The sequence below is a fragment of the Sarcophilus harrisii genome, chromosome 2, assembly GCF_902635505.1.
Source record: "Sarcophilus harrisii chromosome 2, mSarHar1.11, whole genome shotgun sequence".
In the NCBI taxonomy this organism is placed as follows: Eukaryota; Metazoa; Chordata; class Mammalia; order Dasyuromorphia; family Dasyuridae; genus Sarcophilus; species Sarcophilus harrisii.
This window is the reverse complement of record NC_045427.1, coordinates 109,786,871-109,858,959: the sequence shown is the minus strand read 5'-3', so window position 1 is coordinate 109,858,959 and position 72,089 is coordinate 109,786,871.

The following is a 72,089-nucleotide window of genomic DNA, read 5'->3' as shown; positions in this document are numbered from 1 at the left end:
TTGGGGTAGTATTTCCTCTGTGATCCTAAGAGAGTTTGAGTGCGGACACAGAGAACCTAAAACTAAAAGTGTGAAAACAGGCCAAATCAAAGAATTTATCTGAGACATATTACTCCATGTGCTACATAAATATATGCAGAATAAATATGAAGAATACATTTGAATAAGTATAAGGGAGCATAAGCACTTAGAAGAATCAAGAAAAGTTTCCTGCAGCAAGTGGCATTTGAGGAGCATCCTCAAGGAAGAGAGGGACCCTTTAAGAAGGAAGTGAGTGGGAGAGTGCTTTGAACACAATAAGGTTTGGCCAGAGCAAAGGTTCAGTCAGAGACAGGAGTGCCATGTGCAAAGAGCAAAGAGAAGGCTAGTTTGGCTAGACTACAGATCTAGTAGCAGCTCAAGTAACAGACAGTATAACAGGATGATATGTTTTTTATCCCATTCCCACATGATATTGATTTCTTCTGCAAGAATTATGTATTCGAAGAGCTTTTCATTCCACATAGCTGGGAAAGGATGAACATATTGTATGGCAACATCTATTAAAATGTTTTTAAGTTTTGATGAATCAATATTATGTCTGGACAATTGTGGGCAACAGTTCAATCTATGATAATGTTCCATTTCCAGTATGGTTTAGTGGTTGAGTTTTCAAGAATAGTTTGATCTCTGTGTTTCTATCATGGGGAATTTGTTACTCCTCAGTCCACAAAAGATCACAAATTTCTAAAATAGAATTGTCATTACCATGTTACAACTTGCTAGGGACTCAGTGGATGCTAAATTTTTACAACATTCACAGAAATATTACAGTTTCTAGCATTTCCTTACACAATATGTAGTGAAGTATGGATGCCTTTTCTATAAACTTTCTGTAATTCCAGTGGGGATGACTTAGTCCTTCAATGCCACCATAAACTCCTTCATTTTCATAAACAAATCTAAATGTCAGTCATTTGCTCAATGCTTTATTGTCTACAAAGTTTATTCAGATCTGTGAACAACCTTTTATTTCATTCTTGGCATAGCATAGCAGAGAGAGTGATGGATCTGGAATCAGGGACATCTGAGGCCATCCGCCTCAGACTCTCACTAGCTGTGTGACCCTGGGCAAGTCACTCAATTTAAGTCTTCCTCAGGCTGTTCAACTATAAAATGAGGATAATAATAATAGCACCTGCCTTCTAAGGTTGTTATGAGAATAAAATGAGATAACATTTGTAAAGTACTTTGTAATTCTATGAGAAGCATGATATAAATGTTAGGTAGGAGGGGAAAAAAAACATTTTTTGGTTCTACTTTACAAAATCAATGGTGTGTTTTCAACTTTTACTATTACTCAGTAAAATTATATTTGTTTGGTCAAAAATACTTCTAAAGGTTTCTGATCCATTTTTCTTGTGTTCTAAGAAAGTCTATCAATCCTCTTCCCTATATTTGGTGAAAAAATGTTCATCTTTCTATAGCTATTTCAGAATGATCGGCACTGTGGATTTTTGTTCAAATAATTTTCAGATCTATTCTGGGGTTGTTTTTTTTTTACAGTACCCAAAGTGTATTGACTGTTGGTGTATAAATGTTAATTGTTTTAGACATGTTCTTTCCATTTAGCTTTGATTTCATGATGCCAGTAAGTCTCAACATATTTAGCCAGAACTTTATCCTTAACAGTTTCATGTACAATGTGTATTACCTGGAAACAACCAAAATGTTTACAAATATCACCTTCATCCATTTGTTCATTTTGACTTACAAATTCAAGCTCAAAGCCTTTGGTCTCCAGCTTTGCTTGATATACATAAAGAATATTACACTTATGTGTTCCAAATGACATTCTGATCTAACTGAGCAAAGATTCCATAAGATGAAGGAACTGTCTTAATGTGTTTTTCAGTGAAGCCATATAGCTTGATGTCTTCCATGTGCATTAAGAAATTAATAAGATATTTTGGTTTGTCTCCTTCTTTAATTTTGAAGCCATACTTAGATCTATTTGGGAGGAATATATTGGATTTAGGCTAGGCAGAACTATAATGGGTTCTGTCTCTTTGAAAAACACTACATTTTATATCAATTGTTCTTGACATTATTGTGTTGATGACATGTTTTAAATAGAGTACAATTTTCCATGTGGACATGAAATTCTCACATGTTTTCACTATACTTGGGTCTATTTTATATATTCACATTTAATGAATAAGCCACAAAGTGTGGAACTGAATCAAAGGCCTTGAGATAACCAATAAAGGCCATAAAGGTATTTTTGAGGCAACTTGTTAGATAGTTATAAAATCAAGAATAAATTATTCTTGACACGCCATGAATTTGAGACACACTCTTTTTGCTTCTCTTATTATTTTCTTGTTTTATTGATAATATTTACTATAGTTTTACTGAAAACAAGCTGTGAATGCTTTGTATAAGATACATAAGCACATTATTGTTCTATATTTGGAGGAATCATTGATGTTCTCATCTTTTAGTGGCAGGTGATGCCTTCAGTTAAGAAAGGCTGGATCAAAAAGAGTCCAAAAAAAGGGTCAAATCTGAAGAAGAAAAAAATATCTGGTTAAGTACTTTTCTAGTAATCCATGTGTCATGGTGAATAACCAAGCTAAAAATTACAGATCTTACTAGACTCTTCTTTCTACTTTCCAGTTTTGCAGAGAAGCTAGAGTTCCAGTATTCTCCCTTAAAAACAACCTTTCTGCCATTCATTATGTTAATAGTGTACAGAAATTTGGTTGTTGTTTAAATGTTTATAGTGTTCTTTATGCTGCATTGACTCTTTGTATCATCTCAACCCCTTGAATTTTGTTTTTGAATAGCAAATAAAAAGAACTAACATATGTACTCAATGAATTTTTATTTTGCAGATTCTGCTCCAAATGTTCTTTGGCCATAGTAGTTGGGTGAAAGAGCATTCAAGTTACCTAATAAGGTTTGTAACTGGCTATTGTTCTAATATTCCAATGCCTTTCTGCAGGATCTTCAATGGCTCTCTCATATTGACTCTTATATGATGGTGTTTGATGTCTAACCCTAGAGATATTTCTAGAAAACACCACCTTTCCTCTTATGGTTCCTACTATGGCAATGGCTACCATATATACTCTGTTTGCAAGTACTGGAATATTATGATATGTTCTCTCATTCATGATGATAAGGACAAATGCCATTTTCCCTTTTGACATAATTTATCAACTAGATCCATTCCATCAAACCCCAAAGTAAAATTCCAGTCTAAGTATACCCATTTCTTTTCAAAATTATTTGTGATATCAGTGTTGTTTTTAACTTCTGTTTTATTTTTAGATGTGACTTCTGAAGTTTTCATCTAATGAAGATTTCCAGTGACCTCAAGTTCTTGAATTCTTCCCTCTTGACATTTTAGGAGTGTCCCAAATTCATCTCCTTTCAATTTCTCTAGGCTTATGGATGGTAATTGTCGCAGTCCAATCAGCAATACCTTATTGTATGACTTAGAGATGAGAATACTACTGACAAAAAGCAACATAAAGCCCTTTCCTATAATTGATAAGATGTGTATCCAATTTTGACATGACTTCTTACTGGTATAATGTGAGACTATCCAAGTCTCCAGTCCATTTCATATACACATGTAGTTTGCCTGAAATACTAAATTCATCAATGATTACTAGAAACTAAAATTTCTACTCATTTTAGGGTCACTCTCAAACCTTCACAAATATGCTAACGGTCATAAGGCACACAAAGTTCTTACTGTGCATCACTCTATATGAGATCCTCTTATTTTGCTGTGCTACCCCCACCCCAAACCAATGACATAAATGACAGGAGTCTATGGGTTTGTCATTGCTATTTTATAATAGTCCTCTATTCCTCACACTTAATATATGTTTATCAAGGGTTTCAATAGAGAGGGGAGGGTGACAAGAGAATCATTATGTTTATAGCACCAAAGATTGTGCTTGGTGCTTTACAAATATTCATTCATTAGATCTCTACAATGCAGGACAAACCTTTATTTCAATTTAACATTTGAGGAAACTGAGGCAAAAAGGTGGCTTTCCCAGGATCAGAGGTCCACCATTCTATCCACTACACCAGTTGCTGTCTGCAAATAATATAGTATAATGGAAATCTTTTTGGCATCAGGATATTTAGGTTTGAAACTTGTCTCTGTCACTTTGCCTCTCTCAGACTCAATTTCCTCTTCTGTAATAATAAGAGAATAGTTCTCTGTAATGGGCTGAGGCTTGAGTTGATGCACCAAGGTTCTAAGCACGTGAGGTTAAATAGTAATTGGACCATACTCTATTAATATATATGCTTGGAGAAAGAATGGCCCCCACCCACTCTTTGTGCAAGTCCTGATGTGTTGTGTAGGAAATGACGATTTTGGTGGGTGGAGGCAGAGGGGTGGAGAGACTACTGGCTGGCTTCTGGTCTGGCTGGCTTCTGGTCTGGCTGGTTCTTGACGCTGCTGCTGACATTGCTAATCTCCTTTTACCTCCGATCCTTCTTCACCTCTACTGAGAATAAAGATTGAAGATTTTCCCTTTACCTGAATTCCTGATTCAGGCTGATTTTAAAATATGTGGTCATCACTTCTCCATGAGTTTAAGGTTCTATCTAATTCTAAATTGATGTCAGGATTTTACTTCATTTGCCCAGTTCTCAGAAAATTTATGAGAGACTGAACTAAGTAGGAATGTAATTCTAGATTCCCACTTGTTGGTTCTCTGTGGTTTTCCCCTACTAAGTTGTTCACAAGGGGAAAATGTGGTGGCATTTTCAAAAGTTCTAGAATTACAGAGAGAAATATTTACCTATCTATACTGGCTATATGATCTGGAAAATGTAATGTCTTAAGTGTTCACAATTTCATGATTTCCCTCTGACACAGATTATACCAGGTACTAAAAGCCTTTGCTTCTCTTTTTGTAACAGAATAATCCACTTGTAGATTTGAATGTCTACCCCAAAGTCATGCCTGGTTTTAGCAACAGTGTGAAGGAAAAAACACTGGGACTTTGTACTGCTATTCTCCTCTTTTAATCCATAGCCCCAAACTCTGTTGTTCCATCTGCTGAGATTAGAAGAATGAGAACAAAACAAAAGTTAAAAGAACAAAGAACAACAACAAAGAAGGAGTAAGAGGAAGAGAAGGACAAAGAGGAAGAGGAGGAGTAAGAAGAGAAGGGGAAAAGAGAGCAAGGAGACAAATTAAATGCAATCTATAATAATGAGAGAATTGTTCTCCACTGACAGTGACCCATCTACCATGGCTGTTGTTGTTTATTCTTTGTTTTCTAAGAGAACCATTGACATCTTAGTAATGTCTTAACTTAATCATTAATTGAATCTAAGAGAGGCAAAGTTACACAAAGTCATCAGTCTCACTCTCTCTTTCTGAATCATAAACATCCAGTGGTAACACAAAGGTCAGGATGAATGGCAATGGTCCAAGATGCAATGGATGAGCTTGGCATCTTTGGTGGTCTGACCAAGATCTTTGGGCTCCACAGCACCTGCATGGCAGTTGGAACAAATTGTTCTCATCTTCCCATTCTGCTGGAGTGGGAAGGTGGAGGAGAAGAGTTTTCAGCTATGTTGCATTCAGAAGTGAACCTGGAGAAGCAAATGCCTTAGTAGTCACAACTCTAAAGTTCAGCCCATGATATTGGGGAGAATATGTACCCATGTTGAGAAGAAATGTCCTATAACTAGTGTTCATACTATATTTTCTCAGCAAATATAACTTTGAAAAAAAACTAATTGATGTTAACTGGCCAAATGATAGTGGAGTGCTAATTACTGGAGTATTTAAGTGATATAAGGAAAATACTCATTGTAACCAGTAATTGATATTGGGGAATAAACCAGAATGAGGGAATGAGTTGATGACTTTAGAGAAAAATTTCCACTGACCTTTAGACTTAGCACAGAAAACTTGATGAGAAGTAGGGAGAGAGGTAGCTTTTATTTTGGGGGACTTGATTCATCAGTTAGAGTTGGGGAACTGAGATAAAGATTCCCAGTGCTAAAAAAGAATGTAAGAAGCACTGTAAGATCCCTAAGGCTAAAATAATTTAATTTTTATCTTTGTATTCTCCATGTCTAAAATATAGTAAGCTTTTGATAGATGTCTGTTGGGTGATTGAGTGTTTGATTGACTGATGTAGTTTGCCATTTCCTTCTCCAGCTCATTTTACATATGATGAAATTTGGCAAACAGGGTTAAATAACTTGCCCAGGGTCACATAGCTAGAAAGTGTCTGTGGCCAGGTTTGAACTCAAGAAAATTAGTCTTTCTGCCTCCAAGTCCTGTACTGATTACTGTGCCACATAACTAATCTATGGATGAATGGATGAATGAATGAATAGATAAATGGATAAATAAATGGATGGATAGACAGGTATTTTAGCTGACCTTGCACTTCTTTCTTTCTTCCATACTCCTGCTAGTTAGCTTCTTAAATTTACTTCATTTGGTTTCTCATTATCTGGGTCTAAAAGTATCAATATGTTTCATAGGAAAAGCTTTGAGGAAAAAATGTTGATACATCGGGTTTTTTAGATCCATTCATGTCTCTGAATGATGTGGTTTTTAAAACAAGTAATAGGATGTATTTTGGAGGGTAAACTACAGTCATTCAAGTCAAATTATGCTGCCTCTGGAGAGAGCCAGGTCTCTATATAATCTGAAATTCTTACCCCTCAAACCTAAGTTTTATGAAATACACAGCTTCAATAAATAAAAATAAATTCCAAATAAAAAGGGGGTTAGCAAAAATATTCAGGAAAATCAAAGTTTTACATTCTGCCCTCGTCATATAACCCACTTTCAGCCCCAGAATTTGTAGAAAACTATTTACATATCAACATCCTCTGGCATTTTAAGAGTTATCAAAAATGTCACTAGTCACTGAATGTTTCATTAATTATTGCAAACATCTTTAGAAAATTCCACAGTGGGTTTCTTTCAGAGTGATTTATTTCAGATATAATTTCAGTTTAATTAATAGGGGATTTAGTTGTGACCTGGAGGGTGTGAGAACCAGCAGTGATTCTCCAGTTTGGTTTGGTTAGAGGAAAGCTAGAAACGTGCCTGTGCCTGTCCAACTAAAAAGGAAATATAAAAAAGAAAGAAAAATTGGAATTTTCTCAGCTCTTAACATTCAGCCTATTCCTTCATTAAAGATTTCAGTGGAACATTTTTTAAAGGCAAATTAAGAGGGAGTTGCAGTGGGGCAGGAGAATGAAGATGAAGCCAGATGGATTAGGATAAAAAGAACATCATTTGACTTATTTAGCTCAAGACTGATAATAATGCCATCTTTTCTTAGTTGTTTCAAAATGTCAGTGACATACTTACTTATAAAAATACAATCCAGTAGCAGCAATAGACTCCCCCTCCCCCCATGTAATTTATTAACGTATTCACAAAGAGTAAGATGTAATTAGGGTAGGACATTTACATTTGGAGTTTTGCCTTAGGGTTCCAAGGTATAGAGGGTACTAATATTTAAAATAAGGATTTTTTCAAAGTTGTACAATTTAAAATTTTGTTACATTTATATTTGAATGACATTTTTACTCCTTCAGTTACATAGGAACTAATTAGCAATAATTAGTTAAGCTAGGAAGCTAACAGATGGCATGCTTCCTCTCCCAAAGGTCCCACAGCAGGTAAAATTCCCCAGTCTGGTGCTGTCTTGGTCATCTCTAGGTACCAGTTTTCCCATCAACAAGCACTGAGGAGCCCCACTGTTTCTCTGACCATCCCTCATTTTCTCTGCCTACCTATCCCAGAGTTGATTGAAGAAAAATCCAATACTTGCCATAGGTGCCATTTTATGTTCCTTGTCCCAGCTGCAAAATATAAAATTACTAGTTATGGCTACATCTACACAGGGCACAAAAGTTAGCAGTGACCTATGTAAGTTAAAAGACAGGGCACATGGCTGTGGCTGGGATATTTTCTCTTTAAAAGATTGCACTGAAGTAGGCCCAAAGAGCTATAAAATTGTGCATACCCTTTGATCCAACAGTATCCCAAAGACATCCCAAAAAAAGGGAAAGGGACTTATCTCTACAAAAATATCTATAGCAGTTCTATTTTTGCTGGCCAAGAAATCGAAGGGATGCCTATCAATTGGGGAATGGCTCAATAAGATATGGTATATGATTATAATGGAATGCTCTTGTGATTTAAGAAATGATGATCAACATAATTATAGAAAAACCTGAAAAATCTCACATGAACTGATGCATAGTGAAGTGAACAGTACTATGAGAATATTATACACAATAATAGCAATGTTGTCCAATGAAGAATAGGAGACTAAGTATGACTTAGCTATTCTCAGCAATATGATGACTAAGACAATCCCAAAGGATTAATAATGAAGCATACTATCTGCCTCCAGAGAATTAAATAATATTTGAATACAGACTGAAGCATGCTATTTTTCACTTTTTTATTTTAATCGAGTCTTCTTATACAAAATGACTAATATGGAAATTTTTACATAATTGCACATGTATAACCTATTTCTGATTGCTTACTGTCACAGGGAAAGGGAAAGGAAGGGAAGGAGAGAGAGGGATAGAATTTAGAACTCAAAAAAAATTTTAAATGTTAATACAATTAAAAATATCCCGGATGACCTTAAAAAAAAAAAGATTGCACTGGAATTTCCTTGTGCACAATAAAAGCTCTTATGGAGGGATGGATTTGGCTGAGGTCTTTGTTGTTTCCAATTATCAATATGCAAAATGCCTACTCCACATTTCCCCCAAACATTAGATTATATCAGATTCGATTTTAATATACTTCCCCCCCCCAAAAAAAAATCCTAGTATGAAGCAAATACAGCTGCCTAATATTGCTGCTCAAAATGCCACTGCATTAAATAAAATTCCAGGCTGTAAAATTTTGCAAGGTGATAAAACAAAAATGATATAATAAATATAAAACATCTGCGTTTTTTTTAACAAGACATTTGGAAATCGATTTCATTTATATTTAAACTTGTTTTGAAGTGTTCCCAGTTTTTGAAAAACATCCTAGTTGCAGTATATTAGATTTTCAGGAGAAAGATGAAAGGGCTGATGCCCAAATTAAAAGGGGCACAAGAAGAGGGGGGAAAAACCCCACTGCTGGGTTTTCTAGCATTGAGAGGATTTTATTCTTCAAGGACACTACAGCTGCTTTCAGTCATAAAAAGGGGGTTACTGTAGGCAATCGGCAGCACTGGAAAATGGATTCACACACATGCACAAAAATGCATTAAACAAACATTAAGGTCCTAGCAACAGCAGCAGCCCCAGCAGCAGCAGCAGCAGCCTCCACCAAAGCACACACCAGGAAATGAATTTAACAGCAACTTAGACTCTCACCACTGTACTTAGGTATAGTAGATCATGTAAGACTGTACATGTAGTAACACCACCCAGTGCTTCAAATCCACACGTGTGTCTGTGTGTGTGTGTGTGTTTGTGTGTGTTGGGCAGAATAGGGGACTTAAGGAATGCCTGTGAGTTTTGCTTCAATAATAAGGCCATATTCTCAGCAATTTTCTGTCCTGAGAATCTAGGACTAAGTGTCAATAGTAATTGAAATGTCCTTAGGTTTATACTGAAGAAACACAATCAAATGTCTTTTTAACTAAAGTGGAAAGGGAGAGAATTTGCATTGCTTGAATGTTTTCTGTAAGATATATGAAGGAGATAGTAGGCATCTGAAATCAACAGATAATCTAAGGGAGAAAGTCATACTTTCTGTCTAATCACTTCATTGTTGTAAACCAGAAAACCTTGGATCAAAGCTAGCAATCAATAAAAGAATAAACAGTGGGATGATAATGAGTATTGTTTTCTGATATTCTTGAAATCAAGAGAAATAATCCCATCTTCAATATATTCATAACAAAACTTTCAAACTTGCTAAATTATACTTTCCTCATCTGTAAAATGTGGATAATGTAGACACGTATCTCACAAGGTTGCTGTGAGGATCAAATATATATAAATGTCAGTAATGATAATACTAATGATGATTAATATTTATAATAAAACCAAGTCTTGTGTAGGAGAAAAGAGAAGTTTAGGAGGACAAAGGAATAGCTCCCTAACAAACTGTATACTCCCAACATCATTATTAACTAAAGAAAATATATCTTGGATTTTTTCAGAAGTATCTCAGTTTCGAGGGAAAATATTATACTTTTAATGAGACTTTGTTCTAATTTTTGGTTGCAAAATATGGTCACCTTATTATAATATGAGTATTATTTATAGTTCAATTTCACCAATTTGGGCTGCCTGAAAAGTGCTACAAATTGTTAAGAAGTTTCATTAAAAGATGTTTATAAAGAAATTCAGTACTTACTTTTTCTAGTACATACTGGAACTGAAACTTTCTTAGTACTTTCCACATAGCAAGCACTTAATAGACACTTATGAAATTGAGAAATGTTGCCTGGATAGATATTTGAAGCAAATGATGAACACATAAGAATACTTTTTGAAATAAATACATCCATGATTTGAGAGTGAATTCATAAGCTTATTTGAAAGCAGCTGGCTCTCTTAAGAAGTCCAACCATTATTCTGGCAGATATTTAAATTATGAATTTATTTATAATTAATCATAACATGTGATTGTTTGCTTCTCAATCTTAGTATCATAATTCAATAGATTTAAATGTAGAAGAGTTGTTCAAGGCTACTTAGTCCAAACTCTTCATTCTATGGTTGAGAAAACTGAGACCAAAAGAGGTTAAGTGACAGTATATTAGTATCACAGATTTAGAGCAGGAAGATACCTTAGGACTCATCTAAGTCCAAATCTTTTGCATTTTATAAATAAGAAAATTTAATCCCAGGGAGGATATGCTAATAAGATTGTTGCTTCTGTTCAGTTGTTTCAAACAAATCCAACCCTTAGCACAACCCCATTTGGGGTTTTCTTGGAAGAGATATTGGAGTGTTTGCTATTTCCTTCTCCAGCTCATTTTGCAGATGAAGAAATTTAGGCAAACAGTGTTAAGGGGATTTTTCAGGATCTCTTTAGTTGGTAAGTGTTTGAGACCATATTTGAACTCATCTTCTTGATTTCAGACCCGGTGATCTATCCATTGGGCCACTTACCTGCCCCAGTCAATCAATGGCAAAGCTAAGATTCAAACCAAGTTGCTCTAACTCCAAAGCCATACCATTTGTCAATGTGCTGCCTGTTCTTGTCTATTTAAAAGATGAGTAGTTGAAAGTAGAGGTCAGCTTACTTTTAGGAACCCAAGAAGTGGTTTATGAAGAGGGATTTGGGTATCTGAGGATTTTTTTTTTTTGAGCTAAGCTAAAAGAACTGATCTTGTAGGGTTTCCTATAACCTCTTTTCCAACCACTGAGATAGTTGAGGAAGTTAACTACAATAACATCAATCCTTCCCAACCAATCTTAGCAAAGCCAAGCAAATTGGGGAGGGGGAAGGGAGGGATTGGTGGGTGATTCTCAAGATCTGGAACCTATCTATAACATAGAAGTTACTTAAGTGCCAGTTGACTGGCAGTGTTTGAAAATAGCATATTACCTGGACATCAATGGGCCAGATTCAAATTAATGAAGAATGCAATCCAATTAATTAAACAAGAATTCATTAAGTGTATGCTATATGTAAGACCCTGTGCTAGGTGTTAAAGATACAAAGATAGTTACAACACAAAAAATGCTCTCAAAAAACTTACAAATCAATGGGGGAAAAGATATAAACCTAAATAATAGCGAGTGCAGGGAGAAAAAAACATTAGTAGAAGACTATGACAATAGTCTAATGGAAGAGAAATAATAGGCCTCTACTAGGAAAATTATAGCATGAGCTGAAAGGAGGAGACAAATGCAAATAATATTGCAGAATTATAATAAATAGGATTTAGATACTGTTTGGCTACAATGAAGGAAAGATAGGGAAATATCATCAACGATTCATGAGCTTTAATAACTGGGATTTGGGGGACAGCTGATTTTAGTTTTATAAATGTTGAGTTTGAGCACCCATACAACATTTCTAGAGATAATCAGGAAGTACAATGGATAGATTGCCAAACCTGGAATCAGGAAGACTCATATCCCTGAGTTCAAATCCACTCTCAGACACGTAATACCTCTGCAATGCTGGGCAAGTCACAATACTATTTGCCTCAGTTTCCTTATCTATAAAATGATCTGGAAAAGGAAATGGCAAACTACTCTATTATCTCTGCTAAGAAAAACCCAAATAGGGTCATGAAGAGTTGAACATGACTGAAATGATTAAATATAACACTCTTATAAAGGAGTCTAGGAAATCTAAGGTAATGTAATGCAAGTTCAACAAGTATTGGTTATTGATCACATTATTGATCACAACATAGAAAATTTTGATTATATCAAATTGAAAAGTTTTTGTACAAACAAAACTAATGCAGACTAGATTAGAAGGGAAGCAATAAACTGGGAAAATATTTTTACAGTCAAAGTTTCTGATAAAAGCCTCATTTCCAAAATAAATAAGAGAATTGACTCAAATTTATAAGAAATCAAGCCATTCTCCAATTGATAAATGGTCAAAGGATATGAACAGACAATTCTCAGATGAAGAAATTGAAACTATTTCTAGCCATATGAAAAGATGCTCCAAGTCATTATTAATCAAAGAAATGCAAATTAAGACAACTCAGATACTACTACACACCTGTCAGACTGGCTAGAATGACAGGGAAAGATAATGCGGAATGTTGGAGAGGATGTGGAAAAACAGGGACACTGATACATTGTTGGTGGAATTGTGAATACATGCAGCCATTCTGGAAAGCAATTTGGAACCATGCTCAAAAAGTTATCAAACTGTGCATACCCTTTGATCCAGCAGTGTTACTACTGGGCTTATCTCCCAAAGAGATCATAAAGAAGGGAAAGGGACCTGTGTGTGCATGAATGTTTGTGGCAGGTCTCTTTGTAGTGGCCAGAAACTGGAAACTGAGTGGATGCCCATCAGTTGGAGAATTGCTGAATAAATTGTGGTATATGAATGTTATGGAATATTAATTTTCGGTAAGAAAGGACCAGCAGGAGAATTTAGAAAGGCCTGGAGAAACTTACATGAACTGATGCTGAGTGAAACGAGTAGGGCCAGGAGATCATTATATGATTATATGAATGAAATGAGCAGGACCAGAAGATCATGATATACTTCAACAATACTATATGATGATCAATTCTGATGGACATGGCCATCTTCAGCAATGAGATTAACCAAATCAGTTCCAACAAAGCAGTAATAAACTGAACCAGCTTCACCCAGTGAAAGAACTCTGGGAGATGACTATGAACCATTACATAGAATTCCCAATCCCTCTATTTTTGTCCGCCTGCATTTTTTATTTCCTTCACAGGCTAATAGTACACTATTTCAAACTCTGATTCTTTTTGTGTAGCAAAATAACATTTAGGACATATATGCTTTAACATAGTTAACATATACTTGTCAACCTGCCATCGGGGAGAGGGGATGGGGGGAAAAGAGGGGGGAAATTGGAACGAAAGGTTGTGGAAAGCCATCTAGAATTATGCCCAAAAAAATTATAAAAATGTGTATACCCCTTGAACCAGTAATATCACTAATGGGCATATTTCCTAAGGTGATTAAGGTAAAAGGAAAAGAAGCTATATGTTCAAAAATATTTAAAACATCTCTTTGTGGTGGAAAAGAAATTAAGGGGATGACCATAAATTAGGGAATGGTTAAACAAATTGTGGCATATGATTGTGATGGAATACTACTAATATGGCTGTAATAAATGATGAGCTATTTGATTTTTAGAAAAACATGAACAGACTTGCTTGAAATAATGAAAATAAAGCGAGCAAAACCAAAAGAACACTATATACAGCAACAGCAATATTGTTCAAACAATAATTGTGAACAACAAAGTTATTCTGAATACTATAAATACTCAAATTAAATAATGTTGTTTGTCCTTTGTTCTGGAAGAGAACTTACAACACCAGGAAGGTAATGTCTTACTTGCAAGTGAATTGGATTTAAGTAAGCCAGGCTGTGAAAATATCTCCTCCAGAGCCATCTCGGTCCAGGGGCAAGACAATAATATATCATGATTGGACATGGCTCTGTATACAAGAGGAAACCTTGGCCTTTTTAAACTAAGATCTTTTTGAAGTCTCAGTTTGTCTGAGGCAAAAACCATTCAGTGATTAAGGTTAGTTAAGAAATGAGGCAAAAAAAAAAGCAATCAAGTTATTTTGAATATTATAAATACACAAATCAAATATAATGGTCCTATGAGGGAAGATACTATCCACCTATGGAGAAAGAACTGATAAACAGAAGTATGCATATATTTATAACTCTGCATCAAATGGTGACCTTCTCTAGTGTACCATAGGAAGGGATAGAAGGAGAAAAGTGAGAACTTAAAATGTAACCAAAAAAAATTTTTATATATTTAAGAGAAAGAAGAGAGGTGGAGAGGGAGAGGAGAAAAGAGAACAATGGAGAAGGAGAGAAGGGAAGGTAGGGGAAATTTATAGGAGATTGAATCTATTACCTGTTTGGATTATCTGCTGATTTCATTTATCCATGTCATTTTTGTGAGTAATTGGGAGTTTACTAGGCATGAAGATAATTCTGGTGATTTGAATTGTCCACAGAGCTGAATCCCCTAAATATTTAGGGTTAAAATTATGCATTGTCTTTTTTTAATACAGCTTCCACCATTATTCCAGTAAAAGAGAAGTATATACCTTAAGAACATCTACTTTTTACTTAAAGATCCTGGAAGCTAGAGAGGGGTGCATTGATTCACAGAATGGTGTTTTATCATTTATACTAATTGATTTCTCAGCATCCTTACATTTCTTTTGGGTATAATGTTAAGCAAAAACAGGTCCAAGGAAAAATAGGGAAAACCCATGAAGATTTATAAAATTGCTTCTCAGAATTCCAAAAGAGTTTTAGGCTATGAATGAACTTCTCTTTGAAAAATTCTAAGCGACTGAAAACTGACAGTTCTGAAAACATTCCAACACAAAAGAGGCTTATTTTAACTTTTTTTTTTTAATATTTTTGTTTCTTCAAATATTCCTCTAGTACTTTTTAAAAGTCATTTCAATTTGGGAAAACATTGTGACAATATGCTACTTCATGCCAAAGAAAGCTTTTTATTGGACTCTACCATGTTTCTGGCTTTCTTTTTCCAGCTGTTATATCAGATATAATCATTTGAAACTACAGTTTGTCATCTCCATCAAATTTGGTTTATAATTCTTAATGTAGCAGTTCATAGGAATACATTTACAGATTAACATGCAGGGAAATGAAGATTTCACAAGTTAGGGACCAGGCTAATATCTCCCAAAAGGTTAGATTACCAACAGACCTAAGTAAACATATTTATCCCATATGTTAGATGTTCAGAATTTCACTAAATAATTTTTATTGAAATATGTTGGAAAGAGACAAAGACTTTCTACACAACTAAAACCAAAGACTGTCTATACAGTGCCAAAACAACTAATCCATTTGATTCTTCAGGTTGACAATCTGAGTACTTGCATGGAGAAAAAATATAAATTCATCAAACCTGTTTTTTGACTGACTCAACTGACAATAACCATAAATTCATTATAATGAATTCAACAATTATAGACACTTTTTTACTGATCATAAGAGCAAATAACAAATACCTTGACTTTGGAGTAAAATATGTAACATAGTTTGGTATTATTTTCAATAGCATTTTTCTGTTTCATGGTTTAATAATGGTTAAAAAAGCCACCACCCTTTTCTAATCTTCTACCAGTAATGCTAGATGGCTCTGAATCATTAAACACCATAATCTTAAAAAATCAAAATTGCTAAATGAATGATTCTACTGAGTGCAAAGACATGACTCCTGATTATTTGGGAAATTTGTGGGAAGACAAGGAAAAGGAAAGAGAAAGAGAAGAGGCCAGAAGGGGGGGAAAGGAAAGAAAAATTCAAACTGAATGACATTCCCCAGGCTTCCTTTCTTTCTTCCTAGTAATCTCAATTTCTCTTCTGTATCAGTCTACCAGGCAATCAGGAATCATATCTCCCTACACTTTTGCATATTCCCAAAGCTGTCCATTAGAGAACCAACAAATTCACTTGTGGGTGGGACTACAGCTATAAAAATTAATTTAGCTATTAGTATTCTAAGTACAAGATCCTTATTCAATAATCAAAGTTTAAAATAACCATACTGCAAGGGAACTAGATCACATCACTATTGACATTCTTGCTAAAAACAAAGCAAGAAGATAAAAAGATGTTCTAGGCAATGAAAGGATAGCTTAGGGGTTATCCTTGAGGAGACAAATGAATTAATTGGTAAAGATCATTTCATGATGATTCCAAAGACAAGAAAAAAACATCATTCATGAGACAGTTATTTATCATGTATTACAGGTTGATACTCAAGATAAGTATTTTTAAAGAAACTACCATTAAAAATAATTACCTATTAAGTGCCCACATCTATTACAGAGAATAAAAAGGTAGAAGAATTCTACATACACACATATGCACATACACACATACAATTAAACTATCAGATGATTTTAAATTTGATTATGTCAAAGTAACAGTGAGCACAAGTGAAGATGCTGGGAGGGAGTTATTATTGGAAAGTATCCTTCGTAAGTAAAGAATGAAAGATAAAAGACTAGTTAACCATTTGTTTATTGAGTCATTTCAATTGTGTCCAAGTCTTAGTGACTCCATAGGATGGATTTTCTTGGCAAAGATACTGGAATGGTTTGCCACTTCTTTCTCCACCTCATTTTACAGATAAGGAAATTGAAGCAAACAGAGTTAATATGTAAGTGACTTGTTCAGGATCACAAAGTAAAATATTTCTGAGACCCTATTTGAACTCACCAAAATGTGTCAGTCTGTCTGCTTAACTCTAAGCCCAGTAGTCTAACAACTGCACTATCTATCTTGTAGATCATATAAAAAGCCTCATATCTATACATTATGAATATTTCCTTCAAGAAAAAATATTCCTAAATCAAACATCAGTATATAGTCAGGCCACTACTTGTAAAATCAGACATTAAAATGCATGCAAAGCTAGAAGAATAAAAATGAACCAAAAAATTCAAAGTATAATTAAAATGATTTCAACTTTACCTACTCAAAAGAATTATTAATTCTGAAAATGAATGATAGATGGAGAAAAATATAATAGCTGCAATTATAACTGCAAAATACAAAAGTTTAATCCAGGTAAATAAATTCCCAAAACAAGGAGAACAAAAGAACCTAAATACAGTCTCCATTAGCACACTCTACTTCTACTTTCCAAGCAAAGAGTAATGACATCCAAAGACAGATTAGACTATAAGCTTAGTTTTAAAATCTTGTGAAGGAAGGTTATGAGTATTACCTCATATATGATACAATACAGATATGTAAATGTTATTATACATCTGTGCATGGATGTGCAAAATATGCATGAAAGTATATATTATATGTGCACCTATTTTATATAATTATGTATACATTATACATATATATATATATATACACACACACACCTATTTTGTTTAAAAGTAGAAAATGAATTAAACCATTAATTGAATCTTGGAAAGGAAAATTATTGGAAATTCCTTTGGGAAATTGTTCAGTACTTTGAATTATTCCCAATCTTCTTCCTGAAAGAAACCCATTTTTAAAACAGCAATATTCTTTCAGCAATGCTGTATGTCTATGAATCATGGAAGCCAGCTGTCTATGCAGAACTGAAGTTAAGGATTACAAAGGACAATAAAGAGTCCTATAGTAAATATCAGCAAGTCACAACACATTACTAAATAAGAGATATGAAGAAGTAGTATAAAAGATGACATCAAAGAATTGTATGATTGAAGAAGAAAATGATCTTTCTTGTAGCATCAGAGAAGAATAACTGGTATAACTTTGTGACCATGGTAAAAAAAAAAACAAATTACAGTCATTCAAAGGTACTGATGCACCCTGACAGGCCTGAATTTAGATGCAAGAATAATCCTGGTAATTGAATTCCAGAATGAAAGAGGAACCCTAATTAATAGAATGGTTTAAGTCATCCTTTGAATGGGAATATGGAAAAACAAATTCAATATTTTTGGAGCCATAATTGACTTCTCTTTCCCTCACTTCTTGTCAAGTCTTATTAATGCCAGTTCCAAAATATCTTATACCATTTCCTTTCAATCCACCCATCAAAACTTCATCATGAGTCATCACACTTCATCACACCTCACCTTTTTCTATCTGAAACTGTCATCATTTTATAACTGCACTACCCACTCACAATCTCTCCTGTCTCTAACTCATTTTTTACACAATTGCCTAAATAATATTCCTCAGGCATAAGTCTAGTAGTATTTCTCTCCTGCTCAAAAACTTTCATTAGCTTTCCTTTGCCTCAGGAATAGACTGTTGTGTAAGGTCCACCACAACTTTGTTTCCATCTACATTTCTAGTAATAATTCATACCACTTTTCTTCATGAACTCTGTCTTCCAATCATACCAGACCCATATCCATCTTCTGTCCTGATTCATTCATAAAAATGCCCGATTGAAGTCCATTCCCTTTCTCCCAGAATTCTCTTCTTTCCTATTCCCCATAGGCTTCATCTTCTATATAAAGAAGGAAAGAACTAACCCTTCCTAGTGGTTACATCTTTCTCTGTCTTTAGACTTCATTTTATTATATTTAGTAATTTATATTACATATCCTCAAGAGGTAAAATATAATTTTTTGAGAGCAAAGACTATTTAATTTTTATCTGTGGTAAGCCAATGCAGAGGAACATGATGAGGCTTACAAATAGTTACTTGCTTTGAAGAGCAAACTTTGTATGAAAAAGTAATAAATATAATCCTTGGTTTCATTACTTTTAACATCTATGGACCTAGTTGAGAAAAAATACTCTGATTAAGATATTTTGTTGTTTTGAGTTCCCCATAAGATTTGAATAAACACATGAAAGATCATCACCAAGCATTTATTAAGTGTCTATTATTTGCCTAGCACTGCACTAAACATACCTACTGTGTGCTCTGCACTATGCTAGGTACTGTGAAAAATATAAAAAATATATAGAATCTAAAATTCCAAGTCTGTCAGGCAAGGATAATATCGCGATGGAAGGACCACCTTCTAAAACAGGAATTTTTACCTTTTGTGGGTGTCACAGATCAATCTGGAGAAGCCTATGGCCCCCTCTCTGAATAATATTTTCAAAAGTATAAAATGAAATATATAAAATGCAAATGGAAACAATCATAATATTTATTCTAACATGGAATTCATGTTAAAATTCTCATTTTAAATCAAATAGTTTATTTTTCAGATGAGGAAACCAACACCTAGAAAAATTGACTTGTCAGAATCACATAGCTCAGTCAGTAACAGATGAACTGAGAGTTGATCTTTAGACTTCTGGTTCTAACGGTAGATGCTCTTACCCCTATATCGCTTTGTACTCTGAGTTCAGTGGGTAAAAGAATTCTTAGTTTCCATATCCTGATCAAAGGGAATTATGTTTTTGAGCAAAACGTTGCCTCTTCATCACCTCTATCCTCCCATCAAAATGGCATTAAATGCCAGAAATATTTCAGTTTCACCTGGAACCAAATTTCTAGTAAAGAAAAATGGTTCACTGTTCTGCAGGCTAACATAACTTTCCCTTCCCTCAGTTTCTACTAGTAATTACTCAAAGTCAGGGAAGTTGGGTGATGATTGCCTGAGCTTTAGCTTTACGAACAGGGAATATTATGCCACTGAAGGAAAAAAGAGGGGAAAGACCCAACGAGGAATGCCTCTAAAGTCAGTCTGCCTGGACTGCTTGCTGCACAGCAAGTACAAATAGAAACATCTGCATGCCAGCTGTGTAAGTGACACAGCTGATCCATCTACAGACATCAGACATACAATTTCTCTCAACTTGGTGTACTAAGGGAATGAGGTGGAGAGAGGATGGGCAGGGATTGAATGCTCCCCAGACTCTAGAAGCTCAGTGCAAGGACCCAATATGGCCCACAGAGTTTGAATATAGCCCACAGCTGTCTCTGCACCCTCCCTAACCACACCCCCTCATCCCTGCTGGTTGAGGACAAAAGCTGATGAAATGCAGGGTGTGTGTGTGTGTGTGTGTGTGTGTGTGTGTGTGTGTGTGTATGTATGTGTGTGTGTGTGTGTTTGCCACTGGTAGATGAAATCAAATGAGAGATTTATATTCAAACAAGATGACAGCAATGATATTACTTTGTGCTTTCTTTGTTTGGTTTGGTTTAGTAAAGGAGAAAAAAATTTCAAGTGGAGATATAAATTTACTTGGAAGAATGGGCTGGAATCTGGTATATGCAAAGGAGGAAACGGATGCCAGCACAAACCCTTCTCTGTTTCTGTGAAGAGGTATGAGAAAACTCAAATAGAGTTTTGTTTGCTAGCACATGCTAGTTCAGGTGAATGACCTAAAACATAACAGGAAAGGCCTGATGTCATTTGACAGCCCTAAGACCAGTGCTCCTCCTATCTTTTGCTTCAGGGTAGGCATAGCAGATAACAGAATTCATGCAATCCCCATAGCTTCCTATTCATCTCTTATCTCCTCTCCTCCTCCAGTAGGAAAAAAAAAACAAAAAAAAAAAACAGTAGATTTGGAATCAAGACTTGGTTCAAATCTCACCTCTGGTTTGAATGGTAGGTGGACTATTTGCACCCTGTATAACCTTGTGTACACTATACCTTTCTGGCTTGGATTTCTTAACTGTACAATGAGAATATGAACTAGATGGTCTCTGGGATCCTTGCTTATGTTAAACCTATGATCTTATGACCCCAATATGCTTACTGAAGAGAGTGTTGATAAGAGTCATTCATAAACAAAAGATGTCATTATCCTTCAGCCTACTTTATTCTTCTCCAATTTAGTCATTTAAAGGCAGCCTTATTTTTAACTACTTTTACCTCTACTCCCCACCCAAGCTCCTAAGTGCTTGATGCATTTCATCTTCATTCATAACAGAAATAGCAAAAGGTACATTTTGTTTCTATTTTAATTTATTTATTTTTTATTATTATAACTTTTTATTGACAGAGCCCATGCCTGGGTAATTTTTTTTTTTTTTTTACATTATCCCTTGCCGTCACTTCTGTTCCAACTTTTCCCCTCCCTCCCTTCACTCCCTCCCCCAGATGTCAAGCAGTCCTATACAAGTTAAATTTGTCACAGTGTATCCTAGATACAATATATGTGTGCAGAACCGAACAGTTTTCTTGTTGCACAGGAAGAATTGGATTCAGAAGGTAAAAATAACCTGGGAAGAAAAACAAAATTGCAAGCAGTTTACATTCATTTCCTAGTGTTCTTTCTTTGGGTGTAGCTGCTTCTGTCCATCCTTGATCAATTGAAACTGAGTTAGGTCTCTTTGTGGAAGAAATCTACTTTCATCAGAATACATCCTCATACAGTATCGTTGTTGAGGTATATAATGATCTCCTGATTCTGCTCATTTCATTTAGCATCAGTTCATATAAGTCTCTCCAAGCCTCTCTGTATTCATCCTGCTGGTCATTTCTTACAGAACAATAATATTCCATAATATTCATATACCACAATTTACTCAACCATTCTCCAATTGATGGGCATCCATTCATTTTCCAGCTTCTAGCCACTACAAACAGGGCTGCCACAAACATTTTGGCACATACAGGTCCCTTTCCCTTCTTTAGTATCTCTTTGGGAAAAGCTACATTTCTAAAGAATCTTATGACTTCCTAGGTGCTTATAGACGTTCATTCCTTTGATCCTCACAACAGCCATGGGTACAGATGCAACTGTTATTCCCACTTTACAGTTGGAAATCTCCATTTTACTATCCCTGCCAATAGGAGCATGACATTCTGCTTAAGCAAAAAAGTCATACAGAAGAAACAATGAGTGAATTGCTATTTATCTTTTAGCATATGATGTGTGCTAACTGCAATATAGCGGGAAAATAACTAAATTTAGAATCAGAAGGTTCTATGTTTGAAGTCTACATTTACCATTTAATAAGTTTGTTACAATTGTCTCATCTGTAAAATACAGGTAATAATAATTGCACTACCTGCTTCACTGGGTTTTCATAAGGATCAAAAAAAAAAAAAAATAAATGGAATGTAATACATAAAGCATTATATAAATGTTAGAGGTTTTTTTTTTTTCAATGTGTCATACATTACATTTTCTGCTTATATGTGGCAGTCTTGAAACTACATTATTCTTTTCTCTGCCCTTTGGGTCATCTACAACTTTGATTCTTCTGAGGGTCTACAAATTAAAGCTATGCATCAATACTAAGCAAATACCAATATTAAAAAGATGGATTTGGGAGATGGGAATTATCTTTGCATTATTGAATGTACTTCAGAGTTTTCCAAATATGATCTATCTCACTCTTCTCTCTCTAATTAATTCTGGATTCACCTCATGGCCTTTCTGCAAAGCCGATCCAACTTACAGGTACTAATGGAGAAATTCAATGGACTGTCCATCCAACTTCAGGTCATAGAATTTGGGTCATGTGTATTCTTCATTCACTTTACTTTTTCCTCTGTGGATTACTGGGCTGATCTCTTTTGAATAGGCATGAATTTCATTGAAGAGGCCCCTGTTCTAGGGCTTAATAGAATTAGCATAATGTCATTCACAAATAAGGGTCACTAAAGAGCCTCACCATCTATAAGGAATTCATTTTTCCATTTGGATTTGGCATAGAACATCTTCCATAACACTGGTAAACTCACCTTTGTTGAATATATGGATTTTATGCCTCACTTAGTAGATAAACACAGAATACTGAACAAAGATATCTCTGTGGTTACATCCATTAAGCAACTTTGTATGATCTTAATATGTGTGAGCATTGAAGAAATGTTTTCTTTCACCAAATCAAATGGATAATAAATGTGCTGAAAGAAACTAAGGGATACAGTGGATAAAGCACTGTATCTAAAGGCAGAAGGCCTGAGTTCAAATCCAATCTCAGACTAATTGTGTGACTCTGGGCAAATCACTTTATCTGTTCCTACCTTAGTTTCCTCAAATACAAAATAGAGATAATAATAATATCTGCTTCGCAGGATTGTTATGAGAATCAAATGAGATAAGTGCTTAGTATGGTATCTAGAAGATAGAAAATGCTTAATGATTACTTCCTTAAAATAATTTTTAAAAAATCTTCAGAGTAAGACAAATTTTTTTACAGATTCAAATCTTTGTTATTTTTCAGTTCTATATTTATTTTATAATAATTTGTTGCTTAAATGACTTTTATGTGGTTAATGTACAATGAGTGGTTTTTTTAACTTAATCATGAATTATAATTTCATCAATATGATTTTTCTTTTTAGGGAGGGGGGGAAGCAATCAGAATTAAATGACTTGTTCAGGGTCACATAGCTAGTAAATATCTGAAGCACATTTGAACTCAGGTCTCCCTGAGTCCAGAGCCTGTGTTCTATCCACTGAACTACCTAGCTGCCCCCAACATGATTTTTCCAAATACATTAATCCAACATTCTGTGTTATTGGGAAAATTCAGTTGCTTATATTTACAACTGTCAAAGGCACAGATTCTTCCTTTCAGAATTTATATTATCCATCCATGGAAAGTTCTTTGTATGTTGTACTTTGGATAGATCTTCCATAGAAGACGTATAAAAGAACATAGGTACAAATCATTCAGGATAAGAAGGTGATGAGTACACTATAATCTGAATTAAAACCTGCTCAGATGGCATGAGATGATGAGTCCATCAAACTCTTATTATCTTAACATCTGTTAACATTCTAGTTCAATGCTTAATCATAGTGAACTGTGACTAGGTATTCAAAGGCATTAGGAGCATATTATAAGCTTTGGTAGATCTAAATAAGCTTGAATACTTCTAATTTGGGTCCAGCCATAGACTGCTATATGAAGACCAGTGTAGAGCACTGGTAAGTGGTAGAGAACAGTGTTGGCACTTGTGAAGTGCAACAAAAGAGAGTTATCAAATTATGTTTTTTGGCCATAATAATTCAAGTACAAAGTAATTGCAACAGTATAGGGGAGGAAAATCAACCAAAGTATTAAAGTCTTTATTGCATCCTCCAAATACAGAAAAGGAAAGATCAATGAAGGCTAGAGAAGTCAGAAGAGAGGATCATACAACGCATGGCCCTTGAACAAAAAGAAAAGTGAGAAGGAAAAATGTGAGGATGCATTACTTCATGAAAGGCTGGGTAAGATACTGCAGAAATTTAATCTCAATGATCCCTCCTAAAAACATTTTCTGTAAGGAAACCTGAATATTTAACAGAAATAACTTGATTGATAGATAGATAGATAGATAGATGAAGGAAAAAAAAAACTATTAAAAGTTTTCTTAAATTTTAAAAATCTGTCCACTATATAAATATATATATATATAATATACATATACATATATGTACATGTATAACATATATGTATATGTGTATACATAGAGAGAGAGAAAAGAGAGAAGAAAGAAAGGGCATAGATGAGAGACAGACAGAGAGAGAGACATAAACTCCTAGAAATCCAGATTACTCAGTCTTGTTAAACATTGTAAATAGAAGTGCCACACTATTATTGAGAAAAGGTGTAGTGCCCATGCAAACTACATATTTGATTAGGATCTGAACTCTTTACTGAACTGTGAAACCAAAATAATTTAGATGATACATGTAAATTTAATTTCCTTGTTCAAAACTCCACATCTGAAATGATGCCCTGCAAATGTGTGGCTCTGACTGAAGTCGACAAAATGAGTCTCCCTCTAACTCGTCTATACTGTGTAGAGATAATCTTCAAAGAAAGGAATAAACCTATTTTAAAAACAGCTGAGTCCTTTAGATCATATACCCTAACCAATTTATGGAGATAAATGGAATTCAGTATTAAAGAAATATATTTTTTCATTCCTCCAGAAAATGTAAATGCCTGATACGAAATGGAAAGAAAGAAAAGACAAAGGAATTATTGCAAAAACACCAGAGAACAGACGGCAGACAATAAGTCTCAGAAGCAATCCAGTAAACCTTGGTATTTTTATCCCCGGACTGAGTATCTATAAGGGCATCACACAGCCAAGCGGGCCCGGAAGAGAACCTTCTTGAAGGAACAAAATTCAGGGTCATTATATCAAAACAGAGAAAGTGAAGGTCAGTAGAGAAAGAAATCACCAGCTTCGGAATAGAGAATCATTAACAACTAGATATTCTTTTAAATCAACTGCAATGAATCTTGCATTAATTTCAGAACTAATGGCTACAATAAATGAGGAGAAAAAATAGCAGAGAAAGAGCCAAGAAAAAGAAAGAAGAAAAAGAAAACAAAACAAAATAGTCTTATAAATGGATACTTGTGTCCTATTAATATAAATGAATATAAAATACTTTACAAAAATACATTAGGCAGATATTGGCTTATGATGAGGTCAATATTACAATTTATTTAACCCCAGGGAAAATAAATCTTGATATTGACTGGAAACGTAAGTCAATATGTGTACTGTTGTGTGCATTCTATTACAAAAATGAGGTTTTTAACTTTAATGGCCACTTGTACAAAGAGAAAAACACTTCCTAAGAGGCCTTCCTTTCCCACTCCTCACAAACACTTGCTGAAAACAGTCCAGCTCCTGGCAATTCAGTCTTTCACCTTGGGCAAGGAAATGAACTCTTAATGTGCTTCACTTGGAAATCCCTAGACTATTGTAAAAAAAAAAAAAAAAAAAAAAAAAAAAAACACTAGATTTGAGATCAAAGGACCTACCTCTGAGTCCACTTTCTGCAATTAACTAGCCAGGGGGCTTGGACAAGTCCCCAGCCTTGCTAAATTTCACAGAATTTTAGAGTTTGAAGAAGCTTTCAAAGGTCAGGTAGTGCAGATTAATAGAATTTAGAGGAACTTGATTATTTTGGACTTTATTTTATTATGTTTTTATTTTTATATTATTATATATCATTACATATTATATATCATATAATGGGATATATTATAATCAAATTATTATTTCATTTTTTATTTTTTTAAATAATTTTGATTATTTGGGTGGAGAGTAGTGAGAGCAAAGATCTAGAAGTAATTGGACAGTCCTAATCAATGTCTCTTTCTAGGGAAGTTGAATGATATCAAAAATCTTTAGAAGACCAACAATGGGGTCACAGGCCTCATCCTAGGAAGCTGTGGGTCTCTTTGACCTTAATTTTCACTAACACAAACTGGAATCAAATTGTTTTATAGTCTCTGATGAGTTCCCTCTCCCCTCTCCCTTCACACTGACTTTGTAACATGTTCAAATAATGGCACACAAACATCTGGTTCAAAGGATGCCAGACATCTCAGAACTGATACTCATAAGCAATTCCTGGCCCATCAATCTAGAAAAGGTCTAGAGTTTTGCCAGGTTGAAATCTCAATGTTCTTGAAATATAGCAAATATTCAACATTCATGCATTTAACTTTCCCAACTTCAAATATTCCCATGTAAGTAATCTCTTTTTCACTTTCTCATTGGCAACCAAGCTTTAGACACAGTAGAGGAAAAAATGAATCATGATGTGTGCAAGTATATGGAGTGTGTGGTATCCTACAAGGTGCCTCGTTCCTTTTGTTCACTCATTATAAAGAACACCCTGTGCATTCAGTGCATGTTTTCATTGTTTGCTTTTAAAACTCAAGCTTTATATATTGGATGTAACATATTTCTACAATGTTTAACATAATTAAAATTTAAAATAATAAAATAATAATTTAAAATAAAATAAAAAACCCTCAAGCTTTGTGTTGCAATCATGTCCCCAGAGCATAACGTAAGTCCTTTGAAGTCTATGGCCCAAATGTACAAAATCTGTGATAAGACTTAATGAGGAAATAAAAGTATTAAATTAACTTCATGCTAAAATGAATGCAGTTACTATCTGATACCTTGAGTTTTGTGTTAAATAGATTCATCTCTGTTATGCTTCATATTCTAACATCCTTAAGAATCTCAAATGACCAATGAAGCAGAAGTTTGCTGATAGGTTATTTCAACCTGGCACCAGGTTGGAGAAAGATGTTGTAGTTGTTCATCCTTTGTTTTCCAAGAGACCAAGAGGACCAATGACATCACACGGTGACCACTTATGCAAGAGAAAGGTGAAGCTTTTCGGTAAGGGTTTCTTGCTCTCTGCTATCATTTCTGGTTTGTGAAGGAAAAAAATATAGTTTAAAGAGAATGGGAGCAGTGCTACTGTCAGTTCAGTCCTGATTGGATCACATAGCATCTGGACAAGCTGGTCTGTGTAGACCGTGGATAGCCAATTTTATAAGCCTGGTAGTTGTCTCACTTAAGGACAACTGCTGATCACATTAAGGACTAACACTTTCTAAATATCTTTGTAAGAGTGATAGCTAACTGAAAGAACTCTTCTAAGAACTATATTTGAAAAGAGAATAAAAGAGAATTTCCCCAGCACAAGAGGAGGATCAATACCTCTCCCACCATTCTGACTTTCTTTACCTTTCCACTTTGTAGCTTCCTGGACCATTGCAGTAGATGCCCTGGCCATATAATGCTTCCTTCACAATTGAACTGTGCTTTGGGTACCTATCTTACCCCCATTTTCCATTTCCCTTTTATGTGTTATCTTCTCCCATTCTAATGTAAGCTCCTTGAAAGTAGGGACTGTCTGTTTTTCTTATATTGATATCTCCAACATTTAGCACAGTAATTGACACTTAATAAATGCTCTATACATCAGTGAATAGTCAGTGAACAGAGAAGCAGTTTTATGAGGTACAGATATTGCTGAATGAACCAACAAAATTGAAGCCTGCAGTTTAGAGTTGAGTAACTCTTAGCACATGAACTTTTCTCCCTCTTAGATTTTCATTCCAGTTTTCTATAAGTGCTTCATTCTGGCTACTGAGTGCATCAGTAGAATGTGATCTAGCTTTGTATATATGTTTTGACATTTTTTATTCAATGCCTTTGCTTTAATAGGTCAATATCTGTATTTTTTGTCTTATTGTGAAGTAGATGGTTATGTTTAAAGTCTAAAAGGTTATTATTATAAATGGCAGACTGTGTAAATAACATGCACTCTATTGCTATGTTACCTTTGTGAGCAGCATTTGTGTAGATAGAAAATACATTGGATGACTTCTCAAAAGTAAAAGTAGTGAATAGGGGAAGCATATTTCCTCCTAATATGGTTATTCTTGGGACCCTAAGAGAGTAGGAGCATAATTACATAGCAGTGGTCTATCTCTGGGAATTTAGACAAGGTAGTGTAAAGAGCAGGTTGTAGCGAGACAGCCAAACACAGAGAGAAGTAGACTGTCTCACAGGTCTAGGAGAGAAACTAAGTCATTGATGTTGCAATCATTAAAACCTCATAGTGCCCCCATTTGAAGGACATAATCAAAAGTGTTACATATAGGGAAGGAGGAACAGGGAGTGGGGAGGGACTATTAATGTATTAGAACCATATTTAAGAAACATTCACTAGTTCATAGTGACATTCATGCAACATTCACTAAGTTTGAGGCATAATGCTAGGCATTTATGATAGAAAAAAAGGCAAAAAATATGGCCATTGTCCTCCCCCCACCCCCAAAGCTCACAGTTCAATGAGAGAGACAATGAACTGTGGAAATATAATAGTCAGGGATAAATGAAAGTTAAACTCAGGGTGAAGGCACTAGCAATGGGGGTGGAAGGGAGGAGTTTAGAAGCTGTGAGGAAAAGCATCTTGTTAAAGGTAAAATTTGAGCCATCTTAAAGGAGGTGAAGTCCAGGAAGGAAATTATTCTAGTTATAGGTAATAATCAGTGGAAAGGTATAAACACAGAAAACTGTATAATATTCAGAGAGCAACTAGTTGGAAGACTATCTCTAAAACTTGGATAGTAGAGTATGTAGAGAGGAGGAAAATGAGGTGGCTAGAAGGCATGGTAGCTGTGCCTGGAGTCAGGGAGAGTTGAATTCAAATTCAGCCCAAATACTACCTAGCCATGTATTTCTAGACAAGTCATATACTCTGTCTGTTTCAGTTTTATATCTGCTTCAGTTTTATCAGTATATCAAAATGAAGGTAATAATATCACTTATTTTGGTCACCACAATGATCAAGTGAAATATTTGTAAATCACTATCCAAAATTTAAAGTGATATATAAATGCTAGCTATTACTTCATAGCTATTGGTTATTATGAGGCAGCTAGTTGGTTCAGAAGTCAGAGTGCCAGGGCCAGGGTCAAGAAGACTCATTTTCATAAGTTCAAATCTGGTCTCAGACACTTTCAAGTTATGTTACCCTGGGTGTAAAGTACTTAACCCTTTTGGTCTCAGTTCTTCATCTGTAAAAAAAAAGCTGGAGAAGGAAATGGCAAACCATTCCAGTATCTTTGCCAGGAAAACACCAAATGGGGTTGCAAAGACATGACTGAAACAACTGAATAGCAAAAACAATATTAGTTACTATTATAAATAATATGCTTAAGTAATTTATAAATAACATAAATATATCATATTATTATAAATAGTCTTCATATGACTATAAATTCTGGCAATTAGTTCATGTTTAATATTAATATAAATCAATTTAAGTGTAAGAAAAATGGAAAGTTAGGCAAGAGTCAGATTTTTAAAAGCCAAATAGAAGTAATAGGGAGCCACTATAGTTTATTGAGTGGGAGAATGACATGGACACAGGGAAATAAATTGCCACACCATTTTCCTTTTCAGTAGCAATACTGATGTGATTATAGTTCCAGAACTGGAGAGATAGATGGAAGGCAGGTAAAATGGTTGGTGAGAAGATGGTCAGGGAATAAAACGAAATATAGCTGGAGTGATCCAGCTGATGTATTAAGTCACACTTGAAATAGTGAAGAATTCAGCAGTCAGAATCTCTTGGTCCCAGGAAGTTAGTTTTAATCATTCAGTCCCCACAGGGAAGAATGAAGCTTCCTGATATTTCAGGTATAGCTAGCATACATGACTGCTTGATTCCCAGAGGTAGCCAGCCTTGAGCCTGCCCTCTCCTTCAGTTTGTGTTCCTATCCCTCTAGAGCAAACATAAGACTCTTAAAATCTACTGCCAGCTACAAAAGTAGAACCCCATGCAACTGCAAGAATTGAGTTAATATCTTGTTTAAATTCTACAAACTGAAGAATTCCCTTTCCCAGCTATTAACATCCACTCTATTTCTACTAGCACACTACCCCAATTATATACATTCTATATCAAGACTTTCTAACTTTCAACTACAACTTAGTTTAACTAGTCCATAAAATATTTACTACCAACTCTCCTTACACAATAAAACTTTTAATCATTAAAAATTGACTCTTGAAGGTCAAAGTAAATAATGTCATCCATCCATGTGGTCAAACAAAACTCAAATTTATAAAATACCTGATGGTTTCCATAGCACTTCCTCTTTACAATCCCTATGTGAACAGAGCTCTGTTGCTCACAACCTCTTAGGGGAAAAGCTGACTGCACATCCAAGATTGAAGAGTTAATTACTATATCTGAGGATGTTCCAAGGCCCTGTTTCCAATCAGTTACTGACCAGAAAGCAATGAGTAAGGTAAACTTTTTTAATGTTAACATGTAGTTATTTTAATTATTACAGTTATGTTTTTAAATTATGTGTTACAAAGGATAGCGCACCAGTCCTGAAGTCAGGAGGATCTGAGTTCAAAACTGATTTCAGACACTTAACAAGTCCTAGATGTGTGACCCTGAGCAAGTCACTTAACCCCAATTGCCTCAGGAAAATAAAATGCATGGGATGGCTTTGGCTGCTTGCTCTTAGTTTGAGCTTCCTAATATAGCATCTAGTGTGACTCAATGCTAAAAGAGAAGAGGCCTTGGGATTTCTCCCATTCAAGTTCATGTGACTGTGGAAAAGGGACTTTAGTCTCTGCATTTGTTCTTTCATATTTTAGGGGAGGGAATTGTAGTCTTTAACCTAGTTTCAAAAAGTCAAAAGGGCTAGCCCCAGGACAACAGGCTTCCAGATATCTAGACAACATCTCAGCTTGTCCCAGAATTTCTAGGGGCCCCAGCTTCTGGGCTTTGAAGCCAGCTTAAAATGCTCTGAGAAGCAAGGAATGAACTTCAAGAGTTAATCCAGTCCAAGGATAGGTGAAGAAAAGAAAGATTCATCTGGCAGCAGTGCTGAATTTAGATATGAACTTGATAGGACTTAGATCTTACCAATGGACTTGAATAATTCTGGAAGAGAGAAGGAGGCTGATGACTTTGGCAACTCTACCTCACTTAAATCCAATTCACCTAAATCAAGATGTCATTGATCTTCTTTGAAAATGAAGGATCAATATGGCAGAAACGAGGCATTGACCCACACTTAACACCGTATACCAAGATAAGGTCAAAATGAGTTCATGACCTAGGCATAAAGAATGAGATTATAAATAAATTGGAAGAGCATAGGATAGTTTACCTCTCAGACCTGTGAAAGCAAAAGGAATTTATGACCCGAGAAGAACTAGAGATCATTACTGATCACAAAATAGAATATTTTGATTATATCAAATTGAAAAGTTTTTGTACAAACAAAACTAATGCAGACTAGATTAGAAGGGAAGCAATAAACTGGGAAAATATTTTTACAGTCAAAGGTTCTGAAAAAGGCCTCGTTTCCAAAATAAATAGAGAATTGACTCAATTTTATAAGAAATCAAGCCATTCTCCAATTGATAAATGGTCAAAGGATATGAACAGACAATTCTCAGATGAAGAAATTGAAACTATTTCTAGCCATATGAAAAGATGCTCCAAGTCATTATTAATCAGAGAAATGTAAATTAAAACAACTCTGAGATACCACTACACACCTGTTAGATTGACTAGAATGACAGGGAAAGATAATGTGGAATGTTGGAGGGGATGTGGGAAAACAGGGACACTAATACATTGTTGGTGGAATTGTGAATACATCCAGCCATTCTGGAGAGCAATTTGAAACTATGCCCCAAAAGTTATCAAACTGTGCATACCGTTTGATCCAGCAGTGTTTCTACTGGGCTTATTATCCCAAAGAAATCTTAAAGAAGGGAAAGGGACCTGTATGTGCAAGAATCTTTGTGGCAGGTCTCTTTGTAGTGGCCAGAAACTGGAAACTGAGTGGATGCCCATCAGTTAGAGAATGGCTGAATAAATTGTGGTATATGAAAATTATGGAATATTACTGTTACGTAAGAAATGACCAGCAGCATGATTTCAGAAAGGCCTGGAGAGACTTACATGAACTGATGCTGAGTGACATGAGTAGGAGGTCATGATATATTTCAACAACAATACTATATGATGATCAAATTCTGATGGATGTGGCCATCTCCAGCAATGAGATCAATTAAATCAGTTTCAATAGAGCAGTAAGGAATTGAACCAGCTACACCCAGTGAAAGAACTCTGGGAGATGACTATGAACCATTACATAGAATTCCCAATCCCTCTATTTTTGTCCACCTGCATTTTTTATTTCCTTCACAGGCTAATAGTACACTATTTCAAAGTCCAATTCTTTTTGTACAGCAAAATAACTGTTAGGACATGTATACTTATATTGTATTTAATTTATACTTTAACATATTTAACATGTATTGGTCAATCTGCCATGGGGGGAGGGGAAAAATTGGAACAAAAGGTTTGGCAACTGTCAATGCTGTAAAATTACCCATGCATATAACTTGTAAATAAAAAGCTATAATTAAAAACAACAAAAAAAAAAGGAAATGAAGGATCAATTACAACAAAAACAAAATAGAGAACAGTGCTGAGTTTGAGCCTTTTCTCCCCAGCAACAAAAGTGGGATAGGTTTCTGAGATATTAGGGGAAATGTTTGTAGCTTTCTTTTTTAATAGCAAATATTCCATTGTGAAAGCTAAACAAAAAATAAAATGAAATAAATCTATTTAAATGTGTGTGTATGCAGTGGGGGGAAATACAAGCAATATTGCTTTAACCATAAATCTTAAAGAAGGGAATTTAGAGGTCATCTAGATCAACATTCCATATTACAGATGAGGAAATTGAGAGCTAAAAAAATTAAATGGCTTTCTCAAAGTCACACAGGTAATAACTGGTAATGAGGATTCAAACTTGGGTCCCTTAATTAATTACAAGTTCAGCTTTTTTTTTTTTTTTTTTTTTTTTTTTTGCCATATTCCACTAACTCAGGGTTGCTTGGGAGGAGAAGGAAAAGGCAGAGAAAAAAACAAATTCTTAAAGCTGAACTGTAACTAACAATAAAAAAATGTAGTCAAACAATCATATGCCTAAAAAATAATTATAATATAAAACATAAAATAATATTATATTTATATTATAAATATATAGATGGTAATTATATATTTAATATGATAATATTAAATATAATTATGTTACTAATAATGTTAGTTTATAACAATGTAATACTAAATGCAGTAATAAAATATATTATAAAATGGACCTATAATGTCAAGTTATTTTGAAGTCATGTTCAGGATTTATCCTGGCTCTGGAAAGGTTCTCTAAGAGGCCACTTATGGAGATGTTTTGTCAAATAAAAGCATAAAGTCAGCAAAGTTTTCTCAACAGTTGAAAACAAAACATATAGAATGAGAAAATGAACTAAATAAATTTTTTCTAATGAAAAATTTTAAAATAAATTCAAAAGGTGTGTCAAATGTCTTTTTAAAAAGTATTTATTAGTTAATGAATTACTTAAGAGCTCTTCATCTTTAAATATTTTTTGAATCACTGTCAATTGGTCCTTTTCTATAGTTTGCAATCCCATCTTCTCCAAGAAACAGAAGAATTAATAAGTAAGAAATCACACTGATTATTTTGCAGCCAGCCAGCCAGCAAGTATTTATTAAGTTCTCCTATGTGCCAAGTGGTGGGGAAACAAAGAAAGGTAAAAGAGTTGAGGAGCTCAGAATATAATGAGAGAAATAAAATGCAAACAGTCATGTTGTGGTTGACTTGGGCTGTCATTTCCTTCTCCAACTCAGACTGTTACAGATGAGGAAAATAAGGCAAATGAGTTAAATTACTTCTTTAGGGTCAAATAGCTAATAAGTGTCTGAGGTCAGATTTGAACTCAGGAAGATGATTCCAGGCCAGACACTGCATCTACTGAGGCCCCAAACAACTATGCCTGAACAAGATATATACAGGACAAATTGGTAATAGTCTTGGAGATAAGGCAGACTATCTGAGATTAAGGGGGACTAAAGAAAAGTTTCTTGAAGAAGGTAGGACTTAGCTGAAGTCAGAATGAAGAGATGAGGAGGGAGAGAATTCTGGATCTATATGCAACAGTCAGTGAAAATATAAAGAGTCTAGTTTTGCTGTCCAGGGATGACCAAAAGATCGGTTTTGCTGGATTGCAGAGTACTTGAAGAGGAGTGAAGTGTAAGAATAACAGAAAGGTAAGAAAGGACCAGGCCAAGCCAAGCAGAGGATTTCATATTTGATTCTAGAGGTAATAAGAATTCACTGGAGTTTAGATATAGTAAGATATGTGCATAAGGAATTTTGACAGCTAAGCAAATTGATGAACTGAAGTAGAGAAAGACAATGCAGGAAGACTAAGCAAAAGACTATAGCAATAGGATAGCTGAGTGGTGCACTGGATAGAGTACCCAGCCTAGAGTCAGAAACATTCATTTTCCTGACTTCAAATCAAGCTTCATCATTTTCCGGCTATGTGATCCTAGGCAAGTCACTCCAACCTATTTGCCTTGGTTTCCTCAGCTGTAAAATGAGTTGGAGAAGGAAATGGAAAACCGCTCCAGTATCTCTGCCAAGAAAACCCCAAATAGGGTCAAAAGAATCAGATATGATTGAACAACAATAACCTCTGACTTGAGACCACTGGTATTTTACAATAGATCATACTCTAACTGTCATAACGCAACTGAACCCCTATGATGGGAGATAGGAGGGAGAAATTTTATTTTTCCAAACCTCCAAAGAAAAAAAAATCAAGTATTTTAGGTTTGGGGCTGCCTTTTTTTTCTGCTGCCATGCCTCTTGTGACAGAAAACAAGTGCCAAGTGCCTTAGAGGATAGTAAGCACTTAATAAATGCTTGTTGATTGACAAGTTCCAAGATATTAGAAAAAATACAAGAAAAGATTTTTTTCCATCATTAAAAAAGAAGATATCAAAATGAAAGACAAGGGCACATTTACTCCCTGCAGCTGTGCATAGGGTCTCTGAGACTGGGAGGTCAGAAAATAACTGGATTTGAGGACTTGGAAATTGAGGCTGTCCAGAGATTGGAAGAAATCTCATTCTGCCTGGAGCAAAGGGGCTAGGGATGATTCTTGAGCCCCTTTGCTGTCCTGTCATCATTGCCTCAAGCCAGGAGAATCTGGTTCAAACGAAAATCAGACTTGGAAAACGGAAGTAGTCTGTAGCATTACACCCCCGTCAAGCATGAGTCAAGAAGAGAGGTTGGTTTAATTGCCCTAAAAAAAAATGAGCAACCTCCTAAAGCATTATTGTTTTCTCAGTGCCCTTTTTAACAAGGTGGGTTGGGCCAGCTGAACTCCCACTTAAGAGAAAGCTCTGGTATGACAAGAGGTTTTCAAAGAAAAGTAATTATTCCTTTAAACTCTCCTACTATTTGTCAAGTCCTGGAAGGTATTGAACAACTAATGCCAAGGAAAGAGCCTTCTACAAAAGAAACCAATTTGGTGGTAGTGATGGTGGTGTGTGTAGGTATGGGTGCATGTGTGTGTGTGTGTGTGTGTGTGTGTGTGTGTGTTTTGAATCACAATGGGCTTTATCAAAGCCTGGTTTTCCATTGCTTAAAAAGACCAAGGTCTTTCACTCCATCCAGGGCCATTGCCAAGCTTCCTGACCAATGTCTTGCCACTGGACTCCGATGACTGTGGAGGAGAGAGTGAGACTGATGATTCTGCACAGGTCTGCCACATTTAAATCCAATTCACTTGCAAGTCAATACATCACCCTCCTGATATCATTGGTCCCCTCTTGGAGAATGAAGGACAAGCAACAACAACAATAACAACAATCTGTGTTGTACAGAATCACATTTTATCAAACACCAATAAAAATAGGACACAGTAGACATAGAAAAAGAAGGTAGCATTTTTGCTCTCAGAGTGGTTTATAAGTCAAAATAGTATTTGGTTTTCTAAAATGTGAAAACAAAAGGCAGCAAAATTATAAAACAGCAAATGACTGATGTTAGTAGGTATTCTGTCAAAAAAAAAGAGTAGCTTATTATGTGTTTACTTTTTAAATTTTTGTTTGGAGAGGTTTTTTTTTTCTTAATTTCACATTTTATCAAGTGCTGGACTATCTCTACTAGCACAATAATTAGAGTGCTGAAGTCAAGATCTGGATTCAAATCCTACCTCTTACATGTACCAGCTGTGATCCCACATTGCATATCATTTTATCTCTTTGTAACTTGGGCAACCATTTATATATAGCTTACTATGTGCCAGGGACTGTGCTAAGTACTTTACAATTCTCCTTGCCATTGATCCTCACAACAGCCCTGAGAGATAGGTGCTATTATACCCACTTTACAGATGGCAATTCTAAGGCAAACAGAAGTGATGTGAATTACTCCTGGTATCTGTTGCTAGATTTGAACTCAGATCTTTCTGACTCCAGTCCCAGTGCTCTAATCATTGTACTATCTACCTGCCCCATTAACCAATCAACAAGCTCTTATCAATAGCCTACAATGTGCCCACTGTTCTAGGATCTGGGATTTAAAAGACAAAAACAAAGCATTCATGACTCAAGGAGCTTTCATTCTATTGGGGGCAGGGGTACAGGTTACATATATAGTTATATGCAAAATGAATACAAGGTAATTTGGGGAGCAGCATTAGTAGCTGCTGAGATCAAGAAAAGTTTTATGTGGAAGGCCATATTGGAGCTGAATTGATCTGTGCATTGAAAGAAATGAGGATTCTAAGAAGCTGAGGAGATGAGGAGGGGGTGCAATTGCAGGTATTGGAAGCAGCTGATACAAAGGAGCACAGAATCTGTCCTGTATAAGGGCCAATCTGACTAGGCAATAGTTATATACGGTCTGTGATCTGCCTCACAAAAAGGAGCCCCACACCAGAAATTCCTATTTCTGATGCTGATAAAATAACAAAGGGGAGGGGAGCAGGCAGAATGATGTGATCTGTGCATTTGTTTTAATATTACATTTCTGCTACTGTCTCAAATTCAACTTCAAAATGCACAGCTTTTGGTCAAAATTAAGCCCTGAAGGGTATAGGGAGTTTCTTAAAACAAAAAGGAAGATCCCCTCCCCCAAAAAGTATTGAAACAGTTCACTTTGAATTTAATGAAGGAACAAGGGATTTTAAAAATAGTTCCAAAAAGTATCTCTTACCATCTTCTGTTCTTTTCATAGCTGACAACACCCTTAACTTCCTCTTACACTGTCTTACTAGAAGAATAGTTAAAGATGTTCTAAAACCAAGGATTTATTTACTTGGGGCACCTTGTGAGGGAGCAGCTGCATTAGTAAGATAGAAAAGCAAAGGGCCATTGCCCTATTTATTCCCTTTGCCATTCATCATCACCATCATCACACACACATACACACACACACATACACACATGGGGAAGGGGAGATTGTGGAGAAAGGATGAAAAAAGTCCTTCCTTTTCTTTCTTTCCTTTTCTCTCTCCTTTAATTCTTTCTGTCCCCCTTTTTTCCTTTTTTCTGTCATCCTATCTTTTTCTTTATTTCCTTTTCTTTCCTCTTTTTTCTTTTCTTTTTTCCTTCTTTCTATTTTGCTTTTTTTTCTCTCTTTTTCCCTTTTTCTTCCCCCCCCCCCCCCCCCCTACCGTTAAAGACTTTTCCTCCACACACTAATATGGGACTCATCTCGCTGATTCATTTGCATGTCGATAGGCAGGCCGTGTAGCAGCTCTCAGATTAGGGACATTCCGCTGCACACTAAAAGGCACAAAGACCCAAAGTGAATTTCAATCTGGCCCTTCTTTTCCAGTCAGTGCATTCCCAGCCCATGTCTATTGATGAGAGGTTGGAACAATACCAAAATGCAGTGTAAGATCAATCCCGCTGTTTACTTCGCTGAGCTGAATGAACAAAGGACAGAAGAAAGGATTTAAACCCAGCTATAGTCGAGGAGCAGGATGAAGGATGAAAAATGTGCTTGATGGGCAGTTGCACAGAGTAAACTCATTTGGAGAATAGGCAGCTCCAGCTGAGATAAAACCAATGATGATTTGTATTTGGTACTGTATCTTCAGGGGATAAAAAGCACTTCTATCAGATCTCATTGGAGGCAAACTTGAAACACTGCAGTAAAGTGCAATGTTTCCTACCAGGGAGAAAATAAAAAATTCCCATAATTGCTAAGGAGTGTTAAATATCTGATTGGGCATGCCTCTCCCCTCCCATGGTGAGATTACTCAGCCAGGTCCTTCTTTTAACTCCCCAGACTCAGGCGAAGCCAACCTACGGTGGGGGCCCCCACCGCTGTAAACAAAGCGCCGCGTCCAGTCTTTTCGTTGGGTAAATACCGGCGATTGTAATTTGAAGGATTATTTGTCTTTAAGCCTTTTTAAAACTATTTCAAATGAGAAGGCGGTAACTTCACGGCAGCCCGAACAAGAGGCGGGGAAGAGGCGAGGTTCTTGTTCAAATGCAAATATCTTGAGAAACTTAGCCCCAAAGGGCTGCCGAGATTTGATAACCCAAGGGCAAAGTGTGCCCTTTGCGCCTTCCGAAAGATGAGCGCCTCTTCGCAGGTGGTGATGGCTTCCCAAGTCTGGAGCTATCCATTTTCTTCCCCAGCCTAGCCCCACCTGGTCCTGGGAGAGGTACCTAATATCCATAGGTAGGTATCCTGGAAAGGGGTGGGAGGCCCCGAAGATGGAACCAACAAACTGAGGTGGAGATGATCCGGAACCGTAGCTCTTTTTACCCATCCACTTAATGCCAGTTGTTTTAGAAGGGCGCCATATTCTCTTCAGGCATGTGCTCCAGGTTCTGCATTTAGAGGCTGAAAATACGAAGAAAGACAAACATAGTTCCTCCCCTCAAAGAGCTTACAGTGTGATGAGAGGGTCAACATGTAAATCAGGCAGGCGGCAAGCAAGCACGTCCTGATTTGACTATGTGCCGAGCAATGTATTAAGCTTTAGACCACCCCCAAACGAGCTCTTCCATTTTGACATTTATATAGTATTAAAACTTTCCTAAATCACTTGGCACTAAACACATAATTCTTGCATAGTCCTGTACAGACAGCATATACCCCAGTGGCTCTGAGTGATACATATGGGAGTCTGCCCACCACTGCCCATCTTGTATCACTTTTGTCCACGCTTTCCCATAAATTCTTCTTTTTTTTCCCCTGAGGCTAATACTTGCCCAGGGGCACCCAGCTAGGAAGTGTTAAGTGTCTTGAGGTCACATTTGAACTCATGGCCTCCTGACTTCAGGGCTGGTGCTCTATCCACTGCACCACCTAGCTGCCCTTCCCGTAAATTCTTTACAGAGAGTCCACCAAACCTGCCTTTTTTCTAGTTCTCCTATTATGTGAATAATTATGGAATCCATATACTGTTCATGGGCCATCCCTTACTTTAATGCTATAAATGGCCCATCTTTTTTTATTCCTGTCATACATTTCCCTGATGACATTATTTAGGTTGCACTAAGTAAATCATCATTTATTTTATTTGCATTATATTAGCATATGTGTCTATAAAAAGTCTTGACTTTGTAGTCAGAAGACCTGGCCTGATTTCAATTCCCTATTATGCTTTTCATAGCAAGACCTATGAGAAATCACTTCATTTCTTCGGACCTCAGTTTCCTCATCTGTAAAATGAAGAGTGGATTGAGTGATTTTTAAAATCTGTTCCAATTCTAGATTCTATGACATTATTCCCTCTTTTAATCAAAAAGCCCCTTCTATGGGCCAGCCACTATGCTAGCCTCTGGAGATCCAAGGCAAAAATGAAACAGTTCTATCCTTCAAGAAGTTCACACTCTATAGAGGGAACAACATCTACAATAAAAGTATATACGAAATAAATATGAGGGGGTCAACTAGCAACTAGGAAAAATCAGGTAATGCAGCATGTGGCATTTTAAATTGAACTTTGAAGGAAATTAGGTATTCCAAGAGTTAGAAATAAGAAATAAGTGCATTTTAAACATGGGCAACAAGTGAATATAAACATGATGGGAGAATGATAGCATGGGAGTGGAAGGAGACCAGTTGGTCTAGAACAGAGAGTTATGTGAAGGAGAGGAACATATGACAATCCTCAAAAAAGTAAATTGGAACCAGGTTGGGAACTTGAAATGCCAAATCAAAAATCTGAAATTGATTCTAGAAGTAATAAGGAGCTGCTCAGGCTTATTAACGACATAGTGAAATTTGTACTTTAGGAATATTACTTTGGTAATTGTAGGGAAAGTGGACTGGAGAGAAATGAGAGGAGACCCAGTCAAATTAGGGATTCATTGCATGGGTGCAAGTGAAGGGTGATGAGAAACTAAGCTAAGGTAGTGGTGAGGTCAATTGAGAAAAGAGGAAAAATGCAAAGGAAAAAAAAAAGATGGAAAGGCAGAATCAACAAGACGTGGGAACTAATTGTATATTTGAAATGAAGAAGCTTAAGGAGGTGAGTATAACTAGAAGGCAGCAAACATGCCTGACTAAAAAGATAGCAGTCCCTACACAAGAAATGGGAAAATTTTGAAGAGAGCTTTGGGAGGAAAGATAATGATTTTTGTTTGTGATACACTGAGTTTGAGATGCCTATGCGCATCCAAATTGAAACATTCAATAATAGGTCTATCAGTCAGTAAATAAATAAATATTTATTAAATGCTATTGTTCCAGGCATGGTGCTAAACCCTGGGAGGGGAGATGGGGAAGAAAGACAAGAACCATTTTCTGTTTTCAAGGACCTCACAGTCTGCTGGAGAAGCAACATGCAAACAACTATGTAGAAACAAGCTATATTTAGAATAAATTGAATAGAAGGAAAGTATTAGCATTAAGGGGGATAAAGAAAGACTAATTGTAGAAAACAAGTTTTTAGTTGAGACTTGAAGAGAGCCAGGGACGCCAGGAAACAGAGATGAAAATGTAGAGGACCAGGCATGGGGAAGAGCCATGGAAATGCCCAGAATCTGGAGACAGATTTTTTTTTGTGAGGGATGGCAGGGAAGCCAGTATCACTGAGCCCTAGAGTGGAGAGTTGAAGAAGAGTGGAAAGGTAGAAGGGGTCCAAGCTGTGAAGGATTTTGAATGACAGAGGATTTTATGTTTCATCCTAGAGGTGACAGGGATGTACTGGAGTTGGCTTAGATAGTTGGGTTGACATAAGTAAGTGGAATAGAGAGCAGGAGAAACTAACATATATGCACAGATATTGGAACACAACTGCATAGAACCCATAGCAGCTAAATAATAATTAATGGTGTCCAAGGTCCTACATCTAGTAAGTATATGTGGTCAAATTTGAACTCAGGTCTTCCTGACCTTTATCTATGATATTGTTGTTCAATCATTTCCATCCTGTCTGACCAATTGTGACTCCATCTGGGGTTTTCTTGGCAAAGATACTGGAGTGGTTTGCCATTTCCTTCTTCAGTTCATTTTACAGATGAGGAAACTGAGACAAACAGGATGAAGTGATTTGCCCAGAGTCACACCATTAGTAAGTATCTTAGGCCAGATTTGAACTCATGAAGAAGAGTCTTCCTAATTTCAGACCCAGAATTCTATTTACTGCTCCACCTAGCTGCCTCTATATACTTCACCAATTCTTCATCTTTCAAAAGAGAGTGTGTAGAAAGAGAAGAGAAGAGAGTTTAGGAGAGAGTCTTGAATACATCCACAATTAGGGAGCATGACATGGATAATAATCTATCAAAAGATGAGCAATAAATCATAAATCATGTTCTTTATTATGTCCTCCAATGCATTCAGCATTGTACTTTGCACAAAATAGGTGTTCAGTTCATATTTGGTGAATTGATCTATCCACTATTCATGGATTTTAAATAAAATAGTTATGAGTGAATTCTCCACTCAAAGAAAAGTCCTCTGTTTATCACAATCTGGAAATTCTCCTTTTTAACCAGATCAGTATGAGAGAAGCTGAGCAAGGTGAGCATCAGCAAAGAGAGAAATATTTATAGTTGAGGTAAAATAATATAAAGGAAAGAAAATTAGAGAATTCCAACTGAGTTCTCACCCTCTCCCTAATCATTTTAACCCTCTATGCCTCAGTTCCCTATTTATAAAATGGCTCATTTAAGTGATGGGTAAATCCATCTACAATACTGGCAATATACTGCAGAAACCACCTTCATGAGCACAGAAAAAGACAAGTTTAACATCAAAGAATACCAGTGTGGCCTAGTGGAGATACTTGTCACCATCCTAAAGAAATGTTATATGACAAAATCAGATCATGAGTTCTTTGCTGGAAAAAAAAAACATTGAATAAACTCAATCTGTTGTTACCTGTGAATTTAAAAAGGGACAAGTGTGTATTTTTAACTCTACTTTCAAGCTTTTTTTGTTTTCTTCAATAAGGAAGGGGAAAAATGACTATGTGAGAAACAAGACTAGAAGAAAAAAATTAGCCACTGAAAGCAGCTCTGTACTACAACTGTCAATACTGGGTTTAATCTACCAGATAATGTGCATTGGCACCAATTTAATCTGCCTAAAACAATGGTAAGTGCAAAATCAGAAAACAAGGTTAAAATCCTCATGTTTCCTGATGCCTGTGTGGTGGAGTGTAAAGTGTGCTAGACAAAAAAAGTCAAGAGAATGGATAAAAATTCTGATTCTGACATTTATTGACTGGATGATATTGTGAGTGAGCAATTTACTCCTTCAGAGCCTCAGTTTCCCCATCCCTAAAATGAGGACCAGAACACTCACATTTTCTTCTTCATATAGTTGTTGTGAATAAAAAATAAATTAAATTAAAGTGCTATATAAATGAGTTACTGTCATCAATGGGTTTTGTTGCTATGTTCAATTCAATAAATATTTATTAATTTCAAAACATTGTTCTTGGCACTGGTGATAAAAAATCCAAATAAGCAGTCCCTGCCCTCAAAAAGCTTATATTATAGGGGAGGATGGGAAAGCAGAAGATATTTAGGGAACAAAATTAAAAGTTTATGTAATTTCAAGAGAGAAAGAATACTACAATTAATGCACAAATTCACAAATCATGCAGATGTTCATAAGCATCTGGATGCTGAGATTTTTTCACTTTTTTTTACCCAGATGTTCTAGAGGCAGATAGAAACAGACAAAAAGTTCCAACTTCCTGAAGTTGGTTTCTTTGAATGTAAAATTGATAAAAGCAATAAACATGTCAAGAATCTTCACTGTTCCTTAATGTATATTATCTGAGCCCTGACAACACAGTGAACACCAAACAAAACATCAAGTGAGACTCAATTTCAATTGAGTGGGCTCATAATATAAATTAGACAAACATAATCTAAATTAAATAGACACAATCTAAATTAGATAAACACAATCAGCAGAGTCCTTGCTTTTCCCCAGCAGGGACTATAGAAGAGGTGATTTTCCCTCGCCTCTCTGTTACACACAAAAGACTGGCATCTTTCATTTCTCGCAGGTCAGTTTAGTTAGCCAATAATCCTCCCTGTACACTTACTATGTACCAAGTACTGTCTTCAGTACTTTTCCAGTGAGTCCAAAGGGGTTTAATTTTTTTTTAACTTACAGCATGAATGGGTATGGGGAAAATATTTTAAGGAATGATGCTTCCTGCACTGCTATTTTATGGAGGAAAATGTTCTTAATTTTGTGAATGGGGGGGAAATAAGAATTTCCACTTAAGTTAAGGATCCAAACTACATTCAACTTAACCCCAGCAAGTAAACATTTTCTGTATGATTTACAAAGAAAAGTAGTCTTCTTCCTAGATCCTGGATGATATTGACGTGGTGTTGGAAAGATAATTATAATACATTGTGTGTCTGTCCTAATCTAGGGAGGGCATTTTTAGAACCATTTCATGTTTCATTTTATCTTCACAACAATATGTGAAAGAAGTAAAGCAGGCACTGAAATCCTCAATTTATCAATGAAAAACTGAAACCCAGAGAAGTTAAATAGTCTTCCCAAGATCACACAGCAAGTCAGTGGTCAAGTCAAGAGTAGATCCGCTAATTTCAGGTCCAGAGATTCCTCGATTAGCCCATGTGGAAAGTGTTCCTTCAGCCTTATGAGATGCTATTATCTCAAAAGGATTCATTAGTATCATTTTCCCCTAAGCATCACGGGGCAGATACATCAAGGAAAGAGTCAGAATTAGGATTTCCAAACACTTGGCTTACATGGCAAAAAAGAGAAGATGGGAACTTCAGAAAAATCTTTAATTCATTTTTGTTGACCTAAATCCTAATATTACTATGTTGTCAACCTAAATCCTAATATTACTATGATTTCATAGCAGTCAGTTTGAAAGGGATATGAAATCTCTTCCTCTTTCCAATCATGGCACCATAATAACATGCATAATATCCATAATCTGGGGATGAGAAACTTCCTCATCAAACAAAGAAATGTTTACCAGCATGAGGTGGAAGCCATCTTACCCTTCTTAAATCCTCTTTTTTGAAAAGTAAGCCTGCCTGGGCTTTGGTGATGAAGATAATTATGAGAGGATTTGCTGTTAGGAAAAGGGGAAAGAGCAGCAAGCTCCAGACAGAAGCAAGAATCCATGTAGCTTTTTCAAGTCAATGACTTATCTTCATGTTAAAAAAAAAAAAAAAAAGAGCAATGAATGCAGGTCTCCAGAGTAAACAAAAAAAAAAAGTCTTCTTGGTAGTGAAGAGATATTTTAAAGGAAAAGAAAACACCCCACTGTTTCCACCATTTGAAATGCAGAATGACCTGCGAGATTTCAAACTCTATCCCACCAGGATAAAGGCTTGCCAAATAGACACATCACCCACACAGCCATTTTCACTTCACTTCACAGGTAGGACTATGTACTTGAAATCAATTCTAAATACCAGTTTCGCGGGAGGCCAAAGTCATTCAATCCTTTTTAAAGCAAAAGCTAGTAGAGTAGAGTAGAGTAATACAAATAAAAAGCAAGAAGTTTGAATAGCCTAGGTTAGCTCAAAGTTTGTCCTGCTCAACTTTCAGGATGACAAGTCCTATTTTGTGGGCAAAACATTTGAAAGAAGAAAAGATGCAAAAGGAAATGAGGGGTAGCTAATCTTCAAAATAATAATTGAAGGACAAAGGATCTATATTAAAAGTTGGATTCTGGATCACTGTTCTGAGCTTTAGTGCAAGAAATAGGAATGTCTAATTTTGTTTTGAAAATTTCTTAGAAGCTACTCCAGTCCATCACTTATATTGTTACCTATAACAATAATACATGCTCCCCTTGAGCAAGGATGTGGGGAAACTTCTCTCCACTGTATCAAAACCTGAGTCTTCACAATTTTAATAGACGCATATAAAAATTGAATAATAAGAATATTCTTTTAATTATCATCTTGTATGTATATGGCATTTCATGCTTTTTAAAATGCTTTGAGAACTTTCTCAAGCTGAAAGAAGATGACTTGTCTCACTTCTAATTCACAGTATAACCAAGTTAGCAGGTTCTATTGAGGTTCTTTCTTTCAAAAGGGAAAAGGAACCCAAGCACAGAAGCTATAAATTATAGAATCCTCTTGAATATTACTGTGGCAACTGGTTGACCTGGGAAGATTCAGAAGGGCTGAAATCTAAGTCTGTTATGGAAACTGTTTATCTGGGCTTCAGGAGACCAAGGGTCCAGGCCTGGCACCACAATTTCCAGTCTATATGATCTTGGCCAGGTAAATTAATCTAAAAAGTGAGCTAGGCTAGAACATTTCCTTTTCAACTTTAAATCTGCGATACACTATATAATCTTCAATCTCTCCCTCTCAACTACTGGATCTTTTACTGATGAATACAATCGTATTCATGCCTTTTTATCCTTAAAAAAAAACCCTCTCATTGATCCAAACAGTTTTCATAACTGTGATATTATATCTCTCTTCACTCACTCCTTTCACTCTTTTCTTAACTCTTTGTAATCTGGTTTTTATTCTTATCATTTAACTGAAGCTCCTCTCTCTCAAGCCACCAAAGATCTCTTAAATATGATAGCCTTTGTCAAGCCTCTTTCTTCCTGATCTCTCTGTAACATTTGACACTTTCGTTTGTCTGTCTCCTCCTGGATGATCTCTTCTTTCTAGGTTATCATGGATCTTCTAATACCTATCTGATTATTCCTTCTCAATCACCTTTGCTAGATTTTTATTCATGTCATAATCATTAACCTTGAATGCCCTCAAGATTTTGTTCTGATCTCTCTCTATTATCCCTCTATATCCATCACCCTTGGTTATTTCATCAGCTTCCCACGATTATTATTTCCATGAATATGGTTTCCAGATCTTTATATCCAGCCCTAGTCTCTCTCCAGTCCTGCATACAACTGCATATTTAATATCTCAAGCAGGATGTCTTATAAATACCTTAGAATTAATTTGTCTAAATCAGTCTTTATATTTTCTTTCAAACCCTTTCCTTTTCCAAACTTTCCAATAAATGTCCAGGATGCCACCATTACGTCATTCAATCTTACAACCTTAGCCTCATCCCCAACTCATCATTTTTTTTTAATTAGATAATTTTTTAATTTATTTGTAACATGTTGCAGTATGAATCATATTGGGAGAGAAAAATTAGAATAAAAAGGAAAAACCATGGGAGAGATAAAGAAACAGAAAAAAAAAGTGAACAAAGCATGTGTTGATTTACATTCAACTCATTATTAACATTTACCTCAAGTATCTAATCAATTGCCAAATATTATAATTTCTCTCTGAACACATCTCATGAATGTCCCCTCTTCTTCACTCATACGCCTACCCTACCTGAGGCCCTCGTCACCTATCTCCTGGACCATTTCTATAAGTCTGTAACTGGTTTTCCCTGACTCACATCTTTTCCTATTCCAATGTGCTGCCAATGTGATTTTCCTAAATTGCAGGTCTGACCATGTCACTCTCTTATTCAACAAAGTCCACTGGTTCCCTTTTGCTTCTAAGAACAAATATAAAATCTTATTTTAGACATTGAGAGGTCCATGTTACCTGAGCCTTTCCTATCTTTCCAATTTTCTTACTTTTTACTTGACTCTTAATCTACTCCACAATCCAGCCACATTATCTTCCTATTATTGCTTGCATATGACACTCTATCTCCTCGTCTTTGTATTAACTGTCCCCCAGAGATGCTCTCCCTCTCCACCTCTGCCTCTAGTCTCTGGCTTCTTTCAAGACTCAGTTCATAGAAATCCATAGAAAGTGGATGACTTTCAGTTGGGGAATAGCTGAAGACATTATGGTATATGAATGAAATGGAATATTTTTGTTCTATAAGAAATGATGAGCAAGCTGATTTTAGAAAAGCCTGAAAAGACTTACATGAATAGATGCTGAGCGAAGTAAGCAGAACTAAGAGAACATTGTATACATAACAATACTGTGTGATGATCAACTATGATGGACTTATCTATTTTCAACAGTATTGTGATTCAAGGCAAATCCAAAAGATTAGGATAGAAAATGCTATGGGATTCCAGAGAAAGAATTATGAAGACTGCATGTGGATGGAAGCATGGCATTTTCACCCTTTTTTTGTTGTTGTTGTTTGTTAAATTGTTTTTTTTTTCCTTCTTGTGGTTTTTTTAATCCTTTGATCTGATTTTTCTTACCTAACTTGAAAAATATGGAAATATGTTGAAAAAAACTACACATATTTAACCTATATCAGATTATTTGCTGTCTTGAGGAGGAGGAAGATAAGGAAGGAAGGAGAAATATTTGGAACATAAAGTTTTATTTAAAAAATGAATGTTATAAAGATTCAGTTCAAACCCTTTGAAAGCATCCTTTCCTAGTTCCTTCTGCTACTACATTTGATATTACCTTTCATTTACTCTGTAAATCTTGAAGGTACTTTTTAAATCTTTAGGTTTATTTCTCCATTAAAATGTGAGATCTATGAAGAAAAGAACTGTTTGTTGGTTTCTTACCTTTATTTATGTCCTTAGTGCTTAGCAGGGGCAGCAAGATAGTTCAGTAAATAGAGTGCCAGGATTGAAATCAGAAAGACTCATCTTACTGATATCAAATATGGCCTCAGATACTTACTAGTTATCTAACCTTAGGTAAGTCACTTAACCTTGTTTGCCTAAGTTTTACTCATCTATAAAATGAAGTTGAGAAGAAAACTACTCTAGTATATTTGCCAAGAGAAACCCCCAAATGGGGTTACAAAGAGTCAGACGTGACTGAAACAATTCGACAACAGCCCTTAGTATAGTACCTGGCACATAAGTAGACTGAATAAATGCTCGTTGACTGACTGATTTATATGTTGTCTACCTCTATCAGAATTTAAACTTTTTGAGGAAAATAATTCTTTTTTTTTTCCTTTTTAAATGCAGGGCTAGGATTGGACAAGAAGAGTCTAATCCTTATAAATATGTGCAGCATGTTTCTCCCCCAGCATACTCTTTGGTATCCAATTTCCTTTGTTACTTTTCAATTTCAATTTAAGCATAAAATCCAAGATTAGAATAATGCTTTAAAATAATATGTCTATACAGCATAATCAATTCCTCTTAGCAAGGTTCTTCTCTTAATTTCCAAATACACCATATAATCAAGGCCTACATAGTCTGCCCTCAGCTACATACTCTGGGAGGAGAAACTCACATATGTAGGAGTTTCTTTCACTAAGTTGGGTATCTCCCAAAGAAGTAAGGATTTTTCCATATGTTAAAGTCCAGCCCAAGTCCTCACTAATCATGACAGTTGTGGCCCAGATGCATCATAGTAAGCACATGCTTACTGGATCAAAGGTACTATTAATAATTGTACTATAAAACAGGGCATGGCAAACTGAGGTTAATCTAGAAACATAGATGCTTCTCATATAGATATAAGCAGTACATAGGCCATTTGGAATACCTTAACTCACTTGTGTGAGTTTATTTTCCCAAATCTACACTATGCTCCCCATAGTATCATTCAGCACAAAAGGATTTTCTCTACCCATACCACCTTCACTTTAAAAGAACTAAAAAAATACTAGCTTAGCTCCTGACTCCAGTATTAAGCATTTTCCTTCAACAAAAGGCCCTAGGATACAAAGCCTAATCCCTTTATCTTTTTTTCTAAACATATGTACATAATTTCCTATCATTACAATAAAAATGCTAGAGGTGTACAAAATCTCTAGCATTTTTATTGTAAATGATAGGAAATTACACTAGCTTCACTTTGGTTTATCATTTATGCTGTGTGTGCATTGCATGTGCACACATGCATGTGCATATATGGGCATGCACATGTGTGTATCTATACCTATATATGGAAAGATAAAGAGAAGTAGAGAAGGGAGAGAGAGAGATGGAGATGGGAGAGAAAGAAAAGGAGAGAGAGAGAAAGGGAGGGAAGGAAGAAGGGAGAGAGGCAGGGAAGGAGAAAGAGAAGTGGAGAGAGAGAACATACATATACACACAGAGAGAGAAACAGAGTCAGGAAGAGGACAAAGAGAGGGAGAGGAAAGTAGATACACAATAATGTAGCAGGTTTTAGTGTAGCTTTCAAGTTCTGAAAAACTGGAAAGAAAGCACATAATATCCACCTGTATGATGTCAGGGGGAAGAGTCAAATCTGATTCAGTGCAGACTGTCTTAACACTATCAAAGTGTTAATGTTTTTAAGTTGCTACTGTATCCCTCTACGAAGAGGTCACAATGACTGGGCCCAAACATTGTCCATCAGCCATGCTTCCACAATCATCAGAAGTCAATAGCATCAACAAGGATATCTATCATTTCCTTCCATGAGATCATGGCTCTCATAAGATGTCAGCATACCCTACATACTAAAAGGTTTCCACCTCAATTATAAAACTATTCACCATTCCCAAGATGGCCTATACCCAAGACTACCATTTTTACACAAACACACACATACACACAGCAGCAGCAGCAGCAACAGCAGCAACATTAATTTTAATGTTTCAATTCCCTTTAGGTGAACATGGCCTCTGGCTCCTTTGAAGTATTAGCTTTAGTGCATGTTAGACATGAAGTAAAGAGCAATGGATGTCAAAGAAAGCAAGTCTTTTAAAACTGAAGAATCTTGATGTTTGGTCAATACAGTACCAAGCATCTACATATATAGAAATTGGATTGACTTTTTCAATTTCCTTCTGGATACTTGGTATTATTTAGACACCATCAAATTCTGTTTGAAGAGAGGAGAAACAGAGAATAAAGAAAATCCCTGAAATTTAAGAGCATAATGTTCAATGTCCTAAGTTCTGCCCTGGAGCCTCTTCTCTTCTCTGTCTCTGCAACTTTCCTTGGTGATCTCATCAGCTCCTCTGGATTTAATGACTATCTCTGTGTTAATGATTCTCAAATCTACTTGTCCAGTCTCACATTTTTAACTGCCTTTTAGACATCCTACATTGGATGTCTACTAGACATCTTAAACTCACTATGTCCAAAACAGAACTCATTATCTTTCTCCCAAACTCTTCCCCCCTCCCAAACTTCCTTATTACTGTCAAGGACATCACCATCCTCCAAGTCCCTCAGGCTCATAACCTAGGAATCAACTTGGACATTTCACTATATCTTACCCCCATATCTAAGTTGCTGCCAAGATCCATCAATTTCATTTTTGCAACATCTCTTTAATATTGCCCCTTCTCTCCTCTGACACTGCCACCACTCTAATGCAAGCCCTTATTATCATCTCTTGTCTAAATTGCTACAGTAGCCCACTAGCGCATATACCTGCTTCAAATCTCTTCCTACTTCATTCCATCCTCTGTTCAGCCCACAAAATGATTTTTCCTAAAGCACATTCCTATTCAATAAATCCAATGACTTTCTGACTGCTAAGATCCAATACAAAATCCTCTGTTTGGCATTCAAAGCCTTTCATAAAACTACCTCCCTCCTACCTTTCCAGTTTTCATATCATTTACTTCTGACCACATAGTCTTTGATTCAGGGATGGTGACCACCTTGCTGTTCATTTTTTAGGTTATTTGTTTTTTAATTAAAGTTTTTTTTCAAAACATATGCATGGACAATTTTTAACATTCACTCTTGGAAAACATCGTGTTCCATATTTTCCCTTCCTTATCCCCACCACCTCCCTTAGACAACAAATAATCCAATAGATGTTAAACACGTGCAATTCTTCCATACATATATCCACAAATATCATGCTGCCCAAGAAAAATCAGATCAAAAAGGAAAAAAAATGAGGAAGAAAATAAAATGCAAGTAAACAACAACAAAAAGAGTGGAAAATACTATGTTGTGATCCATACGCAGTTCCCACAGTTCAGTCTCTGGGTATAGATCACTCTCTTCATCACAAGATCATTAGAGCTGACCTGAATTATCCCAATGTTGAAGAGAGCCACATCCATCAGAAATGATCATTGTATATATAATCTTGATGTTGTTGTGATAATGATCTCCCGGTTCTGGTAATTTCAGTTAGCATCAGGTCATGTAAGTCTCTCTAAGTCTGTTTGAAATCATCCCCTTGATAGTTTCTTATAAAACAATAATATTCCATAACATTCATATATCATAACTTATTCAGCCATTCTCCAATTGATGGGCATCCACTTTAGTTTCTTGCCACTACAAAAAGGGCTGCCACAAACATTTTTGCACATGTGGGTCCATTTCTCTCTTTTATGATCTCTTTTGGATCTGCTGAATCAAAGGGTATTTTACTGTTCTACAAAGAAGACTCTCTGGTACTCAGCTCAGGTATTTTCATTATCTATCCCCATACCTGGAATATGCTCCCTCTTCACCTCTGGCTCCTCTTTTTCCTGGCTTCCTTCAGGTCCCAATTAAAACCTTACCTTTTTTAGGAAGCCTTCCCTACTCTCTTAATTCTTGTATCTTTCCTCTTCTAATAATTTCATAAATGTATATTTATTTATAAATGAATATATACATACACATACATACATATATCTACATACATATACACATATATGTATAAACATATAAGCTATAGAGAGCACAAATTATCTACATATAAAACAAGAAAGTTATATATATATTATAAACTATAGCTTGTTCAAATTTATTTGCTTGCTTATTTTCTCCATTAGATTATTATTTCCTTGACGGCATGAATTGTTTTTGTCTCTTTGTATCCTTAGTGCTTGACACAGTGACTAAAATACAGTAGGCCCTTAAAATATGTTTATTAACTGATTGACAATATGTATAATAATTAGTGGAATTTTGGGGATACCCTGTAGAAAAGCTCTGGAAAGGAACTGGACTTTTCTCATTAGAAATTATCTTAAAGTAAAAGTTCATTCAATCAGACTCTATTATAATCTCATTTGTCCATTCTCTCTCCCTAAAACAAAGGAGTTCAGTATTTCCACATTAAAATCCATCACTGCAATTCATGAAGCATCCTTTACAGTAGAATAAGACAATGAACTCTCATATGGATTGCAAATGGTTGGAATGATTTTGATTTTTTTAAGAAAATCATTTCTTCAAACATTTCCCACAGGAACAATATCAATCCATGGATTGGAAGGGAAGCAAGAAGGGAAACCCATCTTATTCCTTTGAGGGATTTCTTTTGGCTCAGGTAAACTATTAGTTGTAAAAAGCCATGTGTCTGTCTTGAGCAATGGTTGTCAAGAAAAATTTCATACCAGAAAATGCTAAAAATAGAGACTATAAAGCCAGATGGAAATTTTGAGATCCTTTAATCATTCTAAACTCCATTTGGTGGATAAGAAGAATTGGTCATGATCATAGAAAGCCTATCAAAGACAGAAACAGGATTAGAATACAGATCTTAAGACTGTCAGCCAGTTCTCTTTCCCCTCCAGTATCCCAAATATTAAGGTGAGAACTAGATTTATCTTTTCAAACCTTAACAAGAAGCAAATTTCCTTAGGAAATGCAAATTACCAAATGATTCCTTTTAGGGCATTTGGTCTGCACGCATGCCACAAAAAGGCCAGGAGATGAGCTAAGAGTATAAGAATATGTGCATGAAGTAACTACCAATTATTCTAACACAAACTAAGAAATTATGTTAGGGTAATTGGCAAATAACTAGGTCTACATAAAAATCTAACACTAACCAATAGTAACAGCAATGAACAGTGTAGAAACAGCACTGAAGCTGGAGTCTGGCAACTTGTCTTCAAATCATGACACTCCTCATTTCTACCTATGTAACCTTTTCAAGTCACTTAAACCCTTGGTCTTCATTTTCTCTCTCGATAAACTGCATTGCTTGGGATATATAGCCTCTAGGGTCTCTTTCAAGCGATCAAAGGCATACTACTGGCTTTAAAGATTTTGCATAGAAGTTTAAAATAAAAAAAGAAACCCAACATCAGTACTAACTCATTATAAAAACCTAAGGCCAAGAATGGGAATTACAGGCTATGATGAAGACTCTCCAGAGCAAAACCTGAGTTGATGAAATGTGTCTTAGTTGGAGCTTAAGGAATCTCCCACCCCAAAGGAAAGGAAGAGTAGGACATTGTCAACAGGTCTCTGACTTGCACTAATTAATTTTTCTGTCTGTTCCCTGGGGAAGAGAAACCCCTCTGACCAAATTTATCAGGGTAAAGAGAGAGACATCCTGAATTGTTTGGTTAAGGATATAAACTGAGTAGAGGAAGCTCCTTTTAGATTTTTCATCTGTCACCCATTGATAGGGTCACATATGGAAATCCTGAAAACATCTGCCCAAGAAAATCTGTGAAGTGATGCTAGCAGTCCATCACAAGTCTTTGTGGAGTACCTATTTGTCTAGCTCTGTGAGGCAAGGGCAAAAAACCTAAAATGTGGTTGACACCCTAGAGGATCCTAGAAGGCAAAGTAAAGGCATGTAAAAAAATTAGAAAATATGACAGTATATAATGTATACAATGTGTAACATAGACAGTCTATACCAGAGACTATGATAACATAGGGAAAGTTAAGTAACATAGTAGATAGAGTGCTGCTGGATGTGAAATCAGGAAGACTCATCTTCCTGACTTCAAATATTGTTCAGACACTTACTAGCTATGGCAAGTCACTTAACTCTGCTTGCTTCAGTTTACTCTTCTGTAAAATGATCTAGAGAAGAAAATCACAAAACTCTCCAGTATCTTTGCCAAGAAAACCCCCAAAGGAGTCCCTAAGAAACACAATGGAAATTCCTGAACAATAAACATATAATAAAATATCTAGAAAAAGTCTGTAAGGACTGTTGTTCAGAAAAGGGATAACTAGATCAATGAGAGTAGAAGCAGTCCTGGAAAACTCCATGGAGGATTCGAGTTGAACATTAAAAGCTGTCAGGCCCTCAAGAGATAGAGGCACATTTAATAAAGCCATTCTCACTAAGTCCTTGGAAATAGTCAGGTCATCCCAGCAGTGAAATTGCATATTACTTCTTCCCTACTCTCTAGCACAAACCTGTTCCTCATTTGAGTAAAGGGATAGATCCCATGTAACAGTTCTGCACTGGAAAAATCTTTTCATGAAGGTTGAATAAATCTGGCATGGCAATGGTACAGATGACTTACCCCTCTACATCTCAGTCAGGATTCAAATGATACATCTAGTCCATACTAGGAATTTTGCCCATAATAGGCACCAAGTTAGGTTAAAAAAAAAAAAAAAGAAAGAAAGCTACATGCCCTCACAGAGCCATTGGATCAAGCATGAGGATCAGAAAAGAATTATCATCAATCAATCCCCAAATATTTATTAAACATTTACTATACAAGGCACTGGATTGTAACACAATAAATTAAAGAATCCCTGCTTGGCAAGGAACTTATATTCTAACAAAAAAGACAACAAATATATATATTAGATACAAGTACATTCCAAGTACTTCAATACAAATTAATCTGGACCCTAGCTGGTACGCAGGTGTCAGGAAATGTTTCATGTAGAAAATAATATTTGATTTACACCTTGAAAAAAAAAGAGAAACTCTATGAGGAAGAACTAAACAGGAAATGTATTACATGCATGGGGAAGAGCACAGAGGTGGGAAACAGAGTGTGAGGTACAGAGTCAAGATGAGTTTGGCTGAATTATAGAATGCAGAAGTGGGAAAATGTTCAATGATGTTAGAAAGAGAACAAGAGAGACCAGGTTGTCTACTCCAAGGCTAAAGAGATGATTTTATATTTTATCCTACAGATAACAGGAAGCCACTAGAGTTTACTGAGTAGGGGACTTCTATTATGTGAATAAATCTAAAATAACTCTAGGGAGACGGGATTGAAATTTGGTTAGGACACCAGAATGACAGTAATAATTACAGAAATGAGGAAGATTGCACCCAGAGAGAGGACAGTGGGAACTGAATGTGAACCACAACATAGTATTTTAACTCTTTTTGTTCTTTGCTTACATTTTGTTTTCTTTCTCATTTCTTTCATTTTTTCCTTTTTGATCTGATTTTTTCTTATGCAGCATGGTAATTGTGAAAATATGTATAGACGTGTACATATTGCATATGTTTAACATCTATTGGATTACTTGCTGACTGGAGGGGGGTGAAAGGAAGGGAGGAAAAAAATTAGGAACACAAGATTTGGCAAGGATGCATGTTGAAAACTAATTTATACACATGCATGTATATACATATAAGTATATACATATGCATGCATATACATATGTACATATATGTATACATACATGAATAATTATATGTATTTGTATTATATAAATGCATGTGTGTATTTATATACATATAAAATGTATGTATATATTTATATACATGAATATATGTAATTTATATACATACATGAGCGCACATACACACACGTGCACACGCACACACACACACACACGTGCACACGCACACACAATTTAGATACTCATAGATCAAGTTTCCAAAGTAATCGGCAAAAGGACAGCTGAAAATTGGGTGTAATGGTAAGAAAAAGGATTAGATTCTAGTTCTAGTCTGGGCTTTGCCTCTGTTTCTGTTTGCCCCACATCAAATCACTCTACTTCTTTGAACCTCAGTTTCCTCATCGATAAAATGGGAGTGATAATATAACCATGACCTTTCTCACAAGATTGTTATGAGGCTCAAATGGGAAAATTAATGTAAGGTTATTTTTGTATATGAAGCCCTGTATAAATAGGCACTTTTTTATTTATAGCTTTTTATTTATAAAGCATACATAGGTAATTTTTTCAACAGTGACCCTTGCAAAACTTTCTGTTCCAAATTTTCTCCTCCTTCCCCCAACTCCCTCCCCTAGATGGCAGGTAGTCCAATATATGTTAAATATGTTAAAATATAAAATCAATTTTGATAATTACAATAAAAAAGAAAGGAAGGAAAGAATGTTTTTGACTGTCCATCTTTCCAATAGAATGGAGTGAGAAGTGTGATTTAATAGAAAAGGCACTGGACTAAGAGTCAGGAGACTTGGATTTAATTCCTACCTTAGAAATTTTCTATCTTTGTGACCATGAGAAAGTTCTTTTATTTCTCAGAAATTCAGTTTCTTCATCTGTAAAATAAAGATAATACTTTAATTACCAACCTCAGAGGACTGTGGTAAAGAAAGTGCTTGTAGACATTAAAGCATTTATTGAAGCATAAACTATTATTATTATCTTAGGGTACTGATTATCTTAAGAGCCTGGCCCCCTGCCAATCCATAGTCCCATTTCCTCTCTGACTAATACCCATAACACAATGCAATGAACAGTCATCAGGCAGCTGACATATGCCTGGCCTAGTGAAACACAGACAATGTGAAAAAGCAATTCTTGACCTCGAGATTCTTACATTCTACTGAAATCATAGGATTATAGATTTAGAGCTTCCAAGAACTTTGTAAGTGATCTCTTTTAATCACCCTCATTTTAAAATCAAATATTAAAATTTTAATGTCAAAATGTTCATTTTAATATTAAAAATGAATATCAAATGAGTTAACATCTGTAAAGCATTTAGCACAATGCCTGGCACATAATAGATGCTTAATAAATGCTTATTCCTTCTCCCCTTCCTTTAAAGATGAGCGTTATAGCCCAGATAAGTCATAAGAATCACCTAATGTCATGCAACTAGGAAGTGATCAAGCAAGACTTTGAACAAAGCTTCTTACTCCAAAATAGCATACTTTCCACCATATCAAGTGTGAAGTGATACAGCTGGCTTCACCATCATTTAAGGAAGGAGAGCACTCCAACAACCTAATGAATCAGGAAACATTATAGGAGATGCTGAAGGTAAGAGGTATGGAAGGGACGCATGCAGTCAGTGCAAAAACTCAGAGGTGGGAGATGGAACAGACTATCTTCATCATTTTGTATTCCTCATTGCAAGTGGAGTCCAAAGGTTTCTACCAAGAGCTTGAAGGGAGTTTTAGTGCATCATTACCTAAAACCTTCAGTAATATGAGAGCCCATCAAGATTGAAAGCTAACCTAGAGTCAATATCATGAAGAAAATTATTGTTACACATACATGGGGTCCGATAATAAGAGAAAGTGCAGTCTCATCAAAATTCAGACTAAGGCCACCAGTAATACCTCTAAACTGCTAAGTTTCTTTCCATATACTGTTCTTGCACAATGCCTCCTTGTGGATTCCTACAAAAATAAGGAGATCCTGCAAAAGAGTCCAACGCTAACTTTAGAGTCCTTTTTAACTAAGAATCATCCAGCTTAATCTATAACCTCCAAAAGACATCCAATGTCTCTTACTCTCACACCATTGTGACACTATCTGACACTCTGAGACATCTGAAAGTGGATATGAAAGCTGGATGCCTTTATAGAGGCATATTTTCAGGATATTAATAAGCTTATCAACTCTGTTCTGCTATTTCTGGTAATCACTGTATTTGCTTCAGAGTGATTAACTGCTTTGTGCTTTGCCCAAAGACATGACTGCATCCTGAGTGCTTCCAGGCCCAGTGCCCAGTACATACTGTTGGAGAATCCCCAAAGTAAGGGAATGGCTATGGGTGCTGGTGTTAAGGGAGCTGATTTCCCCAATATGTCCACGTAATTGCAGAACATTGGTTAGGGAAAAAAAAAAAAAAGGTTGTGGGGAGAGGTGAACAAACCTCTCCTCCACCCAAAAAAACTACTTCAGATGCTGATTCCTGAGAATAGAAAATATTGTAGTTGTAATTTAATTGGAATTATTTTAAACTTTGAGGTCACCATAAACTACCTTCTAGATGTGCAACAGTAGTAAAGGATTAATTATCTGGATATGATGACATAGAGGAAGGGCAGAAGAAAGAGAATTGACTTTTTTAAAAATTGAATACCCGCTATGTACAAGTGATGTAGGATTTGCTCTTTGTTAATCTGATACTCCTACTATCTTCCCACTGAGCATTTTATTTTTGTTGAGGCAATTGGGGTTAAGTAACTTTTCTAGGGTCACACAACTAGGAAGTGTTAAGTGTCTGAGGTCAGATTTGAATTCAGGTCCTCCTGACTTCAGGGTTGATACTCAGTCCACTGCACCAAGCTTCCCTGAACATTTTTTTAAAATGAAAAAAAAAACCCTCAATAAATATGTGAATAGTCCAGCAAAAAAATCTCACATTATCCAAATTCAGAAATATATGCCTCTTTCTGAATTTTAAGATCCTATCTCTATCAGGGAGCTTTTCATTCTTTTGTACTCATGAATTATGACTGATCTGACCAGAGTTCTAAAATCATTCAAAGTTTTTATCTATAATGTTGTTACCATTATATAAATTTTTGTTCTATTCCTACTTGGTTCTGCATCAGTTTTTAAGATCTTTTCAGTATCCTCTGAAATTGTCTATTTCATCATTTCTTAAGGTCTGATGATATTTCTTTTTTTCCTTCTATTTATTTGTTTTTGATTTATAGGATAAAACAAGCATTTCCATAACATAGTATAATAAAAAAATTGATTTTACATGAAATATGCAAATCTATTATGTACAACTTGCTATTCCTTTTAAATATCTAACAAAATTATTATTTACATTTCTTTTTTCCCTTCCTTCCATGTTCCCACCCTAGAGACAGATACCATTAGATGCAAATACACACATATGTATGTATATATATGTAAAATTATTCTATTATATCTATTTATCAGTTCTCTCTCTAGAAGCAGATAGCATCTTTCTTCATATGTCCTTTATAGTTCATTGCAACTCTACTGCAGAGAGTGCAACTCTGTTGGACTGGCCACATTGGTTTTTTATTACTATTTTATGGAGAATTTACACAGGGCAAGAGCTCATAAGACAGTCAGAAAAAGTGATACAAGGACATTCTCAAGGTATCTCTTAAGAACTTTAGAATAGATTGTTTGACATGGGAGATACCTGCAGGGGACTGTGTAACATGGCGTGCCCTCATCAGAGAATATGCTGTGCTCTATGAGTAAAGCAGATTTAAACTGGCCCAAAAGAAAGATTAGAAGCACAAGATTAAAGAAACTAATCCAAATGTTCATTTGGACTATTTGTGCCCTACCTATGACAGAATACTTCAAGTTCATCTTGGTTGGATCAGCCATAGTTGGACACATTGTAACTCGACTCTAACATAATGATGTCATTTGGTCCTCTTCAAGAAAGAAAGACAACAACCAACCAACCCAACCATAATTAATTTGGACATTTAAAATAGCAAAAATTATATATTCATTCAAAATCATTCTTAAAACAATATGGCTGTTACTATTACTGCTCTTAAGACTTAATAATATTTTGTTATATTCAAATACTGTAATTTGTTTAGTCATTCTCCAGTACAAGGATACTCCCTTAGTTTCCAATTTGGGGTTACCACAAAAATAGCTGCTTTAGATAGCTTTTGTGCCTATAGGCCTTTTTCTTCTTTTTTTGATTTCTTCAGGATATGGGTCTAGCAGTGGTATAGATGAATCAAAAGGGACATATTTTAATGACTTCCTGGGCATGGATAACTGCCATTAAATTAGTGTTTTAAAATTTGCCAAGGGCTTTACCAGCATCATCTTATTTGAACCTCATGACAACTCTATTCAGTAGATAGTACAGACATTATCTCTCTCTACAGATGAGAAGACTAAAATTCATTCAGGTCAAGTAACTATCCCAACACTACCCACTGACCATATTGCAGAAGGTGGAGGAGGGGAGGGAATGTAGACTGAAATTCCTATCCTAAGTTTCTGTGAATCTAACTACTAATTTTAAATACCCTTACTGGATGTTTATTGCAAGCTCGTGTGCAAGGAAGAGATGTTATCTGTAAAGGAAAGGCCCAGACTCAGGTTCACTTCAACTTCATTCTTTCTTTACACATTCTGCATTCACGGTGAGAATCTCATTTTGTCTTCCGTTGATTTTTTTTAATTGCATTCAAAATTAGTAAAAATAATCCCCAAGTGGACCCAGGAAGAGTAATTGGCCCATTTGGTACTTCTGACTGTGTGGTGAGACTCTTCCCCCCCACCCCCTTGTCATCACATGAGAGCCTCACACACATTATGCTTCCAGGTAGATGATGTATAAGAAACCCAGAGAGCTCATCTAGTCCATCATTAACCTCATTTTGAGACAGCCCTAGAGGCAGTTCTTTAGCCACCGGCACAGCCAGCTGTCAATTGTGTCAAACCAGTAACATATTAGTTAGCAGGGGAGCAATCCAAGGAGCTAGCCATAGATCCAAATGCCTAAAAGATATTTTAGAGTGTGGTAATTATGTCCTGCAGCTGCCAAGAATGTCCTCTGTGAGTTTACAGATATTGGTTGTACCACGGAAGGAAGAGGACAGATAATAGCATCCAGACTCTTAATAACAAACAAGACTTGGTTCTAACTTACCGATTCAGTTTTCAAAACTTTGTGGCACTGTTGGTCTTCGAGTTAGCCTAATATTCCCCAAAACATTTTAGAGATACTCAATCAGGAACCATGCTCTTATATATAACTCTCAAAGGTTATAAGGTTTTAAAGATAGTAAAAGATGATAGTAAAAAATAGGAGAATGAAAAGGCAGCCTCATTGATCAGAGTCAGACTTCACTGTATGGTGCATTGTATGAACATTTATTAATTCCATTTCCTACATCCCTGTACAAATAACATTTTTTCATAGTTGGTTGGTTTTTCCATCAATGGAGATGACAAAGTCATCCAATGATTCAAGGTCACACTGCCAGTCAATGAGATCTGGAAGAATGGATCTTTTACTCTATATTGCTCCTGTCCAAACATATTTATGCTCTTCCTTACCATTAAATATCAGACCCCTTAACAAAACTTAACAGCAATTATATTTACTTCTCAAGAAACCAAGGAATAGAAAACTATAGGAAATTCTAGCATGTTAGCTAAGTTCCTAAGTTGAAACCCACACATTCACCTAGGCCTTCTCCTCTTAGAGCAAATTGAAGTATAAAGATCATATTTCAGAGGTATGTGATATATTCAAGTACTATGATCTACATGTTCCATAATCCTTATTCTTACAGAAAAGTCAAAGTCAAAACACAAAGATTCGTGATTATATACATGCATATACATATATATATCATGTATTATCATGTGTTATATTTATGTATATTTAATATATAAATTTACTTGTATATTAACATATATAACTGTTATATTTTAATTAAAATTTGTCAAATTTATGCAGATTATAAATTTAAATTAATAGCCATTTTTATAATTGTACTTCAACATAATTGATTTCCTTTGCAAATACTATGTACTTATTAATTCCATTTCCTACATCCCTGTAAAAATAATGTTTTTCATAGTTTTTCCATCAATGGAGATGACAAAGTCATTCAATGATTCAAGGTCATACTGCCAGTCAATGAGATCTGGAAAACTGGGTCTCTTACTCTATATTTCTCCTGGCCTATGAATTTGAAAGCATTATTCTGAGAAAGGTTCCATAGACTTCAATAGATTGTTATCCAAAGGGACCCATGATATTAAGAAATACTTTAAAACTTTTGATCTAGAGCTTCACTTCAATTAAGAGTTCTCAAACAAAATAGCAGAGCACCTTCAAGAATTGTTTTCCTACAACTCAGTCATATTTATCAATCTGTGGCCCATATACACAGTAAGACAATTCAGATACATAAGACTCCATATCTCAAACAATTATACCATTGGACATAGAGACCACACTAATTCATACAAGGACTAAATGACCCCTGTCAGATCTGTTGCAAGGGGTATTCTTATTCACATTTTGGTTGGATTTGATGACTTCTGATATAGCCTTTCAATTCTGTCAAGCAGTCAACAAACATTTATTAAGTGCCTAGTATGTACCAGGTATAGTGCTAAATACTGAAAATTACAGAGAGGAAAAATCTATCTTTATCTTTAAGGATCCCTTAGCCTAATGAAGGAGATAATGTGCTAACAACTATATATAAAGATTTTATAGATTTAGGTATATACAGATTAAAATGGAGATAATCAATAGAGGGAAGGCCCTAGCATTAAGAAGGAGCAGCAAAAGCTTCTTATTAAAAGCAGGATTTTATCTGGGACTTGAAAGAAGCTGGGGAAGCCAGGAAGCAAAATGAGGAAGAAGGACACTCCAGGCATAGAGATACCTAATGAAAATACCTAAAGTCAGAAGATGGAGTGTTTTCAAACTATGAGATTTTGTGATTCTGAATTAGTTTGATGAAAAGTTACAGTGAGAACACTTAACTGAATTACTCCTGCATTCACCTAAGATTGACTCTTAAGAAAGAGTGAAATTCATTTTCTTTCTGGAGAGTACAGCTTGTTTCATTTTGTGTTCCTACTTGGCTATTTGAGGCTTTTTTATCATTATTATTTTACCTTGCAGGGTTTGAAAACTAACTTATAACAGAGCTTATAACTATAACTAACTTACAGCAGAGGTATCACAGACGTCACAAAGCCCTGGTGAAATAGAACCTTGACAAGCATACAGAAAGAACCAAGTTATTAACACATAAGGTCCATAGTAGCAGACTCTTTAGAATTCAATCATACTTTTGCTTAGCTTTATTACTGTTGATCCTCACAATGCCTCACAATTAAATCTTTTTTAAATTAAGGAAACTGAGGCAGATAGAGTAAATGACTTGCCCACAGTTACACAGTTATTAAGTATCTGAGGTCCAATTTGAATTTGTATATTCCTGATAGTAGAATATACTAAAAGAAGGAGCAGGTAGGTGATGCAATAGATAGAGTACCGGGTCTGGAATCAGAAAGATAGTAGTAGCTGTGTGATCCTTGGCAAATCCCTTAATCCTGTTTACCTTTCCTCATTTTTAAAATGAGCTAGAGAAAGAAATGGTAGACTACATCAGTATCTTTGCCAAAGAAAATCTGAAATGGCATCATGAAGCGTTAGACATGACTGAAAACAGCTAAACAACAAAATTCATATAAACAACAAATTCATATAAAATGCAGCATAAATCTCAAACTCATAAATATAAGTAAATATAAAGTTGCGAAATACATAATAGTTTGGGAAGAAGAGCATGAATAATTTGAAGAATCAAAAAAGTGTGTAACCCTGGGAAAATCTGTTATCTTCTCAATGACCCAGGCAGTTCTTGAAAGGATAAAAAGGCATTTATTAAACACTTAGGAAGTACAAAGTACTAATGTTGGTTACTAGAAGTCAAACAGAAAAGCAAGATAGTCTCTGTTCTCAAGAAGCTTACATTTAAGAGAAGGACAAATACATGAGATATTTCAGCTACAAATTAAATAGAAATTGTTAATGACATAAGTTACAAAGAAGGAATTGGCCTACTCATCAATATATATGTTGATATTACATAGTAGTACAGAAATTTCCAAAATACCAGGAGCTACTTATACCAAAGAAATCATACATTTAGTCACCAAAAAAGTATACAATTGCCTGAAGTTGTGCTACTTATAGATTTTGCAAAAAAAAGGAACATTGTTCAAATTATTGAAATTTTGTATTTTGAAAATCTGCTTAAATTCACCTACATTATTATTCAGAATCCTTTTATAATGCTCTAAAACTATTGGATAGAAGTTATAGGGAGAGAGATTTGCTCTCAATATAAAGGGAAAATTTCCAGAAACAATTAAACATTTCTAACATCAGATTGGGCTGCTTTGGGAAGTAATGGGTTACCCATCACTACTATTCAAATGTTGAAATGGACACTAGATCTGTCAGGAAAATTATAAATGGGATTGCTATGCTGGATATGAAGTTTTACCAAGTCCCTTCCAATACTTAACAATACTCTCATTCTAATTTCTTGAATTGATACTATACTCTATCTTTCTCAGGAAGAAAAAAAAGGATAAAGAATGAATACCCTCTTTGAATTGGAATGTTCACCTCCCCTACCCTACATTAAACAATCACAATTGACCAACTTTCTCACAGGACACATATCTCTTATTGGAGGTTGGAGGTTGGGTTGTAAGACATTTCCAAATGCCCCACATTTTTGTCAAACAAGGACATATGGTCTGTTTTCCCTAACCAGTGTTTTCTTAGTAATATCCCGAGAGTCCAGCCCCTAAACCACTTAAAACAGTATGAAAATTCCATTTGCTTAAAACTCAAGCCACAGGCAAGCCCTTTAATGTCTATAAAGTCAGCCATTGTTGGACTGTTGAATTTAAGAAAGGAAAAAAATCCCTTTCTATCTGCCATAAATCTACATCCCCCCAAATAAAATATAATACTACTGCTTTCCTCTAGCAGTCAGGAAAATCATCTTGTTTTATAGGAAATGATTTAGAAGAGAAAAGAATTGGACTGACAGTCTCATAAGTTTTAGAAAGTGCTTATGCTGACAGTCCCTTTCTTTTTTCTCCTATTTCTTCTCATTCATATAAATACACATATGCACATGCACACATACATACACAGACTCACATATATTGAAATCCAGGCCACTTCCGCTTTAAACATTAGAACAGTAGTCTTTTACAGGTTATATTGAATATATTTCTTATTTCATTGAATTATTTGCTGGCTCCTCTCTATCAGGTGAACATTTTTACTGCCTTTGATCTCCCACCCCAGGTAAGAAACTTTCTTCAGTAGAATGCATCCCTCAGATGCTGATCTAGGAATTACAATATCTGAAATAGTAGAGGATATTTATTGCTTTCATTCTACCCTTTGTTTCCTCTCTCTAATCCTGATATTTAAGAGGGATGAAAAGTTTCATTCCTTCCTTTGCTGGCTCTGTACCTTTGTGCACAAAGATCCTCATATGTACTTCTCAACTCCCAGCCCTAAATTTTCTACCTAATATTAAAATTAAACAAATCCTACCATCTTTAAGCCAAGTTGACATTCCCTTAAACACATGTTGTTAATTAAAGGCATGTGTTGTGTGACTCTTCACCCCACACCTCTACCATACACACACCTTCCATCACCACCACTTTCCAAGCAGAAACAATCTTTTCTTCTTCATATCTTTCATGACATTTGGCCTTATGTCTTGGACTTACAACATTCTCAGAAACATAACTAGCAATACTGACTTTCGCAGCAAAACAGCAAAAAACATATCCTCCAATAAACTTTTTAACACAAATTCTCTTGAAGGAAAGAGAAGAGAACCTGAGAAAAAAAATTCCACTGAAAAATGAGTCTTGTTGGGAGGAAGGTGAGAAGGTTACAGGGGTAAGGCACTGCAAAGAGAAGCAAATTACAATTGAGGAGACCCTAGACTAAGATTCAGGACTAGGAAAGAAAATTTAACATCAGGTAGCTTCTCATTTTGGCTCATGGAGTATGAATATTATTTAACACCCTCTAAATTTTGATGTTCAGAGACAAAGTTCCAGCTGCCCCATCTGGTTATTTCTCTGATATTTTAATTTTTGTTATAATTGTCTCTGTTTCTGTCTTATTTCCCCAGATAGTTTTTAAGTTCCTTATTGGCAAAGGCTGCATCTTATATTGATTTCTATCTTTCACTTACCTAACACAGAATGTTACATATAGGAATCACTTGATAAATGTTGATCTGGTTGAATTTAAACATCAGAAAAGACAAATGCCAAATCTCTGCTCCTGTGCCATCCTTTTACAATGCTTCCCCTGAGGACCACATACTCATGTCCACCATCAGCCTAGCTCATACAACCTCTTTCTAATGAGAGGCCATTATTTTCTTAAACACTCACATACAATCCTCATTCAGATAGTGTAAAATAGTGTTCACCTTGAGACACTAGGAGATGACACCGTGTAGGTGAAAGGAAACATGACAGAGGCCACTGCTACTCATCATTTCCCTGAGATGGAAAAGGCCTCGGGGTACTCAGTAGAATGAGAAACTTTTTTTTTTCTCTACCACTGATGTTTATTGATTTGTCCAGTTCATAGGGAGCATCCCTTAATGTTCTGCTTTCATGTTTCTGCTTTGTTGCATGGGTGCAGAAAAGAATATTGCAAATTGATCTGTCTTCCCAGCCTTTGTTGGGAATGAACTCCTATTACGCTGGTTTTTCCAGCCTGTCATCGCATGCTCTCTTTTGCAGGGTATAATCAGCATGGCTAAACACTGAGAGCTGAGCTGATTAATTTCTAACGTTCTTCGCTGAATCCGTTGATGGGATTCCTGCTTGATGATCTATGCAATAGATGGGCCACTTTTGATTGTTTGACCTTTGCACTTCAACCCCAAGCTGTCTATTCTAGTACCTGTTTAAGCTGGCAGTACAACTAGTATATATTACATTTTAAAAGATAACATGGTATCTTGTTTCTGTCTAGAAATATTCCATACAGTTTATAGCACTTTAAAGTTTGCAATAGTGAAGGCATTATTATGCCTATTTTTCAGATGAAGAAGCTTGAACTCAGAGGTTCACTTGTCCCAAATCACCCAACCAGTAAGTGTCAAATCAAAACTAAAAGTCAAGTCTTTTGTCTTTAAATATCATGTCCTTTCCCCCTAACATTAGCTAGAACTTATATAATGTGCAAAATGCTTTACATGTTTAAATTATTTGATCCTAATTACTCTGAGAGGTTAATGTTATTATTATCTATCTTTAAAAATGAGGAAACTGAGGCAAGTTCAGTCTCCTATCACACAGCTAATAAGTACCTCAGGCAATATTTGAACACAAATATCTCTGACTCCAAATTCAGCACTCTATATTCTATGTGTCCTAGCTACCTCTACCTCTGTACTGCTATACAATTGCTCTGATTTGCCTTCCTCTGTGAATCATTGTCAAAGGGAAATTGAATATTGAAATGGAAATCAGGTCAAGTATTTATTAAATGTCCACTCTGTATAAGCCTTGAGTGTTCAAAGTAAAGCAAAAGTTCATGCCTTCAAGGAAAACACAATCTAATGGGGAGGGGGAAACATGCAAGAACTATGTACAAACAAGATATATACAGGATAATTTGGAAATGATCAATAATAGCATTAAGGGGGTTAGAAGAAGGCTTCACATAGAAGGTAGAATTTTAGCCGGGACTTGAAGAAAGTCAGGGGAGTCAGAAGGTGGAAATGAGAAGAAGAAAATTTTAGGCATGGGGAACAGCCAATGAAAATTACTGAAGTTGGCAGATGGAATGTAGTGTACTAGGTTATCGCTTCAAAGCTGTTGTTCCAAACATTTCCCAGAATTCTTATAGTTTAATGATTTAATATGCTACCTAGTATTTCCAACAGACTAACAAAAAATTCATCAGCATAAAAATTAAATTTAACCATTACAGGCTGCTCCTAATATCAGATTGAGAGGATTAAAATAAATAAATAAACTTGTAAAAGCATTTCTAACAATTCCAAAGAGATACTTCACTTACTCTAAAATTGTAAGATATGATGCTATATAGAGAATTAAGTTCTCAAACATGCACATAATTTGTATTCCAGCTCATAAGGAACCAAGAATCCACTTAGCAGTCATTTTTTAAAAGGAAGAACAATCCTGGTCAGCCCTGGTAATGTATAAAACGAGATGTATACATTGCAGGCACCTGGAGATAAAGCACATATTCCTCAGGTTTAATTCTTATAGCCCATGCAATAGTTTAAGAATAACCTGGAAATTCAGTTCTTCAGGAGGGTTTTTAAATCCAAAAAAGGGTAGACTTAATTTTAGATTTACAGTTGTCTCAAATGAGAAGAATAATCAAATAAATGTTGATCACTCTATGAGGAGAATGGATGGATATTGCAAAGAAAGAGATTTAGACTTAATGTAAGAAAATTTTTTTCCTAACAATTGGAGTAACTCCAAGGTAGAATAAGCTGCCTTCTAAATTCTCCTTCACCAATGGAAAATAAGGAAATATTAGATGATCACAGGACAGGTATATTTTAGAGAGGATTCTTGTTCAGATAGCAGTTGAATAGCTTGTCTCTGAAGTCCCTTACAATTCTGAGACTCTATGAGATTTTGGAAGTGATACAGCTTATAGTGATGTGCTCATTTAGAAAAAGGACATATGACTAAGCAACATATCATGCTTTCTTGATGATTAAGATCCATGAAATCCCAGAATTCCATAGGCTAAAACAATCATGTCCCACAACCTCATTTTTCATTTATGGCTTTTGGGGATCTCTTAATCATCAAAAATTTTCCCAATATTTTTCTCTTCCTTGTAATAATTATTTCATATGATACATTATATTTTAAAGAGAAAAGAGGAAAAAATTGGAAAAATGAATACATTGAAAAAGTTTGGAAATACAGTGCAATGTACCATACTTGTGGAGCTTTAACTTCTGCAAAAGGGTAAGATGGAGGTTTCTTCTTTTATCTCTTCTTTGAAGCCATGTTTAGTCTTTGTAATTTTGCGAAATTCACATTTGATTTTTTGTGTGTTTTTCAATTACAAAATTGTAATCCTCCTGTACACTGTTTCCTTCATCTTAATTCATGTAGATCTATGTTTATATTGATTCTGTGCTTTTTATAGTCATCATTTCTTACAGAAGAATAATATATCATTATTTTGATGTAACAAAATGTATTAGCCATTCCCCCATAAATGTGAATCTACTTCATTTTTAATTCTTCTGTATCTCAAAAAGTGTTACTATAAATATTTTTATATGGAGTTTTTATCAATGGCCTTCTTCCACCATCTCATTTTTACAAATGAGAAAACTGAAGCACAGAGAATTTCAATGAGTTTCCTATGATCATACAATTGGTTAGTAGCATAATTTGGACTAGAACCTAATCTAGTGTTCATTCTACTAAAAGACAGTCTTAGTCTATCTCTATTCTGCTAACCTCTCTGTTTCCCAGCTCCAGCTTTCTTCATATCTCTTTTTTCCCCAATTTCAATTCATTTAAGCTCTATGAAAGATATAATACAAATCTAACTAAGAAAAACATAAAGGCTAAAGCTCAGGTCTTGTCATCTAGCAGGTTTAACAGAAATATCTTTTGCTCTGAAACTTTGATAAACCACAATATAATCAATCTTATGAGTTTTCTCTAATTTTTAAAGCAGTAATATACCAGAAGAGCCAACTGTACTAATAGCTAATAGCTAAGAATGGATGCAAAGGCTGGTAGGGGAAGAAATGTGTTTTATCTTCTGTTTTCCAAGACCAGACTTGGCTTTGCTTTCAGTCTGAGTTTAGCCACTTTTTCAGTATTGTTTATGTTTATATTACTATTGGCTTTGTGTATTTTGTTCTTTTATTTCTGTTTTCTTCCTTCTGTGTCAATTTATGTCTCCTCATATTTTTCTGAATTTTATATTTTTGTTTCTTGAGAGTAATACTATTCCATTGAATTCATTTCTATTAACTAAGTACCCAATTAATTTGGGAATTCTCCCATAAAAGGCATCTCCAGAAAAAGTATGCATGGAAAACACATTCTGAGATAGCTAGGTGGTACAGTGAATAGACCACCAGCCCTGAAGTCAGGAGGACCTGAGTTCAAATCTAATTTCAGACATTTAACACTTCCTTGCTGTATGACCCTGAGCAAGTCACTTAACCTCAATTGCCTCAGGGGAAAAATCCATAAAAATATTAACAAGTGATAAATGGGATACTTGAGATAAATTTAATAATGTTTTGATATTAGAATTTATATAGAGATTCAAAGGATCTTTGACATGAAAAGGACTCTAAAGTATTCTTAGTAAATGTAAGATTTTATGTAAATAAGAAATTGAGGTTACATTACTTCTTAAGGTACTTTATTTGAACACAAATATTTCTGACTCCAAATCCAGCCTCTATTTTTTATATCTCTATACAGTTGCCCTGATTTGCCTTCCTCTGTGAATCATTATCAATGGGAGTACTCCCAGAATATTGAAATGGAAGATCTCACAGCTAGTAACAAAGTAGATCTCATAACTCTTAAGTTTAATACATTGTATTTTAAAAATATGTATATATATATATATTTATCCATACATAATGAATACATGGTTACCATATCCTTATGGCAACAATAATTTGATCTTTTGTTAACATTTTAAAAAAGTTATGATGAAGAGAAAACACATCCATAACAGTTGCATCAAGAAGCTATAATTTTGTCCATGCCGATTCTATGTTTAATAAGCCTTCTGTGCTTGTTGTATATGGTCTTAGAGAGAAGTGGCTAAAAAACTCATCAATTTGTGGTCAACTTGGTGATAAGCCTTTTCAAACTTAACTAGTCTGATCCTTGGGTGACCAGATTCCATGAACAGGTTTATATCCAAAGTCTTTCTATCTTTTTAGGATCTTCCAGAGTTTGCCATCTCTTTTCTAAATACTTAAGAAGCCAGGATCACCTCAATGCTATGGTGTCATTAGAGAGAATCTTTAAGGAGAGGCAAATTGTTTCAAATAGTCATATTTATACACATGAATTTTGGTGAGTAATATCTTCTGGAATTGTAATTAACATCAAAGTTTTGTAGATATCTAGATTAAATATTGTTTATGACACAGTTTCAAAAGGTATTCTAATGAGTAGGACCAGGAGATCATTATATACTTCAACAACAATACTATATGATCATCAATTCTGATGGGCGTGGCCATCTTCAGCAATGAGATAAACCAAATCGGTTCTAATGGAGCAGTAATGAACTGTACCAGCTACACTCAGCAAAAGAACTCTGAGAGGTGACTAAGAACCATTACATAGAATTCCCAATTCCTTTATTTTTGCCCACTTGCATTTTTGATTTCCTTCATAGGCTAACTGTACAATATTTCAGAATCCGATTATTTTTGCACAGCAAAATAATGGTTTGGACATGTATACCTATTTTGTATTTAATTTATACTCTAATATAGTTAACATGTATTGGTCATCCTGCCATCTAGGGGAGGAGGTAGGGGGAAGGAAGGTAAAAATTGGAACAAAAGGTTTGGCAATTGTAAATGCTATAAAATTACCCATGCATATAACTTGTAAATAAAACGCTATTAAAATTAAAAAAAATAAACTATCTTGTTTGATAATCTCAAAAAAAAGGTATTCTAATTTTTCCTTTTAATGACAACACTTTAATGTCCTGAAAAATAAATGATAATTGAGGTACTAAAACATATTTTAAAACTTTAATCACTAATATAATACATGATCTTGTGTTGTTTTGTCACGTCAGTCACGTCTGACTTTTCATGATCCCATGGACCATACTGTCCAAGCAGTTTTCTTGAATGAGATAGTGGAGTGGTTTACCATTTCCTTCTCTGGTAGATTAAAGCAAACAGAAATTAAATGCCTTGCCCAGTGTCACACAATTAGTAAATGTCCAAAGCTAGATTTTGAACTCAGATCTTTCTGACTGACCACTTTATCCACTG